Below are 72,089 nucleotides of genomic sequence, written 5' to 3'. Positions count from 1 at the left end.
GAAGGCTTTGTTTGTCTTCTGGAGTCGGCATGTCGACAATAGCTTTGATCTTTGAAACATCTGCTTTCTGCCCTGCTGCCGTGATGATATGGCCCATGTATTTCACTGTGTCAACTTTGAACTGAATTTTGTCCTTGTTAAACTTCACGTTAGCTGCTCTTGCTTTCTCTATGACCTTCTGCAGGATTTCATCGTGTTCGTGCTCTGATGTAGCTGCAATTATCATATCATCTGCAATGATAAATACACCAGGAATGTTGCCGAAAGTCTCACAATTCTTTTGTTGAAAGACCTCGCTGGCTGATTTGATCCCGAATGGGAGTCGGAGGAAGCGATATCGGCCCCAAGGTGTATTGAAGGTACAGAGCTTTGATGACGGCTCGTCCAGCTTGATCTGCCAGTATCCATCTTTTTCATCCAATATGGTGAAGATGGATTTTCCTGCTAGCTTGCTGCGAACGTCCTCGTGTGTGGGAATGGAGTAGTGCTGGCGTTTAACTGCTTGGTTCAGATCACAAGGGTCCAAGCACACCCTTAGTGTTCCGTTCTTCTTCTGTGTGGCGACAAGACTGTTGACCCAATCTGTAGGCTCATTGACAGGCATTATGACATCTCTGTTTTGTAAGTCCTGTAGCGTCTTCTTCAGCGCATCCATTATGGAGAGTGGCACGTTCCTGCATGCGTGAATCACAGGTGTTGCATTTGGGTCAATATGTATGTGGTGAAGTCCAGGGAACTCACCTAAGCCTGTGAACACATCAGCGTACATCTCCACAAGTTCTTCCGAGGTAGAAGGTGGTTTAGCTGATTTCGGTACAGAGGATGTCATGGCAAGGGGTCTCAACTCGTTGCACCAGATGGAGCTCTTCACAAGCTTGTCCACCTAGGATCGGTTTATCTGCGTGGCTTGATACAAGAAAGTCAAACACAGCCTTGTGCTTCCGTGCTTCACACTCAAGAGACACCACACCATCTGCACGTATGCGGGCTCCACCAAAAGCTATGAGTACAGTCTTTGTGGGCTGTAACCGAGGCATATCTGGTAACTCGTCATAAACTGATCTGGGGAGCACATTTGCGTCCGCACCTGTGTCTAGCTTGAAGGTGAGTGGTACGTCTCCGATTGTCACACTTTCATGCCATTTGCCAGTCTTGTGCTTGTCGCTGGATACCATGCCGATGTATAGTGAATCGCCATCAGTTTCAATGTTGTTAATAGTTTTTGTTTTCTTGAAGTGTCTACTCTTCTCTGCGCTAGCTCTGCACACTTTTGAGAAGTGGTTATTTTTCCCACACTTGTGACATGTTGCCCCATAGGCTGGACACTGTCGGAATGCGTGTTTGTTGCCGCATTTGTGACAAACTGTTTGTTTGTCATTGCTCAGTTTGTTTTTACTGTGTCCTGATTTAATGTATCCTGGCATTTTTCTTAATGCGTCCACTGACGTGTCTTGGGCTGCAGTTATTGACTGCATGGCCTGAATCTGTGACTTGGCCACTTCTGCTGATCTGCATATTTCTATCGTCTTGCGCAGTGTGAGGTCGTTGTCACGAAGCAATCTCTCTTTTAGTCTTGCGTCACTTATGCTGAACACCAATTTATCCCTGATCATGTCGTCCTCATTGATCCCAAATTCACAACTTTTACTTCTCTGACGGAGTTCCGTGACATATCGGTCCACTGTTATATCCGCCGACATTGGGTATGACCAGAACTTGTGGCGTTCAAAAACAACGTTCTTTCGTGGACTACAGTATTCCTTAAACGTTTTCAAAATGTCCGCCATTGTCAGTGCGTCTCCGGTCGGGGTCACTGTGAGCGTGTTGTACACTTCAAGCGCTTCTTCGCCGATAGTGTGGAGAAGAATGGCTATTTTAACCTTTTCATCCTTCTCCAATGCACCCGTAGCAGTCATATACAGTCCGAATCTTTGTTCCCATCTGCGCCAGGTCTCAGATAAATTGCCTGTGAGCAGTAGCGGTGATGGTGGCTTGAATTGCTCCATGCCGTTAGCAATGGCTACTGTTAGCTAATCTACGGCTAGCTTACTCACGTCGCGGTCCCTGTTCACACGGTCTTGCCGACTTCTGACACCATGTTGTAACTTTATGCAGCGTTGCTCCAACTGCCCGTGTAGCGTGGGTTGTGGTCAACAATAACTTTAGACCAAGCACAGAGGACTGAGACGAGGCTATGGTGGAGGTCCAGACTTTTACTCCATAAGCTCAGAACACATACAATAACACAGTACCACCTACTGGTGGGAGGTAGTAATAGCTGCTGCTTATTACAATATACCACATAAAACACAGCAGAAAATAAATAAAGTCAAAGACTCAGCGGTCCTTTTGCTCTATTTTCACCTGTAAAGCAGGAGCAGGGTAGGCGGAGGGTTACCCTGGTGTAGGTGTGCTGCGGTCAGTTGAAGAATCCGCGCGAGTGTCTCTGTGAGTTTCCCATCACGTCGTAGCTACTCGGTGCTTGCTCGGAAGTTTAGGGGTTTTTTTCGCTGTAAAAAGAAGTTTTCTTCCCACGCACGATGGACGCTAATGTTTTTGTCACTTTTTATGGAATCAAACTCAAAGTAAGGTCAGTACTTCCACACTTTAAACGCTGCACGCTCATACTCTCTCCCGCACTCGATATATTATCCATTGTTGATCTGCACACAGCTGCTGTCACCAACGTCGCACTTGCTTACGTCACTGTCATGAGACATTCTCGCAAAAAAATCACGGTTTTAGTAACGCAGTAACGCAGCGTTCCTACGGGAAAGTAACGGTAATCTAATTACCGATTTTGCAATAGTAATCCCTTACTTTACTCGTTACTTGAAAAAAGTAATCAGATTACAGTAACGCGTTACAAGTAACGCGTTACTGCCCATCTCTGTCTATAATAGACACTGACTTCATAATTTGACACTATGGCCATATTTAATTCGAACATTCACCGTATAACAGTGTATATCTATGAAAAATTAAGTTCTAAAGTTGTTTTCTCTTCTGTTACCTGATGACACAGGGCTCGCTCATGATGTATCACCTGCTGCCTCTCGCTGCTCTCCTCCATCTGTCCACCATTCCCACTGAAACTAAAGTGGTGACATCAGTGAAAGACTGCGAGGAGTTTTTTCTTGATCAAACTCCGCCAAAAATCATGGGAATTTTGGTGTGAGGGAATATCCCGGACCAGAACAGATACAAACTGATTTGCCAGACTTTTGACGACACCAGAACATTTGTGACGCTGTACGACACCCAGAACAAGATTCCAGTTTTTTCTGCTGCAAAGTTCAGAGGGAGCGCAGCTGGAAGACCCAGCCACCCATGGATGATTGAACCACAGGTGTCAGTTTTAATACATCTTTTTTAGCTGTAACAAAACATGTTGACACTGTAGTGCTACATGAGATAAAATATATTTATTACTGTGAATCTTAGTTAACCACTTAAATCATAGCTGAGGCTCCACAGTGCTGTAGTTACCACTACAGCAGTACACTGTAGCATCAGCTGCTTTTGCTAACAATAACTTTCACTTATTCAGTGATCCTGTTTATGATTTACTGAGATCTCTACATAAATTTCCCATGACAATGTAACTGAGCATGTCAGGGTTCCTGAGTGTTCACCCAGTATTTTCAGTTGGTGCTCACTGTTTGTTTTTCCTCATGTTCCGGTTTCATTATATCTCTCATTATCATCCTCATCAGTCCCTGTATTTAAACCCTCAGTTCACATCAGTTCTTGGTCGTGTCATTGTTGATGTCAGGTTAACACCTTATGCTTTGGTCATTCAATCAGTCTGTCAACCAGCCATTTCCAGTTTTTTTCATTTCATTTCATCTGCAATCAACACCAGCTTTCACCTACCTGTGAGTCCAGCGTTTGGGTCCTCCTTTCCTCACCCACACTGCAGCCGCTGACAGAGCATTGTTTAGTATATTTCCTATGTAACAGCAGTCTTGTAGACCATAAGTGTCAAACTCTGGCCCGCGGGCCAAATTTGGCCCGCAGCCTAATTACATTTGGCCCGCGAAGCCATACCAAATTACTATTAGAGCTGGCCTACTGGTATTATACAGCTAATATATATATTGTTTAGTATTAAGCTTTGCTTGTTCCATATTCAGTTTTTCAGCAAAACGTGTTTGAGTCCATAAGAAAAGATTCATTCTTATATCTGGAGGAATAAATATATTTCAATAAATATTAATGTTAGTCCGCGACTTTCTACCAGTTTTGAATTTTGGCCCACTGTGTATTTGAGTTTGACACCCCTGTTGTAGACTAAGGTTTGCTTTGAAAATAGGACTGTAAAATCAATTAAAATTTGTACAGCTTACACCCTAAGTTGACCTACAGTATATTGTGTTTAGATTATACAATTGTATACAACCTGTTATAAAATGTTTATTTAGTCCTTATCCAGCAGCCATGCATGGCTGACGAAACAACTCTTTTTTTGTCTGTTTTTAAAGCTTGAAGACCCAACTGATGTTGACAATATGAGACAAGCAGACAAGAACATCAACTATGAACACCAGGCTGGAGACACTGATTACAACCCCTACAACCAGCAAGGGTTTGACAGAGGACATTTATTTCCAAACTCTTATGCATGGGATTTAACTGAGAAAAAAATCTACCTTTACCTTGACTAACGTTGTTCCGCAAAACAAAAGGTTCAATCATGGAAAATGGAAAAAAATGGAGCTCTGTGTCAAAAAATTTCTGGATGAAAACTGCATTAACAACAATAACAAAAAAGAAGGCTTTGTAGTAATTGGAGCAAAACCTAGTGACAGTGTGAGTACTGACAGTAGCTTACTGAACAACAACAAGATAAATATTCCTTCAGTGCTCTGGTCAGCCTTCTGCCGTTACAGTCGTAGTCAGAACACGTGGCTGGCAGGTGCACACTGGGGTAACAACAGAGATGATGACCTTAACTATCTGGAGACCAAGACTTTGGGAGAACTTCATACAACCGAGGGAATTGATGCATTTCCTGGAACATGATGTCCTAAAAACTTAACTGTTCCTCAGCTCTACTCAAAATGTCCCTTTAAATCCAAAAAGAGTGATAAGGTTTCCCATAAGTGTGTTGGAAAAAAAAAATATCGTGGGGCTAAAAAGAGAAATTCCAATCATAAAACATTTCATTTCAAAAAAAAGAAAGAAACTACCAGGAAGCATCGTGTGAGAATAAAGGGTTAAATTGAAAGGGATTACTGTTTTTCGTGTGCTGCAGCTACTTTAGTTTAGTAAGTATATGAGCTTTGCTGCTTGGTTTTCTCAGATGACCAACATGCCTTTCATACATATATACTGTAGCACTGATTTATGTTTTGTAGATTTGATGTGGGAGTAGAGAATTATGCAAAATATGTGCAGTTTATACAGCAGAAGAAGGGAGCTTCTGTACAACTGTCATGCTACTATGGTTTCATTACTTTTAAATAAAAGTAACGCAAATTATTTTTTATGTCATGTTATTATGAATTGTAAAGGCATTATCTGTCAGGTAGGGCTGTGTGGCAGGCAGGATTAGGACCCAAATGCAGGACTCTAAGTCAGAAAGGGTAAACTGAGCCAGCTTTATTCATCAGTTCTTCTGGATACTTTAAATATTTCGGGCTGATGTTTTCTTATCAGTATCTCTCTGAAGATTATTCCCTAACACACAACTATCACAGACCACATCACAGTACAAAACGTGTTGGAAACTTAAAGACAAAACTCAGTGCTGAATAAACAACACCAACACTATTATTCCGCTAAAACATCTGTAGAAATTAAAATTTAAAAGGTTATATTTCTTTCTAGATAAAAATGTATCACTTTTCTAAATATATAAACACATATATACACACACAATATACATAGATCTCGCTCTCTCTCTCGCTCTCTTTCTCTACATATCCATACATATATATGTATGTATTTTTGTGTGTATAAATATATATATATATACATATAGTACATACACTGCCAGTCAAAAATTTTACAGCACCCCAATTCTTCTTTCTTATTTATTGCAATTCAAGTCCAATGAAATGGTACAAACTTAAGTGGTGAAGTGCCACAGATTAAAAAAAGGCAATGTTACACAAAACGAAATAATAATGTACATTTCAGATTTATACAAAAAGAGAAATTTCAAAGAAAGGTGTCAGTCAGTACAGTTTCCTTCACCATCAAAAGGCCATCAAAGGAACGAATCACATTACTGTTTTGGGTTCCACCTGCAAAAAGTCAACAATAAGTTTGTGAGTGTGAACAGGATTTTTCTCTGTGGGGCTACCCACAGGGGTGTAAAACTGTAGCATCGCTTGCAAAGAAGACACTTTTGTGTGTGCAATGGCTTATTTGTGCGCCCGCTGTTGAGTTGTATTGTTGAATTTACGTGCAAGGAATTTAATTTTGCCCGTGAAATGATATAATGAATATTTGCTCTGATCATTTGTAATGATATAGGTATAATTCTAAGATCTGACCACTGCTGATAGCTGAAGTTTGGCTTTTTAATTAGTACATGCTGCAGTGTAACTAATTGAACAACAGCTTTACCGACCTGATTACAATCTATTTCAATATCAGTTGTCAAACTCAATAAAATATATACATAATATGTTCCTAAAATGTCAGGACCTATGTTTTGACCCAGTCCAGTCCCAGCTCCACCTCTTTGATCTTCACTGTGTGCCTGTCGACAGACTCTATGTTAAACTATGACAGCATCATCTTCACTGCTGCCATTGTAACCCAAGTTTGCTTAGTGTTGTCATACTTTTTATTCACATCCCTGTTACTCAATGAACCGTTGCAGTCCTAAATCAAGCTAATTTCTAATTTTGTTTCTTGTCCGTTTGAGAACAACATACAAAGAGACACAAAAACAACACGAAAAACAAGGTGACAGGAACAGAAACTGAATGAAGGCCTTGCATTTCACAGTCATAAAATAAAATAACTTACTGTGAAAACAGACTGCTGTATCACCATCGTCAAACAAACCACATTAGTGTGACAGTACATCTCAAAGTGTTAACATGAAGAAGAAAAACAAATTAATGTAAAATCCTGAAGTCTTTTCTCCAATAAGAGTCTCACACACACAACAATGCCTTGCTTGCTGCAACTCGACCTATCAAACCTGCAACTTCAAGTTTTCCCTTCACAGTAGAAACAGACCTGCTGACTACAAACACTATTAAACTGTATTTAAAGCTGTGGTCACACACCTGTGTGTGTGTGTGTGTGTGTGTGTGTGTGTGTGTGTGTGTGTGTGTGTGTGTAGAGAGAGATAAAGAATGAAAGACGAAAGGAGAAAAGAGGAAGTGGGGAAGAGGGGGGAAGGGCGGTAGTTAGACTCAGTAGCACAGGAACAGAGCAGGAGAGAGAGAGAAAGATATGGGCTCAAAATGTGGTCATAAATATTTTGTACTTGTAAACAAGATTTGTATGTGTAAAAAAAGATTTGTATGTGTAAAAAAGATTTGTGTGTGCGTAAAAAAGATTTGTGTGTGTAAAAAGAATTTGTGTGTGCGTAAAAAAGATTTATATGTGTAAAAAAGATTTGTGTGTGCGTAAAAAAGATTTGTGTGTGGACTTAGAAAAAAAACCCCTGCAAGTTACAAGTACGGATTTTGACCCTATTTTTCTTCCCTTCATCTGATTGGTGAATGTCATGTCAATCACAAATGTAACAATCCAATCAGAGAACAGATGGGTTTGGCTGTCGAGAGGCGCTTTTTTTGAACTGCAGGTCTTTGAAGGGAATAAATGCCCTTTTACATGCCAACCCAGCGTTTTCCTTCATCACCACGAAGGAAAACAGTCTGTGGTCGTCCGAGTTTGGTGATTTTTGTGTCACAGGTCTATGTGTTTAATACAGGGACTTCCACAGCCTTTTCAACAGCGCTGCGGACCGCGGGGTGGGGGCGGGCAGTGTTTTGGAAATGACAGTCTTCATTACAAAGCTTTCTTCGTTATGAATTAGCATACATGTTTTTATTGAACATTTGAAGAACTAGCAAAAAAAACAAACTCTTGTAGAGGACATAAAGTCAGAGATAGAAAAGACAAGGAGCAGGTGCATCTAGTACAGGTAGAGCTGCTGCAAAAACCCACAGAGCTCAGCAGCCAGCGTAACAAATTCTGGATCCTTTGCTTTTAGTTAGCAATTAGCATTAGCAGCACATCCTGCGTCCGATGTGAAAGGACTTTTATGCTGCGCACTGTGACTCACAGCAATGGTCCCGGGTCAGCCCTGACTTTGTGTTAAACTAATCCTAAAGTAATAATGGTGTTTCTAACCACTGATATACCACAACTTTATCCTTTCAACAGCTACTGAAAGTTAGGGGACCTAGCTGCTACCGGATATTTATATAGCGATCCTCCAGCTTCAAACTGTATCACCCTTCAAGGACCTGCAGTTCAAAAAAGCGCCCCTCCGACAGCCAAACCCATCTGTTCTCTGATTGGATTGTTACATTTGTGATTGACATGACATTGACCAATCAGATGAAAGGAAGAAAAATAGGGTCAAAATCCGTACTTGTAACTTGCAGGGTTTTTTTTTCTAAGTCCACACACAAATCTTTTTTACGCACACACAAATCTTTTTTACACATATAAATCTTTTTTACGCACACACAAATTCTTTTTACACATACAAATCTTTTTTACGCACACACAAATCTTTTTTACAAGTACAAATCTTTTTTACAAGTACAAAATATTTATGACCACATTTTGAGCCCATAGAAAGAGAGCCAGGGACAACAACGTCACATTAGAAAGGTATAGTAATCGTCCACAACTATTTTCAGTTGCAGATGATAAAGGATTCAGAAAGTTTATTCATGCAGGCCCATATGACACAGAATATGCATCTTCTTTTTGTTTTTGTATTTTAATTTATATTTATCTGTGTTGTGGTTTGCAGTGTTTTGTGTTGTTTCACTTTAAATTTGTAAAAGGAAAAAGCTGAAAATTTAAATAGTTAAAAGTTGAAATGTGAATAGTTGATTTTTGTATTATATGATTTATTTATTACATTTTATGTGAAGTGATTAAATAAAAGTATATTTACCGTGGCCCCTAGAGACAAAGTACGTACAAACTTCAAAATATGTAAAAACTCCAAAACACGTACAAAAGACAACAGAAGTGCTCCAGGATGCTGGGCGCAGTGTTGAGCTTTTGTTACCGAGTGGCTACACAAGCCAGGAAGTACCAACGACCGGATTTGGTGTGTGGTAGTAACAGGTAAATGAACATTTTTTTAAAATTATTTGAATATATATGAGTGCTTGTGTATAAATACACAAAGAATACACACATGCTTTCAGTTGTGTGATTTAAGTGATCTAGGTAGCTCTGTTTTGGAAGTTCAGTTAAAGCTAGAAATGTGTTTTGGAGTTTGTACGTGCTTTGTGTCTTGGGGCCCACCACATATATTTATATATAAACATATATAAATAAGACCACTGTTTTTTACATTAGTAATTCCTTTTGTGCATAATTTTATATTGTTGTTAATAATAAATTAATTAAAGCAACAAAACAACCTGAAGTGAGCCGAGCCGAAAGAGCCGGTTCTCTATAAAGAGACGGAAATCCCATCACTATTCATGACCCCTGCCACAGAATCTCGAGTGGTGACATCAGTGGAAAACTGTAATGGGTTTTTTCTTCAAAACACTCCACCACACATCTCAGGAATTTTGGAGGGAGGGAATATCCTGAATCAAACCAGATACAAGCTGATTTGCCAGACTTTGAATAACACCAGAACAATTGTGACGCTGTACGGCACCCAGAACAAGATTCCAGTTTTTTCTGCTGCTCAGTGGGGGCATACCTGGAAGACCCAGGCCCACATGGATGATTGAACCACAAGTATCAGTATTTATGTATAATATATATCAGTTATGTGTAATAACTGTTATGTGTTACTTCATAATAACTGCTGTGACGCATACACAATGTTTGACATATTTACATCATGGACAATGGTTACTGAAAACAGAGTACTGTATAGTTATTTAATAAAATAAAATTAAATACAGATAAGAGGCAAACCCAGGTTGTAGTGTGAATCAGTTGATAGAATAGTACAAGTTACAGCGCTGATGTAAAGATCTATGACTGTTGGGAGCAGTTCTGATTGTACAATCTGACAGCTGCAGGGAGGAAGGACCTGCGGAAACGCTCCTTCATGCATCTAGGATGCAGCAGTCTGTCACTGAAGGAGCTCTGCAGTTCAGCAACATTTACATGCATGGGGTGAGAGACTCTGTCCATCAGAGATGTTATTTTGGCCAGAGTCGTTCTGTCTCCCACCACCTGCACTGGGTCCAGGGTGCATCCCAGAATAGAGCTGGCCTTCCTGATGAGTTTATCCAACCTCATTTTCTCAGCTGTCTGTACTCTAAGGCGTCCTCACCTGTGATGAGGCTGACTATGGCAGAGTCGTGAGAGAACTTCTGTAGGTGGCAGCGTGGGGAGTTGATGAAGTCTGCAGTGTAGAGGGTAAAAAGGGACGGTGCCAGCACTGTTCCCTATTGGGCCCCTGTACTGCAGACCAGCGTATCAGAGACACAGCCCTGTGACCTCACATACTGTGGACGTTCTGTGAGGTAGTCCAGTATCCACTGGGACATGTGGTGGTCCACTCCCGATAGCTCCAGCTTGTCCCTCAGAAGTCGTGGCTGGATGGTGTTAAAAGCACTGGAGAAATCAAAGAACATGATCCTCACAGTGCTTCCAGGCTTCTCCAGGTGAGTCAGAGCTCGGTGCAGGTGGTAGATGATGGCGTCCTCCACCCCAATGCAAGGCTGGTAAGTAAACTGCAGCGGATCCAATGAAGACCTCACCAGGGGGCGCAGATGGTTTAGAACAAACCTCTCGAGGGTCTTCATCAGATGTGATGTCAGGGCTACTGGCCTGTAGCTGCTGAGGTCCTTGGGATGGGAGGTCTACACAGAAGGTTGTTGTGGAAGTTTTCCATTCAATAAAGCCTGCAGACAAGCGGTGAGCGATAGCTAACATTCTTTAATCAAAACAAAGAACAGAAACCAAGCTTGGTGAGAGCAGCCATCATCGCGGGGCAGAGGATCGGCAGAGTCTCTACCTGAGCCCAGCATGGCCCTGGGTTTAAAAACCTCCGACAGGAACACAAAGGAGTACACAGCTTTACCTTTGGTCTTTCCCCCAAAGTTTACCACTCACTTGCTACTTCTTACAGTGGAGACAAAAGACAAAAAGGCTTCACTGCCTGTGTTGCCAGGCTTCCCGTGTGAATGTCCCCATTTCCTTACCAGACCCCCACCATCTGTCTAAGCGATTGAATAGGGTGTGAGGTAGGCATGAAAAAACAGTGACCTTAAAGCATTACTAATAAACAATGTGATCAATACATAAATGAAAGAAATTCCTTACAAGGTCTTCCAGAGCTGTGGAACTTTCCCCAGCGACAGGCTCAGATTGAACAGATATCCTAGGATGCCACACAGTTGATTAAAGTGATTAAAGTCCCCAGAGATCAGGAAAAGGGCCTGGGGGTGCTGTGTTTGAAATCTGCTGGTTACAGTGTGCAGGACCTCACAGTTTGCTCTGTAAATAATAAAAGATAAACCAGCTGAAATAAATTATCCTATGGTGATAACTTAACTCTTTTAATCTGTTAATCTATTTAGCAACAACCATGCATGCATCACTAATCTATCCTTTTGATTTTGTAGTTATTGGAGCACAGCCCAGCAACAACAGGCCCGACAACAAGATCAATATTCCTTCAGTGCTGTGGTCGGCTGTTACAGTGACAGTCAGAACAAATGGCTGGCAAGTGCACACTGGGGCAACACCACAGATGAATATCTGGATACAAAGACCTTGGGAGAACTCCACACAGAGCTGGGAGCTAAAGCATTTTCTGGAACAGAATGTCCTACAAATACAAATGTCACTCACCTTGACTCAGAAGCTGCCTGTAAACCTGAATGCAGAGAGTCTGAGAACAGTAAGAAGAATATATTTCATTCTCCTACAACCACCGCTATTCCTTCAGATTCAACACCTTTGTCTTCTTCAACATCTAATTCACTGATCCCTACCAATGCTACATCTTTCCCTTCATCTGCTCCACTTTTCACCACATTTGGGAAATCAACATCTGGTCCTCTGAGTACTACAACTAGCATTGCTACTGGTGCATCTGTCCAAACTTCTAGTACATTCACCCGTGTCAGAAAGGTTAGAGTAAATGAGAATGATGAGATTCCTCATCAGGCTCTTGGAAGAGAAAAATTTTCTCTGAGCTAAAGAGGAAAATGATGGTTCACAAATAAGTTTTTTTTCCAGTTAAACTAGATGGAAGTATCATGTGAGAAGTAAAAGTTAAATTGTAAGTGATTGGAAAAGCTGAAAATCATGAAAACGTTAAAAGAATAAAATCACCAGAAATTGTAGTAGACAAGTGAATACAGACATCATCCACAGTAAAGTTTATTCGTCTTTATTAGTGCAAATAGCTCTTAGAGGCTACTCTAACATTTTTAATTATAACCTTCCCTTAGGGCCTGCCGTTTAGGCCTCTAAAGTTGAGCCCAAAAGTAAGTGCCATGACCGACAGGGGATCTACGATTATCAGGTGAAATCCTATCAGTCAGACTTCTGTATAGAGGTCATAGGTCCTGCAGATCGACACTTGTGATTACAGCTACAAGTGCTGCTGCTGTGGATGATACTGTCTCCATAGTGACTCTAGAAAGTCGTGCATTAAATGAAGCATTGAAGTAAAAAAAAAAAAAAAAAAATGGGTCAAGGATTTTTAAAAATATTCGCATTACTCAGTCAGTTGTTGAAGTCCTAATTATTTCTAATTCCGTTTCTTGTCTGTTTGAGATCAACATACAAAGAGACAAAAACAAAATGAAACAACAAGATGACAGGAACAGAAACTGAATGAAGGCCTCACATTTCAGTCATGTTTCTGAGAACCACGAAAAGCAGAACATGCAGACTAAAATAAAGTAACTTACTGTGAAAACAGACTGCTGTGTCACCATCGTCAAACAAACCACATTAGTGTGACAGTACATCTCAAAGTGTTAACATGAAGAAGACGGGTGCCCTCCAAGTTAGCATTTTCTGAATTTTCTCAGAGCCTTTTTATAGTGAAGGAGACTCACTGACACGCTGACTTTCTTCTCAATTTCTCTGTGGAAGGACGCACACTCTTATCAGTTTTGATGTCTCTCTTCCATTGCTAATTTCTTTTTTGTTATTTTTAAAAACACTCCACTTTCTGCAGCACAGTTTAAATAATACTCACAAGGTTGCGGTACCAGTGTGTTCCAACACTACTTTTACAACCCCCTCGCTGCAGACACCGGGGGGTGTAGTACTTAAGAAGGTTTGGGACAACTATAGCAATTGTACCTGTAACAAACAGACATAAAAGCAGTCTAGGTAGCTCTGTTTTGGAAGATTTTTTAAAATACAAGGGGGAGCAAGCGAGTCAGATACCCAGGGCACAGAGAGGAAGCAGCTCTGGTCAGAAACAGTTTATTACTAGGCCAGGGAGCACAAATAAAAATACCCTTAAAATGTACGTAATAAAATGTTGTCAATCTACTAAAACTAAATAAAACAATTCTAAAACCCGTAAAACTACCATTGTCTACATTCACTAACCCCCCCCCCTGCTATAATTATGTCACATGTTCCAGTTATGGGTCCATCAGCAGGCCAGGAATTCCTTCTTTAGAGCAGAGTCCACGCCAGCCTCGTCTTCGGCAGACAAGAAAGAGCCTCCCATCTTCTTGTCCTTCCGCTGGCCCATCACTTCCCAGCCCGGCTTGCGTTCCGCACCCGAATCCATCATGCGACCACCGCCACAGCTCCCCTTGCGTTGGTGTCCTGTAAAATAACAAATAGGGGCCAGAACAATGGTCCCAGAAGCGGCCCTGCCTCATGGCCATGGCGACCCTCTCCCAATCCAGCTGCACCCAGTAAACAACAGTAGAGACCCTACTCACAAATGCAGGCAGAGGTAAACCTCTGCCCTGCTGCCAATCACACACATTGTCTCCTACTGTTGCCATTCCATGAAGTCAGGACTGGGCCACCACCTCACGCTGGCCATCTCGCATTAACCTTCCAGTCTGGGGCCTCTCTCCTTCCGTGCTCAGCTAGCCTGTTTTTAAAAGGTCTTTACACAGCTGATAGGCCACCTCTGGACACACCCCTGCCTCAGCAGGTGGTACCTATCAGCTAATTTGTCCCATGTGCAGCCAGTCCACAGTGGATAAAAACCATGTTACATAAAACACTAAAAACCATGCAATAGAAACAGAATATAACCATGCAAATAAAACGGCACTCATAAATAAACACTAAAAATCAGAATAAAAACAATATACAAGATAAATACAAATTTCCACTGTGTGACATGCCAACTTTTAAGTGTTGATCAACATCCATCTCTGAAGAACAACTTTAAATTGTTAACCCACTTCCTGTTTCCGGAAAAAGGCCTTTTTGTGTAATGTTGAAATTTAGGTTATATTTCAGTTTTGGGTAACCCTACCTTTTTTTCTTAACCTCTCGAATTTCAGCAGTTACCTTTGTACCATTTCAAGATATTCATTGGACAAGACCCGCTTGAATTTCAATTAAAAAAGTTGAAGCCTATACTGTGTCAAGCTGATAATCATAAGATACACCCTTTGACAAACTGGTGAGTAACACACTCACGTTAGCACTCTTGGAGGGGAAGCCAACATTTTCATAAATTGCTAATCATGCATGAAAAAATAAGCATGATGCTAAAATTCTTTGTTATTCTGTAATAATAAATGCACATTTTTAAAGCATAAATAATTATCTACGATGTATACCTGAGGTGATAATGAGGTATAAGTTACAGATATGATTTATTAAATGATAATTTATTTGTTTAGGGGTTCATATAAGTTTTTTTTTGCTAAGTTCTGTCTCCTGGTTGTTATTGTGTTTGCCAATGTTTATCTTTCTTGATCTTCTAATGATCATATTTCATAGTTTCTGTAGCTTTCCCTTTCTTTTTTCTTTATTTCTACATTACAAAGTTCTCTTTACTTCATGTTGGAGCTTGTTACAGCTACATTTAGTATTTAAGCTTGGTTTTTACAGATGAGGAACATGCTTTTCATGCATATATATATATACTGTAGCATTGATTTATGTTTTGTACATTTGATGTGGGATCGGAGCATTATACAAAATATGTGCAATTTACACACATTGTTTATACATCATTCGAGGGGATGTACACTGCAAGGTCCTTATGGTTTTAATGTATTTTAAATAAAAAATACAGCAAATTATTTTTCATGTAGCTTTTTTGGGTTTTTGTTTTTTTGGTTATTGCATCAGAAGCATTATCTGTCAGGTAGGGCTGTGTGGCAGGCAGGATTAGGACCCAAAGGGTAAACTGAGCCAGCTTTATTTATCAGTTCTTCTTCTGGATACTTTAAATATTTCAGGCAGATGTTTTCTTATCAGAGTCTCTCTGAACATTACACAAACCACATCACAGTACCAAACGTGTTGCCTTTTTGAAGAACTCTGACCTTAAAAACTGACTGTATAAAAGAAGAAAAAGAGATTTCTGCCATGGTCTGGGTGAGTGCTGGGCCTTCCTACAGGGCCGGCATTTCTACCCCTGGGCGGAGCCACCACATCATGCTGACAGGCTACACCTGAGCGTAATTGGAATTGCCGGCTTCTTAAGACCAGCGCTCAGACTCACACCTTGCCAGATCATCTGCAAACCTTTGTCAGTCAGGGTTTCCCCCTCCTCTTTGCTTTATTATTGTAGCTCTAGTAATAAATAATAATGTAAGGATTCTGGATCAGCACCATGATGCCCATAGTATATACAGTATTCTGAAGAAGGTCTAAAATGTCACTGTGTGTGTTTTATTTAGCTGGATTTTTAAAAAAAAATATTACTCATGATATAACATTGTGCAGACATGGCTGGTAAGGACATGAGGAGGAAACAGTAGAGCTGTGTGAGGCTACTAAAGGCAGGGCTATAACATTTTTCTGTCATCATTTAGATTAAGTGCAAGAGTTGTTAGGTGTGGATAATTAAATTATAGTTTATTGCAATAGCAAGTTGTGCCTTGTTCTCAGATGGAAAGCAAGTGGAGAGATATATATGAAATGATGGGATGGAAGGAAGAAGAGAAGCAAAGAGTGAATCACAGGCAGAGCCTAAATTATTTCTCACAGTTTTTTATTGCCTTATGGTTCCAAGCGCTGTCACCAATCTTTGCATTTTGTTATTATCTCATGATACTTGTTTAATCAGCTACCATCTCTCCTATGGACTTTTTAATGTCTACAGTCTCAGATCAACACAGCCCTGCCCTCCAGCACTATCCACAGCAACCCCTCAACAGCAACATTGTACTGTGGCTGTAGCTCAGGTGGCAGAGCAGGTCAGCCACTAATCAGAAGGTCGGTGGTTCGATCCCAGGCTGCCTCCTGGCTGCATGCCAAATATCCTTGGGCAAGATACTAACCCCGTGTTTGCCTACTGGTGGTGGTCAGAGGGCCCGGTGGCGCCAGTGTCCGGCAGCCTCGCCTCTGTCAGTGCGCCTCAGGGTGGCTGTGGCTACAATGTAGCTTGCTATCGCCTGTGGGTGAATGACTGAATGTAGTGTAAAGCGCTTTGGGGTCCTTAAGGACTAGAAAAGCGCTATACAAATGCAGGCCATTTACCATGTACCCATCAGGTAAAACATCGGCGATGTTTGCTTTGCCTTGTTGCCCATATTAGATTCTTGATGAATGTGTGTTGTTGTTATTCAGCCTGGTTCAATGTGCCCCTTTTTAACTTTGAGCACCCGCCCCTTTAAACCTCTCTGCACGGCCCTGGCCCCACAGACCCTTCTAGTGCACCTTCTAGTTTTGTTTCATAGAAATGCCAAGTCAGCCATGAGTTTCAAAGTAAATCAGAAATTGTGAATTTCTGAGTTAAAACTGTTTGTCTCCAAGCGGAGTATTGAAACATAGTGTGCCTCTAAGTTAACGTTATATTTAAATTCATGTCCCAGAGTGGAGTTTCTAGCGTGTGAAGCTTGTTTAGGTTGCCGCTAGTCCTCGGTTTCTTGTGAGTGTTTTTGAGTTATTCCTTGTTTATGTTGAGCAATTCTGAGTTATGGTAAGCACTTTGAGCACCTCTCACTGTCATTTGCTGTTTACATTAATTGCATCACTGTAAATAAAGCTTTGTCACCCTCAGTCCCTGCGCCTCAGTGTTGTCTGCCTTGGAGTCCGTTTTCCTACTGGCCTCGGGCCGTGACAATTTCTATGAAAGCTCCTTTTCAGAAATTCATGTTTTAGTTTCACTATCTCAAGGACTCCTTGAGATGTTACACTTTGTTTCATTATTACCTAAATACTTTTTATTACAGGAGGTTTCAAAATAAAAGCAGCAGTCAGCCTTTAATTTGGGGAACAAAGCATTTAAAACTGCAGAAAATGCATCGAGGAAATCTATTTCGACACACTGTTATCCACAAAAATAAAACTTCCTCCTTGGGGGTCAGCTTATATTTGAGGGGAACAACCTTACTTCTCAGAAACAAATGAGATAAAAGCAGAACAGTCTGGCACACAGTCTCTAAACCAGACTATATGACTATCATGTATAAAAGGAAACTTTATTTTTCCTTATTTATTATAGCCATTTTAATCATATCATAAATGTGAGGTTTGAATAATTCAAGTAAATACACCACTTTTTTTTTGTTTTTTTTTTGTTTTTTTTGTTTTGCTGTGAGCAGGTTTCAAACCTGGCCTTCCTGGTCTCAAGGTGGCTACTCATCTCACTGAGCCAAACTCATTCTCACTCATCTCTATCCACACCCATTCCTGTTACAATGCAACTGTAACTTTAAAACTCTCAGTGTGAAAGAGGAATAAGAGGTTTCTTTGAAATCTGCTTTTCAGAAATTCAGACATTAACCCTTGTGTAGTCCTCAGGTCTGCTGAACCTGTTTAAAATGTTAATTAGAAGAAAAATTGTACAATTCATCACTATTTAAACCTCAAATTTCTTTGAAAAATTAAATCAATACATTTTCAATGACTCCTGCTGCTACTTTTCTCACGCAATATTGTTTCACTTCAAATGCCTTCATCTCTTTGCTCCCACATTCCTGCACATTTCACCCTTCGTCTTACAGAAACTGCTCTACACTTTGTCACACTCCCAGCTGCAAACTGAGGGTGGGGTGCAACAATCAGTAGCTTTCTTTGTGTGGCTCCTTATCAGTCAAGATAGCAAAACAAAAAAAAAAAAATCTGCCAGAGAACCTCTGATTTCAGAAGAAAGATGATCTGAAAAATGATAGGATGTTTTTAAAACTATTTTGCCTTCATTGGATACTGTAGTACAGACAGGATGGTAAGGAGAGAGTGAAGAAGAATGACACACAGCAACTGTTCTGGGGCAGACTCAAGTAAAGACTCTAACCTTCAGCATGAGATGTTCCCTGATTTAAATTCTGTTCTAGAACCAGTAGCAACACAAAGAGCTGCAATGTATGTGTCCAATATGGACAGAAAAACACAGAGTGCATATATATACTATATAGTATAAATATACATAATTTTATGGAAAGAGATCTCGGATGTTGTTCCTACAATATATATTAACCATATACATTGTCTGTGGTGATTGGAAGTCAGATAAAGCAAATGAAGTATTTTTACATAAAAGCTTATGGTTGAATTGATTTAAAGACTCCAAAATGCAGTGGATCCAACAGACACATCAATTTTAGACAAGTGTTTAATACATAAGTTTCAAAAGATCACATCTAACAGAGAATTTGCTAACTTCATTAAAATATTTACTGTATTCACAGTTAGAACTACTGAGGTTTCATTTTTAAATTTCTATCCATAGTTTCTTCACGTTTTAAATGCTGCTCATAAACACTGAATGCTTAAGGATCATCTCGATCCTTCAGATCCCACAGTCAAAGTTTAAGTGGATCCTGAAGTCTGCAGCTTAAGCCCATAATTAATATACTACAACCTTGAGCTGCATTATATACATTTTCACTAGGCATGAAGGTCATCATATCAGGAGCCCATAAATTTTACTTTGCTAACTGTACTCCAGTCCCCTCCCTCTCTCTCTTTCTCTTTCTTTTGTATAGTTTGATGTTTATTAAAAAATAATTTTTTAAGTAACAACTTTTAGCTGAAGTTTCATTAAATGATACCTTATCAATATGTTATGGTTATCATGAAATTATACTTTCATTCATAAAATAACATTATTGCATTTTATTAAATAAATTTTGTATTGTAAAAAGAGGTCAAATGAAATGGAAAATGGAAATGATGCATGTGAAACCATGTATCATTTTGAGTTGGCTATTGAGAAATGTGTTGCGCAAGTCAAGATTGATGGTCTATTGGATGCAAAAATTAAACAACCTCACTGGGATCAGTTTATATTTGAAGACAACAGTCTTGTACCTTACTGACTGTCTTGTTTGTACTATTCTATGGACCTATGAGGACACCAATGTAGCTGGTTTTCAGGAGACGGAGGAAGTAAGTAAGAATTTCTTTTGTTTTTATTTTTTTATTTGGAATTTGAGTGGTGATAAATTTGTAGAAATTACAAAATAGAGCAATGTTCATGTTTGTTTTTGCAATTACAAAAGACTTCTAACACACATAGCATGCCTTAACTCTATCATTAAGCACTTTGTAAAGCTTAACGTAAGCTGACAAAGAAAAAAAATCAAGAGAGTTTTCAAGAGAGAAGAGATGGTAAGAACTTTGTAATAGTAATTTAAGTGATGCAAGTTTACAAAATTCATAAATTGCACACCTTTCATGTTTACTTCTACAATGGCTGTTTAACTTGTTTAAAAAGGGGGTTTACAACATTTTATAACCGATATTTATAAAATACTTTATAACAAATAAAATTTTTATAGTAAATTTTTAAAACAATATCAATGCAATAGAAGCAATACTTCTGCTTGTAATGGATTTTTAGCATAATTTTAGCACAATTTCATCATTTAGTACTTCATCTGGGCCTTTCATTACTGCATCTGTCCCTTCCACCTCATCTGGGCATTTCACATTTACATCTGCTCCTCTTACTACAACATCTCCCCACCTTCTACCACATCTGGCCCCTTAACTACCACTCCGGGCCTTTTCACAACCACAGATTACAGAATACATGCCCCAAAATGTATTTGTAATGTATTCCGTTACGTTACTCAATGAGAGTAATGTATTCTGAATACTTTGGATTATTTAATATGTTCTCATGCTTTTTACAACTACATAAATGTAATATTGCTGTGTGATTTATTACTATTACTGAAGGTTACTCGCCATACCAATACCACTAGATCTTTAAATCTTAATATAAATGTAACAGTAGGTTAACATTAGGTAAGGCTGCACTTTTTGCAGCGACCTCGTATAGAAAACTATTCCACATGTATATAACACAGGTCCGCGGCTCCGAACAGTAGTAAAGGGACCTCTGGCTAATACGTCGGGCTCCGTGTCGGGCTCCGTGTCGGGCTCGTAGCCAAAAACTAGCTTTACTTTGTTGTCTGGGTCAACTTTGCTAGCGAGAGACAGAGAGAGGCGTTGAAAGGCTGCTGCAACGGAACTTATTGTTTCAGAGGAAAACACGAACACGGCGTACAGTCTTAATAATTGCTTACAACTGGACTACACTGCCCATGAGGCTACATTCCTTAGGGCTATGCCTGTAACACTCTGCCTATTGCCTTCATATTAAATAATATTTTGAATAATAATTTTAAAGAATATTTCTTCTCATAATTATGTGGGCTGCAAGTAGAGGTGACATGGGCCACGAGATTGAGTGACAGGCATTAGAGCCTCTTAATGCGTGTTTTGTTTGGTTTTGCACCAGTATGGAATTACAAAAAATAGAGAGGGCATAGCCCACATATGAAACAGGAAAAGACTGCCATGGAATCCCTTTATTTCAACAAAGTAACTGTATTCTAAATACCATCTTTTTGAACAGTAACTGTAACGGAATATAGTTACTCGTATTTTGCATTTTAAATACGTTATGCCAGTACATGTATTCCATTACTCCCCAACACTGCATCTGGCCCACCTTCAACCACATCTGACCATTTCAAAGCTACATTATTTCCTTTTACTAGAACATCTGGTCCATCTTCTACCACTTTTGCCACTTCCAGCTCTGTCACTGGCCACCCTAGTACCACATCCAAACCTACAGCAAAAAACACATTAACAACTAATTTATTTTAAAACAATATCAAATAAAGGCTGCAGTTTAACTGGATGTGAGTAATGCTGCCTGTAAAACTGCAGTTGGGTTCTGAGAAATTGTAGTGCACAAATCCACTTTGACACACTGGCTACAAAACTTCCTGTTTAGGTTAAGTTTATATTCCTGGAAGACCATCTTGTTCCTCACTGACTATTACTCCTTCTGTATGGACACTAGTTCATCCAGTTTTCAAGAGAGAAGAGATGGTAAGAACTTTGTTATAGTAATTTAAGTGATGCAAGTTTACAAGTTTCACAGCTTTCCATTTCAGTTTTACATTTACAATGGCTGTTTAACTTGTTTAAAAAAGGGTTTTACAACATTTTATAACTGATATTTATAAAATATGTTATAATAAATGAAACTTTATAGTAAATTCTAAAATAAATATGAATACAATAGAAGCAACACTTCTGCTTGTAATAGATTTTTTTTAGCATAAGAAAGAGATTGCTTTTATTTGGTTAAATAAAAGAATAGAAGAGGTTTTCAATTGGTTTATTTGGAGAGAAATAATTTTTATGATCTAGACTTAAATGACTCATGCAGTTGTTGTGGTGTAAATTTCAGGGATAAAGCATGTTATGACAAGTCCCCCAGTCTCAGTGGAAAGGCAACAATCTTTGAGTCGATCTTTTTCACTGTCTGTGAATATGGATCAGTTTGAAACCCAGCACTGAATCTTTTGTGTTAAACCTAATTGTCCTAAAATTCATACCAGACTGCATGTATATGTGACATGTTTTCAAAGTGTAGGTTTTGCACACATGCAGAAATCTGTTCAAAGAAGTCCACTGGTTTTAGCGTTTTAATTTTCTTTTTTTCTTTTTCTACTCATGTGAATAGGTGCTACATGCACTCTGCATATACACAATTTTCAGGCAAAATCAAAACAGCCATCTCTTTACAGTCTGACTCTCATGTGTGAAATATGCAAATAAAGAGGACAGAAGGTCACTTAAATTACTAGAAATGTATTTATGTGTGATGACTCTGTAGTGATGACAGTCAAGGGTAGAATTTTTAAATAATTATATTCAAACAAAAAAGAATGGCCTTACTGAATGATTATGTTGTTTTTGACCGTTTTCTTTGGATAAATAAAGATAATTCTACCATAAATTGATGCAGAAAAGGGGCAACTGGTGCATAAATATGATTTTCTGGTGGACAACTTCCAGACTTCCTGCTTCATGTCCCCAGCTCAGTTTTCTGCTTCTTACACTCTACTATCAGCTCTGCACAATTTACAGTTCCCCAGAATTGTATCTTGTACTGGGCTTTGCTGCAGACTCTTTTTTACTTATGAGAGGCTGTCACTTTGTTCGTAAATCACAGGCTCATCACACTGTATTGATTTTTTGATTTTGATTTTTTATTGATTAGCATTCAAATATCTCAGTGAAAACAGAACAAAGATCTACCACAAAGCAAGAAAGCATGAGACAAGGCTAATCAAAAGGTATTGGCTGAAGCTGAAGCATTTGCTTATTACGCCAACCCTTTTCACAAAATATCTTTTTGCACGCAGCTCCTGTACTCAGGGCTTGAAGCAAATAATAAAACAAAGCAAAAACCAAACAAACAAACAAGAAAAAAAAAACTTTCCACCTTAGATAAGTAACTACATCAAAGCAAAAGAATCAAGAGGGGTTTTTTTTTGTTTTTTTTCTTTTGCTCTTTTCATTCTTGATTTATGTATTTTTCTAATACTCTATTTTTGAACATGTTTTTAAACAAGGAAAATGAACTACACCTTTTTAAATCACTGTCATAACTATTCCACAGGTTAACTCCTCTAACAGAAACACATCTCTGCTTTATATTTGTCCTTATCTTGTTTTTTTAAAGAAATCTGTTCCCCTTAAGTCATATTGACTCTCTCTGACTTTGAACAGCTTCTGAGTACTGGGGCAAAGCAAGTTATTTTGTGCTTTATACATTATCTGTGCCATTTTATATTCAACTAAATCATAAAATTTCAGGGTAGTCAGATTAATAAACAAAATGTTAGTTGGTTCTATATAGTTTGATTGGTTTATAATTCTTATAGCTCTTTTTTGTAACTTGAAAATAGGAAGAGTGTTTGTTTTATATGCATTACCCCATATCTCCAGACAGTAAGTCATATATGGAAGCAACAGAGTACAATAAAGTGTGTATAATGATTTTTTGTTCAGGACATGCATTGTTTTATAGAGAATAGCAATGGTTTTTGACATTTTTGTTTTCACATGGTTTATATGAGACTTCCAACTCAGCTTATCATCAATTATCACTCCAAGAAATTTATTTTCGTACACTCTTTCAATTTCAATTCCATTAACCCTTATTTTAGATACATTTTTCATTTGTCTAGTGCCAAAAATAATCAATTTTGTTTTCTTTATATTTAATGATAACTTATTTACATCAAACCAGTTTTTTAATATATTTAACTCCTTTTCCGCTGTAGTCAGAAGCTGTTCTAGGTTTTTACCTGAGCAGTACAGAGTGGTATCATCAGCAAACAATACACATTTTAACAGTTTGGAAATGCTACATATGTCATTTATATATAATATAAATAATTTAGGGCCCAGCACAGAGCCCTGAGGAACACCACAAGTTACCTTCAACTGCTTAGATTTTACATTATTGAATTCGACATATTGATATCTTTCATCCAGGTAACTTTTCATCCACTTGTATGCTAACCCTCTTATGCCATATCTCTCTAGTTTATTCATTAATATAGAATGATCAATTGTATCAAACGCCTTTTTTAAGTCTATAAAAACACCAAAAGTACATTCCTTATTATCTATTGCATTAGATATCCCTTCAACAAGTTCCATCACTGCCATCGAAGTGGACCTTTTCACTCTAAAGCCATATTGGTTATCACTTAGGAGATTATGCTTCTCAATATATTTATCAAGTCTATTAACAAATAACTTTTCTAAAATTTTTGAGAACTGTGGGAGTAGTGATATTGGCCTATAATTGGTAAACTGACATCTCTCTCCGTTTTTATGGATTGGAATAACTTTTGTTATTTTCATTTGTGAGGGAAACACACCAGTTTGAAAGGACAGATTACAAATGTATGCGAAAGGTTGCACTATATATTCTATAATACTTTTAACTAATATCATGTCAATACCAAAACAGTCAGTGGACTTTTTATTTTTAAATGTCTTCACAATGTTAATTATTTCTCTGAGTTACAGCACCAATGTGTTCAACAGGGATTACTTGTACAGACACTGATCTCATTATGTGTTAATATTAAATATGAACATCCACCATATCTATATGCATCTATCTATATCAGTCTATTAGTAAAACACTTTACAATTTGTTTTTTACTTTTTCTTTTTTCTCCTTTTACCTGGCATAGGGCCCATCAGTGAAGGTACAGCACCTCCTGCCCCTTGCTGCTGTCGTCCTCCTGTACATTGTTCCCACTGAACCTGAAGTGGTGGCATCAATAGCAGAATGCCTTGACTTTTTTCTTCACCAAACTCCACCAAACATCCCAGGAATTCTGGAGAAAGGGGAAATCCAGGACCAGAACAGACACAAACCAATTTGCCAGACTTTGAATGACAAAAGAACATTTATGACGCTCTACGACACCTTGAACAAGATTCCACTTTTTTCTGCTGCCAAGTACAGAGGAGATGGAGGAAAGAGACCTATGCCCGATTGGAAGATTGAACCACAGGTTGTTTTTTACAAAAAAGTCATCTAAATAATGCTATTTTTCTGCTATGTACTTGTAATAACATTTATTTATTACAGTGAATCTAAATATCCCGCCATGTGGACATCAAATCATCTGCTCACATTGCCACCTACAGCACTAAAGAATTTTTACATTCAGTTATCCGATTTATAATTACTATAATGTTTTCCATTACAAAGTCATGTTTTACTATGCAGGGCATTGTTCAGTATATTTCTATATAACTGCATAGAAATGACTCCAACTCACAACTTAAAGTGATCTGTTGTGTTTAACCCTATTATTCTCCTCAGATATTACTAACCCTAATATTACTTACCCTTGGCCTCCAGTATTATGCATTGAATACATAAATAGTACCTCGATAAAGAAAGTCTAGCACCACCATCAGTCCAAACTTTTCATTTAGAATAAATATATCTTGAAAGGTTTGCATTCAAATTTTTTCACATTTCAATTACTGAGTAGTACCAAAGCCTCAATGACAGTAAAGCATTTTCCAGAGGATATTTCTTTTTTAGATACGGATTGCTAAGTACATAGAGCACCAAGAGTAATGATTTAGATCGAAGACTGTCATGGAAGCTTTTATAAGTATTTTGCATGAACTGTCAATGTCCTTGTGGGAACTTTCTGCCCACCACCGCACAAGAAATATCAGTTCTAATTCGACACACACACACACACACACACACACACACACACACACACACACACACACACACACACACACACACACACACACACACCGTGTTTTCATAATATCTTTGTGGGGGCATCTAATTGACTTTCTCCAATGCTAACTATCAAAACTGAATACCTAATCCTAACCCTTGCCCTAAACCTAAACCTTTTTGAGATGGAAAAATGCCTTGAAACTTGTGGGGCTGTTGGTCCCCACAAGCATAGTAAATTTCCAATTTTTAGTCCCCACAAAGATATGTTAACTCAGTCACACACGCATACACACACAATACTTGGATTTGAGCAATTCACAAGCCACACTGCGAGAAGTATCAAAGTTCTCATGGGAATGTACTCCCCACCCATCTTTCATGTATCAACTTCAAAGGACAAACTCTGCAACTGCAGGTGTAACGGTGTGTTCACACCGAACGCGCTAGAGGCAGGCGGAGCGTCAGGTTTACATGTAAAGTCAATGGAAAGGTGCGCTGACCCGCGATTGCGGCTCCCGCGAAAATTCGGAAGCAGATTTGCGTCGCGAAAACGCCAAAACGCCAGAAACGCGCGTGAGTGTTGGGCGTTTCAGGCGTTTGACTCGCGAAAAAATCCACACGCGTGAGTTTATGTGTTGCATTTTGTGCATACACGCGTTTCGCGTCCCCCGCTCGAGTTGGAAAAATCTGAACTCCAGCGTAAAATCGCGCCGCGACAACCAATCAGGAGCCTGGTGACGTGGCTGTTACCTAGTTCAAAGGGGCAGATCCAGCCAAAGCCCTTTATTCTTCAATAGAGGGAAGGAAGGCTAATCAATGCCTTAGCAAACAACCCGGAGCCGTACGACACCAGCTGCTTTCTGGACCGAGACAGGAATATAAAGGACCGAGCTTGGAGGAAGATATGTAAAGAGATCGGGCAACCTGGTAAGTTCATTCATTTCTCTTAAGTTTTCTCTAAAGTTTTCACTGACCCGGGGAAGCCGCACAAAAGCTAGCAAGCCACCGCTATTTTCCCACTGACGTACAAATACCGTTCTGCTTTTAGGCATGTTGTCATTTAAGAATATATTTTATTGTTTATTAATAAACAGCACACAGTGGTCCCGCTGTTCATCCGTCACTGCCTCTTTTTTTTGATTTCCTTTTTTCTGCACCGCAGAATGCACAGCATTGCATTCTGCAGCCTGATTGACAAATCTCCTCCGTGTTGTGTCTCCTGCGCTTGTCAAATTTATCATGTTTGGGTTTGATAACCATCACGTCCAATAGAAAAAACAGCACAAAAACACCCATAACTATGAGCCTCATTCGGAAATAGACACCTGCACCGCGAGGGAAAATGGCGCACGAAAGTGGCGGGCAGATGAAGACAAACCGCGGCATAATAATACTTTTACGTTTTGCAATCTACAAAGGTTTGCACTTTGAGAATCAATTGTGAGAACTGTGACCAATGTTCGTGTGTGTGTGTGTGTGTGTGTGTGGAAAAAAGTGTATAAAGTGCGTGGCCAGGGGCTAGTTATTCTGAGAACCCCTGATTATATCCTGTTTTGTTTTTTTCAATGTTGAAATTAAAATCTAGTAGCAGCCTTCTCATTTCTTTGTGTTTTGTGCTGTTTTACAGGCCCACAGGGGAGGACGGCTCCGAGGCAGATGAGGGACAGGTCCCAGGACGGTCCATCGGCGCTGGAGCTGGCCATCCTGGTGTCCCTGAAGAGTCCACACCAGTCTCCAATTGTGCATTTCCTCCTCAGCCTTGTTCCTGCTCTGGAGAGCAGCTGGTCGTTTTTATTCCTGTCTCTCTGTAAATACTTATATTTTATATATTTATGTTTAATGTTTTTCTGTTTGAGAATTCTAATATTATTTCAAATAAATTTTTATAATGACTAATGTCTCAGTTCTACTACACAGCAAATGTTGGCACACGACTTGACACATATAGAATTTATTTCATATTATACTAATGACAAAATATACTAATACAGTGGGATGCAAAAGTTTGGGCAACCTTGTTAATAGACATCATTTTCCTGTATAAATCGTTGGTTGTTACAATAAAAAATGTCAGTTTAATATATCATACAGGAGACACACACAGTGATATTTGAGAAGTGAAAAGAAGTTTACTGGATTTACAAAAAGTGTTAAACAAAATCAGGCAGGTGCATAAATTTGGACACCACAAAAAAGAAATGAAATAAATATTTAGTGTATATCAATGTGTGTGTCTCCTATATGATATATGTGCTGCACAGCACAGAGGGAAGTTCCAGCGCTCCTGGAATCCCTCTGTGATGGACCGCCAGTCTCCAGGTGAAGGCACAGCCATGAAGTCGTCCACTAGACAGTAGGGCTGCCACAAACGATTATTTTGATAGTCACTAGTCACCGATTATTTTTGCGATTAGTCGACTAATCAGATCATCATCCATTGGACGTAAAACTACAGCTTATTGCACCAGCAGCATCTGCTCTTATATAACTATCATTAGCTTACAGCTTTAAGTGTTTCAGGTCTGTGCTAACTAAAAATAAAGACAAGATGATAGTTTATTAAATTTTAATGAAATTTGCAGATTGTTTCGGTGAAGTTTAATAAACTCCTTGCTATCTAAAATATAACAGGACACCGGAGTAAATTCTGGAGCATCTCACACTTCTGATAATCAGCTGTCTGCTTGACGTTTATTCAGCTGTGTAAAAACTATAACTTTAATCTCAGACAAACTGATTTACTCAGGAAATAAAATACTAAAAAAAAGCCAAACAACAACATTTTAAGTTATCTAAGTGACTCATATATCATGTTTAACCTGAGTAGCGAAAGACGGCGGTGAGTTTGAAAACGATTTGCCCGTGTCCGGTGTTCTCACTGCGCTAGTGACCTAGCCCCCGGCTAGCTATCGAGCTAGTGGGTAACAGACATCTCCGAAAACGTCGGAGCGCTTTTGAAAATATGTGGTGTCCTGATAAACTGAGCAGATATTTGAGGTTTACACAGCTACATTCTCGCCTGAAAATATGTTAAACGTTTATTTTGTGACCCAGAAAGAATAATAAGAGTAACATTAAAACTAACTAGCTGCCGCCATTGTTGGAAACTGCGCTGGGCCGCGCTATGAATTCTGGGACACAGCTGCTGCTTCTTCTTCTTCTTCTTCGGGGTTTAACGGCAGCTGACACATTTCCAGTTCACGCGCGTTAAAATATGATATTTTGGGGCGCGAGGGATTTTTCTTGGACACGCGTAGAGGTTGCGAATGTGCAGGCGTCAAGTTAGGAGCGTTTTGGCATTTTGTCACGCGCCCATCGCGTTCGGTGTGAACACACGGTAAGGATTATAGGTAACACACATAGACAGACGTGCTTTACATAACTAAAAAAAAACTTGGAGTCAAATTGACCCAAGAGAACCACCAATGTATGCAAAATGTGTACAACTAATTGAAAAAAATATCATAATGAAAAATTTATGCTTTATCATTTGTCCTCATCAAAATAGGAAAAGACATGTGAACTAAAAAAAACAGTTAAGTATTATTATTTGAATGATTAACATTAAATGGGGTCTAATTGACCCCAAGGATGATATAATTAAGTGACAGGGATTTGCAGAATATATTTATTCTACTTTGGAGCAACAATGCATACATCACTAATCTACCCTTTTGATTTTGACAGCTTGAACAATCAGGACACAATGGCAATATGAAAAGCCAAAAAAAGCCTAAAAGGGAAAACAAGGAGAAAAACAAGAACGAGAACATCAACTGCAACAACCAGGCTCGTGACCAAGACTACAGAAACAACCAAAGTTTTGACAGAGGACATTTATTTCCAAGCTCTTATGGATCTGATCAGATTGAAAAAATGTCGACTTTTACTCTGACTAACATTGTTCCACAACAACACAAATTCAACACAGGAAGATGGAACAGAATGGAAAACTGTGTCAAATGTGTTCTGAATAAATTCTGCATTAATAACAATGAGAAAATAGAAGGCTTTATAATAATAGGAGCACTGCCCAGCAACAGTAGTCTCAACAACAGGATCAATATTCCTTCAGTGCTCTGGTCAGCTTTCTGCTGCTTCAGTAAAAGTCAGAACAGCTGGCTGGCAAGTGCACACTGGGGGGAGAATGTGGCAGAAGGCCCTGAATACCTGCAGACACAGAAATTAACAGAACTCCACAGAACCCTGGGAACTGAAGCTTTTCCTGGAACACAATGTCCTCTTGACACAACTGTCACTCACTTGTATTCAGATCTTAACCCTACCTGCAACTGCCCACCAACCATGTTGAGTACATCTGCCCCTCCTACTTCCACAGGTACCCCTTCAGTTTCTTTTTCTACTACAACATCTAATTCACCACGCCCTAGCAGTACCACATCCTTTTATTCTACTGCAACATTTGTTCCTATCACCACTGATAAGTGTACATCTAGCTCTATTCCTATGGTATCTGTCTCTTCTTCTGGAACCACCTCTGACCCCCCAAGCACCATGCCTGTCACCAATTCTGGTGCTCCCAGCACTACTCACTATACCACTGGCACCAACACTGGCCCCCCAAGCACCAGGTCCTCCAACCCCTCTGGCCTTCCCAGCACTACTCATCCTACCACTGACACCACCTCTGGCCCTCCAAGCACCATGCTCTCTACCACTTCTGGTACACCCAGCACAACTCACTATACCACTGGCACCAACACTCGCCCTATCAACACTAGGCCCTCCACCACCTCAACCGCTAACAGCGCTACTAACTCTACCACTGACACCCCCTCTGGCGCTCCGAGCACTACTCACTCTGCCACTGGAACCACCTCTGGCGCTCCCAGCACCATACTCTCCACCACTTCTGTTTCTCCCAGCAAAACTCACTATAACACTGGCACCACCTCTGGCCCTCTGAGCACCACACATTCCAACATTGGCACTACCTCAGAGTCTGCTAGCACCACACGCTTTACCACCTTTGGCCCTCCCAGCACCACACCTTCCAACACTGGCACTACCTCAGAGGCTCCCAGCACCACACCCTCTATCACCTCTGGCCCTTCCAGCACTACATTTCCTCTTTCTACCACATCTAGTCTCTTCACTGCCACATCTCGTCCTCCTACAACAACATCTGGACCAACTTCTACCACATCTGGCCACTTCACTACCACATCGGACCTTATGACATCTACATCGCTTCCTGTTACTACAACATCTGTCCCATCTTCAACCACATCGCTTCCTCTTGCTACAACATCTGACTCACTATACACATCTGGCCGCTTCACTACCACATCGGACCCTCTCACTACTACATCCCTTCCTATTACTACAACACCTAGCCCAACTTCTACCACACCTGGCCCCTTCACGACCACATCGGGCCCTGTCACTACCACATCCCTTCCTATTACTACAACACCAACTTCTACCACACCTGGCCCCTTCACTACAACATTGGACCCTGTCACAACTACATCTCTTTCTCATACTGAAACATCTGGAAGCTTCACTACCACATCTCTTCCTCCTACTACAAGATCTAGACCAACTTCTACCACATCTGAACCCTTCACTACAACATCGGACCCTGTCACTACCACATCCCTTCCTATTACTACAACATTTGGCATAACTTCTACCACATCTGGACCCTTAACTACCACATCAGTTCCACTGACTACATCATCTGACTCACTATCCACATCTAGCCCTTTCAGAACGCGCTTTACCAACTCTAGCCCTCCAAGCACCACACCTCCCAACACTGGCACTACCTCAGAGGCTCCCAGCACCACGCACTCCAACACCACTATCCCTCCCAGCACTACTCACCCTACCAGTGGCACCACCTCTGACTCTGTCAAAACTACTCACTCTACCACTGGAACCACTTCTGGCGCTCCTAGCACCATGCTCTCCACCACTTCTGGTGCTCCCAGCACTACTCACTATAACACTGGCACCACCTCTGGCCCTCTCAGCACCACACATTACAACACTGGCACTACCTCAGAGGCTCCCAGCAAAAAATGCTCTACCACCTCTGGCCCTTCCAGCACCACACCTCCCAACACTGGCTCTACCTCAGAGGCTCCGGGCACCACGCCCTCCACCACCTCTGGCCCTCCTAGCACCTTGCCCTCTACCACTTCTGGTGCACCCAGCACTACGTACTATACCACCGGCACCAAGACTGTCCCTATCAGCACCACGACCTCCACCAGCTCTACCGCTCCCAGCGCTACTAACTCTACCACTGACACCTCGTCTGGCGCTCCCAGCACTACTCACTCGGCCACTGGACCCACCTCTGGCCCTCCCAGCACCATGCCCTCCACCAATTCTGGTGCTCCTAGCACAACTCAATATACCACTAGCACAATCTCTGGCCCTTCCAGCACCACACCTCCCAACACTGGCACTACCTCAGAGGCTCCCAGCACCACACCCTCTATCACCTCTGGCCCTTCGAGCACTACTACATTTCCTCTTTCTACCACATCTAGTCTCTTCACTGCCACATCTCGTCCTCCTACAACATCTGGACCAACTTCTACTACATCTGGCCACTTCACTACCACATCGGACCTTATGACATCAACATCGCTTCCTCTTACTACAACATCTGGACCACCTAGCACATCTGGCCATTTCACTACCACATTGGACCCTGTCAGAACTACATCACTTCCTCTTACTACAACATCCGGACCCTTCACAACAACATTTCTTCCTGTTACTACAACATCTTTCCCACCTACTACCACATCTGCCACTTCCCCCTCTTTCACGGTCCACCCTAGTACCACATCCATACCTACATCTGCAGACACACTAACTACTTTAAGACTAACAACCCCTTTCCTTACCACTACTCGTCCTACTACCAAAGCCCAGACTTCAAGAGTTTTAACAACACATCCCATTAGTGCTACAACAACAATTTCTACTACAACCACGGCTACCACAACAAAAAAGAAACAAGATGAGGACAAACACAAAAAGGAACGAACTAATATACCAAATGAAGTCAGTCCAGAGGGAAACTCAGTTCAGGACTTTAAAGCCGCTTTAAAAAAAATACTGAGTGGAACTCCATTTGCACTTGGTGGAGCTGGAAGTGTGCTGGCTGCAATCATGGCTGCAAGTGCTTCAGCAATAGGGGGAGGTCCAAGTGCATTAGGAGTAGGAGGTTCTCTAAGTGTATTTGGAGTTGGAGTAGGTGGTGCTGGAAGTGCACCAGCAGTAGACGGAGTTGTAGGCAGAACTGGAAGTGGATTACCAGTAGGAATAGCTGGATATCAGTTAGGCGTAAATGCAGATGGAAATGCATCTTATCCACAGAATGTTTCTTTCAGTGCCTCTGTTACTACTTATAATGCAACATTTCCTTTTAGCTTATCATCCAATGATAGTAACACACCAACTTCTACCACACCTGGCCCCTTCACTACAACATTGGACCCTGTCACAACTACATCTCTTTCTCATACTGAAACATCTGGAAGCTTCACTACCACATCTCTTCCTCCTATTACAAGATCTAGACCAACTTCTACCACATCTGAACCCTTCACTACAACATCGGACCCTGTCACTACCACATCCCTTCCTATTACTACAACATTTGGCATAACTTCTACCACATCTGGACCCTTAACTACCACATCAGTTCCACTGACTACATCATCTGACTCACTATCCACATCTAGCCCTTTCAGAACGCGCTTTACCAACTCTAGCCCTCCAAGCACCACACCTCCCAACACTGGCACTACCTCAGAGGCTCCCAGCACCACGCACTCCAACACCACTATCCCTCCCAGCACTACTCACCCTACCAGTGGCACCACCTCTGACTCTGTCAAAACTACTCACTCTACCACTGGAACCACTTCTGGCGCTCCTAGCACCATGCTCTCCACCACTTCTGGTGCTCCCAGCACTACTCACTATAACACTGGCACCACCTCTGGCCCTCTCAGCACCACACATTACAACACTGGCACTACCTCAGAGGCTCCCAGCAAAAAATGCTCTACCACCTCTGGCCCTTCCAGCACCACACCTCCCAACACTGGCTCTACCTCAGAGGCTAATTTTCAAGCTATAAATGCTTCTCATCCAACAACAAGTGTTTCTAACTTGAACACCACTTCAGCTTCCATCCTCATTTGGAGTTTGGATTCTCTTTCAGTTCCATCTCCAACCTCAAACCCCCAACCAAATTCTTTGTTTTCTTTTTCAAATTCCTCAAGCCCATGTCGCTCTCTTACACAGTTTATTGACCATTACCAGAATATCCTTGCCTATTACCAAATGTTTTACCAGTATCAGAATAGCAGCTAACTTTTTGCTGGAATGTTTATTAAACTGAAATCAAAAAACTATTACAATTAATCTTTTTAAATCAATTAATATGAAAGAAATATACAACAGAATCAAAGGCCAATAAACATTAGCCTTTAAAATAATTGAACATAATTATTATTTTTATATTCATTTACTTTCATTTCATTGTCATCTTCAAAAATCCAATAAAAGGATATTCAGAGAAATTGTGGCTTGTAACTTTTTGCTATATTGCTAAAATACATATTTTTCTTTTTTGCATATTTAGCCTTGATTTGCACCCGTTTTTATTTTTTTTACTTCTAAAAGAAAATGCACAAGTGTCTGCCAATAAACGGTTTTAATATTACTTAACATTTATTTAACCCAGAAACTCATACACACAAAAGGTGTACATGAGATACCATGAAAACCATGAAAATTATAACCTTCAAATCTAAGGAAAACTTAAACATGAGAATAAACAATTGTCTCTAGGGGGGAAAAAAATAGAATTGGGAAGTAATGTAAACACATCTCTAATCAGTTCTGAAAGCGTCACAGAAACCAGTGAGAGTGAATTCATATATGCTTATATATCATTGCTGCATTAGTTCATTAGTAGATATTACTTCAAGGGTATATGTAAAGGAAACTCACTTTCGACCAGAAGGATGAAAGCCAAAAAAAAGGAAGCCCAGTCATAAGGGATGTGTTCAATTGTTGTTGGATTTCTTGTGAATAATTATGCAGCAGATTAGGAAACATTTTTCTAGTTTCAGCATCTTTTACATTTTTACACCATATTCAAAAATGGCATACTTTTACATACTGAACATTTACAACCATCTTTCTAGTTTTGTTTTGACTTATAGTTAGGTGTGTTGAATCTTAGTGCAACAAAAGGATGCTTTTCTTTTAATAATACTTAAATGTGTTTACAATAAATGTACTAACTAGCAGTTCTCTTTTAGTTGATTCTTAATGTATTCATATAAAGTGGAATAGCACGAAGTTCATTTCTTTTATTATTATTGTTAACAAAATGTCTGCTACTAAAGGTATTGCTTAATGTTTATGGTCATTTGTTCATGTTAAAGCAAGCTGTTTCTCCGTACCTAATTTTTGCTGTCAATGTGGTTTCGCTTCATCAAAATAAAAATACACCATATCATGTTTCCTGTCGTCTTCCACTTTTCAGAGCTGTTTTCAGAAAGCTTCTTGTGAAATGGAAGGGCACTGTTGGATCTACGCTTCAGCAGACCTACTAGTTTAGAGACTCATCAGTCATGAAGAAAGCAAGACAACAACAGAACCGTTTTTTTACTTGCTAGCAAGGGACGCTGTTCAGAACCAGGCTCTTGGAGCTGAATGCTCCTCACCTGTGTCCTAGTCAACTTCAAATAAACAGCCTTCCTTGCAGCCTTTTATTCTGAGAATACATGCACTACCCATTTTTTACAATGGGTGGTGCTTGTCCTTTTGTGACCCATATGGTCACAAAAGGTTAAAACACTCTGTGTGTGTGTGTGTGTGTGTGTGTGTGTGTGTGTGTGTGTGTGTGTGTGTGTGTGTGTGTGTATCTCTCCAATACTGACTGAATCAGCAGCAAAAGAAGATCGAAACTACGCTTCACATTTCAGTTCACATAAACATCTTCATGAATTCCATCTTACTTTTCCTGTTTTGCTTCCACTACGATAAAATCACACTTCATGTAAATAATTAAAGCTGTTCAATATTTTTTAAAAAAACAAACTCATACATGGTGTACAATATGTGCCAAAATTGGATAACAGTGTGCTGCCAACATTAATGTGTTAACTCCATCATCACGATTAACGCGATTAAAATTTTTAATGCAATCAACCCATTTGGAGCACAGAATGGACAAACTTTGGACAAATTGCCTGAAATGCATTGACAGAGACATTTCAGGGATTTTGAGTCATTCTGCGCTCCAGATAGATTAAAATTTTTGCACTGAAATTTTTAATCGCATTAATCACAATGATGTCGTTGACTGCCCTAGCTTGTTAGCTTGTTTTAATTTTGTCTTATTTTGGCAAACAGGTTATTAGATGCCACTCCAGCCAGCCAGAGAATCCCCGCTCCTCTCCTCCCTGTGTGGCAAGCAGCAGGCCCACCTCGCAAATGGAGGGAGCCTTTAATCCCCGCAAATGGGCAATAGAAAACCAATCAGTGCCCATGCAATCCCCAAAAATGTGCTGGTCATGAACGAAATGGCTCTTAGAGCCGGTTCTTTGACGAGAACGACGCGAGCCGTGTTTTTTTTTTTCTTTCACCCTGTCTCTCTCTGGCACTTTTTTTCCGCTTCACTCTGCACGCGAGCCTTGTGCTTTGCGCTGGGAAGAGGGGGGAGGGGCAGCAGTTACATTCGCAGTAGCACAGGAACAGCAGGAGAGAAAGAGAGCCCGGGACAACAACATCACATTAGAAACGTATAGTAATCTTCCACAACTATTTTCAGTTGCAGATGATAAAGGATTCAGAAAGTTTATTCATGCGGGCCCATATGACAGAGAATATGCATCTTCTTTTTGTTTTCATATTTTAATTTATATTTAATTGTATTGTGGTTTGCAGTGTTTTGTGTTGTTTCACTTTAAATTTGCCAGGGTCCTGTTTGTGGACTTTAGTTTGGCTTTTAACACCATTGTGCCTGAACTTCTTTCCTCCAAACTCTCCCAGCTCAGCGTGTCACCAGCTACCTGTCAGTGGATCACCAGCTTCCTGACAGATAGAAAGCAACAAGTGAGGCTGGGGGAGATCACCTCTGAAACTCGGTCCCTCAGTATTGGTGCCCCTCAAGGATGTGTCCTCTCACCACTACTGTTCTCCCTCTACACTAACGACTGCACCTCCAATAACTCGGCTGTCAAACTCCTAAAGTTTGCAGATGACACCACTGTCATTGGCCTCATTCAAGATGGTGATGAGTCTGCATACCGGCAGGAAGTTGAGCGGCTGGCACTCTGGTGCAGTCAGCACAATCTGGAGCTGAACACTCATAAGACTGTAGAGATGACAGTGGACTTCAGGAGACATCCCTCAACTCTGCTCCCCCTCACCATGTCAGACAGCCCTGTGTCAACTGTGAAGACCTTCAAGTTCCTGGGTACAACCATCTCCCAGGACCTGAAGTGGGAGACCAACATCAACTCCATCCCCAAAAAGACCCAGCAGAGGATGTACTTCCTGAGACAACTGGGGAAGTACAGTCTTCCACAGGAGCTGCTGATCCAGTTCTACACTGCGGTCATTGAGTCTGTCCTGTGCTCCTCCATCACAGTCTGGTATGGAGCAGCCACTAAACAGGACAGGAGCAGACTGCAGCGGACTGTACGGGCAGCAGAAAGGATCATCAGTGCCCCCTTGCCCTCCATCCAGGATCTGTACCTCTCAAGAACCAGGAAACGGGCAGGGAAAATCATCGCAGACCCCTCACACCCTGGACACAGACTTTTTGATCTGCTGCCCTCTGGCAGACGGTACAGAAGCCTGCAGACCAGGACCACCTGACATAGGAACAGTTTCTTTCCCCTCGCCATCTCCCTTCTTAACAGTTGACCTGTCACACTGCTCCCACTGCCAGACTGCAACTGCACCTTATGTACATTTTGTAGTATTCATTCCACCTCATTCATTTCTGTATTTTATGTATATAAGTTTAGATTCGTTATTTATAGTTGGTTTACACAGCTTTGTGTATGTATGTGTAATGTGTATATATAGACACTTGTGTGTGTGTGTGTGTGTGTGTGTGTGTGAGATTTACATTGCTGTGCTTGAGAGCCACCATCTACCGGAACCAAATTCCCTGTATGTGTCTGCACATATACTTGGCCAATAAACACGATTCTGATTCTGATTTGTTTAAAAGGAAAAAGCTGAAAATTTAAATAGTTAAAAGTTGAAATATGAATAGTTGGTTTTTGTATTATATGATTTATTTACTAGTATGGAAGCCCGTTTCCGCCACTAAAAAACAAAAAAAAAAAAAAGATCCATAACTCGAAATTTTGAGTTAATAACTCGAAATTTCGAGTTATTTTCTCAAAATTCAGACTTATTAACTCGAAATTTCGAGTTATTAACTCAAAATTTTGAGAAAATAACTCGAAATTTTGAGTTAGCGCTGCCAATAAGAAATCTACGTGACTGATGTCATTTCCTTGTTACCCGGAAGGATATGGCGCAAAGGGGCGCGCACTCAAAACTGGATCGTGTCGTGAGCTACTGTATCAACAACAAATGGCGCCAGGTTCTTCAGTTTTGAATGCCTTCCTACAAATGATAACTGGATAAAAGGTATACAAAAACAGTGTGACAGCGATTGTTACATACAAAGTTGAATAGAATGCAATGTGAGGGTTAACCAAAGGTACCTATAAGGTTTCTGTTACACGCTAATGACACCTGTTACGTCTGATGAAACAGACGTTTTGCTGAAAGCATGCGTAATAAGTGTACAGCACTGTATAAAACAAAATCACAAATCACCCAAAACAGGGAATATGACTGACAACTATATAAATAAGGAACAAAACCAATAAAACTGTAACCAGACAACTGAGAAAATGTGGGATTGACTGTATTGTGATGCTGATTGTAGTTACAGTGCAAATGCAGTTCCCACTTCTCCACCATAGTCAGAGCTCAGAATGTAGGTAGGCACAGATACTTTGATGATAATATGGTGGCTTTATTTTAATTTTGTAATTTTAATTTACATCCTTCCTTACAGCATGGGAGACTTGACTGAATTCTTGAAACAAAGAGAAGTCTCTGAGGAATGTATACAGACCTTGGAGAATGAGAAGGTACTTAATTCCAACAAGATACTGGTTGAAATGCAACTTTTCCTCATTGTTCTTAAGTTAAAAATAGGATTGTATTTTCAAGGCTGGTTGTTTCAATAAATTAAATTATTTTTCCATCTTTAGATTGATGCCAGTGTCGTAAGTCTAATGACAGATGAGGAGCTGAAGACTTATTTGCCATCATACGGTGATCGTCTAGCAGTATTTGGATTTTGCAGACGGAGGGGCTTCAAGTTGAAACTTCAAGTTGTTTTTGACCAGAATATGTCCTCCAATCTCTTCTATTTGCTCAATATCGCTAACATTAGAAACATTCGATCTCGGAGTAATACTGAAAATCTACCATCATTAAATCTAGAGTGGACTTTTTGATTCATTATTATCAAGCTGCTCTTAAAGCTCATAGAAAAAAACTTCAGTTGATCCAAAATGCTGCAGCAAGATTACTTACATGGAGTAGAAAGAGAGAGCATATTTCTCCCATATTGACTTTTCTTCATTGGCTCCCTGTTACATCTAGAATCTAATTTAAAATCCTTCTCCTCACACACAAGGTCTTGCATAATCAGACCCCATTTGATCTTAATGACTTTCTAGCACCATACCACCCCATTAGAATATTTCACTCTCAGGCTGTGGCTTATTGTGGTTCCTAGAGTATTTAAACGTAGAATGGGAGGTAGAGCCTTTATTTTTCAGGCCCCTATTCTGTGGTACCAGCTTCCAGTTTGGACTCTGAAGGCCGACACCGTCTATAATTTTTAAGATTAGGCTTAAAGACTTTCTTTCCCACTGTCACCAAGTGCTTGTTCAAAGGATGTTTGGTTTGGGAAGATTTTCTCTGCAATATTGTATGGCCTCTTTCTTATAATACCTTATAAAAAGTACCTTGAAGTGACTGTTGCTGTGATTTAGCACTTCATAGATAAAATTGATTTGAATTAATTAAACAAAACCAAATGATGATTTCTTTCAATCTTATGTTTTATTTAATTAATATGAAATGAATATGCATCAAACGCTAATAATAGAATTTATTTACTCTTTTTTGGTTTCCAAAATCCATTAAAATCTTTTGACAACATTAAGCCCACACACACACTGATAACACAACAGCAGCAGCGGTCGTGACACTTTCACAGTTTAACGTAGAGTCAGCAACCTGTGGAAACCCAACTTTGTAGCTGCTCCTTCGACCGTCATTTATATACAGCAGGAAATCTGCACTTCCAGGAGTTGGATTAAAATAAGAAGAATAACTGTTAATTTGGTTTTATAATATATTTAAATTATACAGCTTGCTGTATATGTAAAATAACGGCTGATTGAATATTAAATCATATAAAATACTGTATTAATTAAACCCAGTTAGTATTTCAAAATATAAAAAGACTTTTTTAACAACCCAATTGAAATGTGGGCCAAAAAACTCAAGTTAAAGGTTACATTTTTTATGTCTTATTAAAGATTTTTTTAAATTTATTATTTTATGGAATTTGACCTTTGACTGACCTTTGACATTACGTGCAATGTGTTTGCATGTACTGTGTTTTGTTAGAGGTTTTTGGATTTTTATTGAGTAATACTGCAGAGAATCATAATGTTAATAAATTAAATCAGTGACTGTGGCATCACAGTTAGATTGAATACCAAAGGTCACACCTTTCAGCTGTTGTTTACACAGGAAAACCCTGTAGCACTCTCACTGAGCAATTACTAACACTCAGACTGGCCAAGAGTAACATCAGCCAGCCACTCGGCTCCACATACACAGACACGCTGGTCTTACTGAAAAGCCTCCTTTTTTTCCTGTCTCCTCAAGCTCTTCCTGCCCTCTTCTCTCTTGGCACACAACTTGGAAGGAATCAGCTTTTCATTACCTTTAGGAATACTGCAGTCTAAGCTCCTATTTATATAAATAGAATGATTTAGAAATGCAGAAGACTGACATCTATTGTATCAATGTGCAGAGCACTTTATATTGGGCAACCTCCCATCTTATCTGTAAATTATGATGTAATGTCAACTAAATGCTCCACTCCCACCACAAAGCCAGTCACAAGAACACTCTACTCACTGTTCACTGAGATCACTCAGCATCACAGTTCAGCATCAGTTAGACTTCACGAAAAATTCAGAAACGAAAAGATTTAGTTTTATTTCAGTTTTCAGTAAAAGTTATTGGAAATGTTTAGCATTGACTTTCAGTGTCCAGTCCAAACATTTTTGTGTGTCAACAGTTTGATGTGCAAACATGTTAAACGGCATACTCACAGTTATTTTGTGGCAAAAGAAGTTTGGTTGGCTTTGACTGTTTTCCAGTTTTAAGAGGTGGTTTAAGTACATGCTGGAAAACTTGATTGAGTGCTGTGTCCCAGATAAGACCAACATCTGTTGTTTATTGTCAATTATTGTAGAAAAAAACTGAACAGTTCACACACTGCAAAACTTCACATTCCCTATTCATCGCATCTACATGGTGTTTTAACCCTTTAAGACCTACCATAGAACCAAGTCCGCCAGAGCTTATAGTATATTTTTACATGCTGTGGAGCCATTTTTTGGAGCATTTCAAGTTGCTATACATCAATACAACCATTATAGCCCAAATTTTAATAATATGTCTGCATTAAGTGCATAGTAATTACATAAATTGCAAAAAAGTGCAATAAACTACAAAAAAGTGCAACATGAGTCTTCAGCATCCCAGAATCGACACAGAAAGTCCTAAAGTCAAACATAACTTTTAAAAACACAAGTATAGGCTCATGGTAAAAAACTACATTTCCGCAAAATGACGTCACTTCCGGTTTCGGGCAGGTCATGCCGGACATGTGATAGTTCACGCTGATGGACGTAGGAAGTGTTACAAACAGCTGATCGGATCGGCAAAGCGTGTTTCTGGAATATTATGTTTTTGTTGCTGCAAGTGCTTTTTATGCAGTTTTTGCAAAGCTTTATGTGGAAGGAAACTGTGACCGAGGACAAGCTGATGGCATAAGATGTAAGTACAACTCCTCCGGTTTCATATGCAAGAAAAATTATTGCGCTAGCTTACGTGGTTGCAGTGCTAACGAGATTTAAAAATACACTGAACAAAAATATAAACGCAACACTTTTGTTTTTGCTCCCATTCCCCATGGGATGGACGTAGAGACCTAAAATTCATTCCAGATAAGCAATATAAACATCCCTCCCAAACAGTGGTCACAAATCAGTCCAAATGTGTGGTAGTGGGCACATCTGCTATACTGAGATAATCCATCCCACCTCACAGGTGTGCCACATCAGGATGCTGATCTGACATCATGAGTAGTGCACAGGTGTACCTCAGACTTCAAAGAGTGCTTGAAATGCGGCCCTCAAATGCCTCCTTCATTTCCCTGAATTCTAAGGATGGGTCGGCGTATCCTTCATGGTCCAACATATCCCAGACTTCATAGCGCGGCGGTGGGTGTGGATAATTTTGCTGAAAAAAATGGTGGATGGCTGAAGTGGGGCAGCTGACGAGTAAACTTTCAAAAGTAAATACTGAATGTCACTTATTCATGTGCTAATGTTTAATAATGAAGAACATTAAAACATAATTGTTGGCCACATGTTAGCAAAGTTATATGACATTAGTGATGTTTGTACCCATCTTGGTTTTAAAGCCTTTACTTTAAAATATACGCTGTTCAATAGTCGACCTTAATTTTACAGAGAATGTGATGATTTTGTGGATAATTAAAGTCAGTCATACATCCACAAACACAACAGGCTGAAAGTCAGTGATGCTGCTCGGTTTGCAGTCTTGAATATCACGGCACAAGCAGGATTCACTGCACTGTTAATGTTAGCTATGTTATATTGCTGCCTCTGTTCGGTGGTGTCGAGCCAAACGGACTTTAACGTGTGTTTGAACGAGCTGACGGTTCACTCGTTAAGCTGAAAGAAAGATGCTTTAATCACAGGAGTCACACATGTGTCCACTGTACCATCTGGGAACTCTTCTTGTTTTGTAATAACACAAACACTAAATCCTCCTGTTTGTAGCAGTGTATACACCTGAGACTGTCACCTGTCTGTCTGTCCTGCACTCTCTCTCTGTTTCTTTCTTTCTGATTGTGGAATAAAAGTATGAACATGTGTTTATAAGTTACACTTGTGTTTGAATCCTGCAGCTTATCACACATTTGATTTCCATGTGTGACAACTGCAAGTGTCCAGAGTGAGGACAGACTGAGGGACCCACTGCTGCACATCATCTGTGAGGCTTTGCATCCCTGATGATCCACCAAGACAAACTCAGCAGTGTGTGAGGAAGATGAGGAGGAAGAGCCAGCAGCAGCTGACAGATGGAGAGAATAGACAGACTGTTCCCTGTTTGTGAAGGACTGCTGGGAAAGTTTAACATAGCTAATTGTCTGTCCTGAATCAGTCTTATTAGGTAATGTTCAAATAATTTTATCCTCCCAGTGTTTTCAGTGTGGGAGAAAGTACTCAGGGCCTTCAAGTTACACACTATGAAAGGCAACAACAAGTTTAATGTTCAGAAACCTGAACTATGTATCAGCAGCAGAATGGACCTAAAAATAAATGTTTGTTTCAGTTCTATGAAGCTTTGAGTATTTTGGATTAGTAGCACTGCTGTGTTTGTTGCATCATATTGCTGTAATTGTTTATATATTCTGAGGTAAGTTGATCTATAGTGTTACATCATATTCTATAAGCATGTTATGTGTTTGTATACTTTCTGCCCAGTTTGATCCATTTAGCAGAAGTCAGCCTGTTTAAGGCTCTGATATCTATTCTGTATGACTTAAAGCAGTTATTTTTTTTTCTTCTTCTAAATGACATCAGAAACAGCAGTATGCGACATTACGTGATGGCAGAGCTTCAGTTCATCCTTTGTCATTTTTTTTTTTTTTTTTTTTTTTAATAAATAGGACAGGGGGAATGAATGAGAGAGAGAGGGGGAGAGAAAGAAAGAAAACCAAAGGGGAGAAGAGACGGTGAGAAGGGGGGGGAAGAGAGAGAAAAAAAAAAAAAAAAACTCCTGGGTCACCTGTATGGAGAAAAAAAAAACAAAAACAAACAAACAAAAACAAACAGAGGAGACAGCAAACAACAAAGAGCAACATAATAATAGAGAAAACAAAGCACCATCACAATAAACTAGCTAGTCATAGATATCAGTATTTACTAAGTAATAAACGATATTGTGCAGCACGCAAGATAGACAGCGCACAGTGTGCTTTGAGGCAGCAGCCAAGAAAGCTTTAGTCCGCGTCTGTGAATACCCATGTGTGCATACCTGTGTGGATCAGCATGCTTGCATTCCAAAGGTTTCTCCATGTAATGATCTGCTAGGGAGTGTGGGGGGGCCACAGCCCCGTCCTCCAGGGTGTGAAGCGGGTATGGAGGAGATCAAAACTCCAGACATCCAGAGGCCCCCAGAACACAAGAGACCATGGAAGACCAACAGAGGGGCAGCCGCGCCACTGTCCCAGAAAGAGCTGAGGAGAGTCCCAGATGAGGGCTCGCCCAGCAGCCGCGGAGCAGAAGTCAGGGGGAGTTGCAGTGACGCGCCCGTGAGCTCCGCCGGCCCCCAGCTGCGCCTGAGTGACCGAGCCCTAGGCCGAGAGGCCGGGGGCACCCCACCTCCAAAGGGGCCCGAGCGAGCCCCAGGCCCCAGGCCCCGACAAGCGGCCGCCAAGGAGTGAGCCGGTGTGTACCCGGACGCCCACCCCCAGACACAAAGAACCACCAACACACCGACACCTGAGGGAGTCCGCCACCGGCAGGGGAAGTGGTGGTGGGTGGAGATAGGCCTCCAAACCTTGGAGGGCCTGAGGTGTCCCCAGAGAGGTGGCGTCTGATACCCAATCTGACATATAGACACAGACATACAGGCACACACAGACACAAACATCCATTCCCACCCTCATGCTCTCATATGCACTCACTCCACACTCAACCAACGTGGAGACAGACATAAAGAGACGCTGTACGCACAATCACACTCCCCAAGCGTACTCTACAAACCGGGTCTAGGTACCCTTGCCCCTGGAGGGGGGAATTGCACCCAGACCCAGGTGGTGTTACCCTTTTCCCTGCGGTGGGGAGAGGCAGACCACCCCGACTCCGCAGCAGCAGGGAGGCCCCACACCCCAGACCGCAGTCGGACGGCCAACTCCTCCTACTAGCCCTCCCGCTCCAGCAGGCCGCAGAGAATGGGGGTGGGAGAAGACTCCAAACCTCCCTCCACCCGCTCATTGTAGTGTTGATGCATATGTGTTCTAAGGTGCAATTAAAACCCAGGAGGGCATGGAGCTACCTGCCAAGGAGCAGCAGGTAAGCGCATAGTCCCTCCTGCTAACCCTCAATGACTAAGTGTATTTAAAATTGAGAGGTGGGCAACGACGTCAGGGGTGAGGTATACACCCTGATGGTAATTTGGACTCCGTGATTGTGCCCACCCCCAAGATCCTATATGTATGTGTAATGAGAGTGTGAATAATGTGAATGTCTAAGTTGTGGGATAAAATTGAGGCAGAGGCAGCCAGAAGGGGACGGGGGGGGGGGGGGGGGGGGGGGGTAGCCTCCTCTGCACCCTGGTGACATACCCCCACTCCAAGGCCCTGCATGTGTGGGTGGTTGTGGAGGAGCGGGAAGAGGGAGGCAGCTGGAGATGGGGAGGGAAGGAAGGGAGGGGCAGGTAACCCCTCCCTGGGGCCAGCTCCCCCGCTGACCCCAGTAGGCACTCCCACCCTCCGCGACCCGCCAGGGAAGGGGGGCCCAGTGCAGTAGCGCCTCCCGGCTCCACAGAGCCCTGGACAGTCCACCCAACCCCACCACAGAGAAAACTGCACCCACCCCACCAACCACACATCTTCCAGACTACATAAGACGGTAAACGCCCAGGCTGAGATCTTCCTCCACCTCTCCTGTATCTCCCCCTCCTGCAGAGAGTTCCTGAGAGAAGAAAGCTCCTGCAAGATGTGACCATCCCCCCCACCAGTTGAAGAGCCCCCCAGGCGGCTCGATGCACCGGCGGCACCCTGCTCCAGGGCCGGGCCCCCATGCACCCACCCGCCCACAACCCCGGCAACACACCAACCAGGACCCGAGCCCCCGAGGCCCGGCCCGGGCCCCAGCCCAGAGACGGAGCGCCCCCAGAACCTCACGCCCATCCCGGACCCACCCAGGGGCAGCCAGGTTGCCAGGTCAGTAACCCACGTCCGTCAGCACAGACCCTCCCCTAGCCCCGCTGCACGCAGCCGCGAGGAAACAGTCACCTGAGAGCCAACAGAGCCCTCAACCGGACGTGACCGCTACCCCGGGTTGAGCCCCCCAAGGAAGATGCCTCCGGGGAACCCCCCGACGCCCTAAGCCTGTCCCTACCCCCTCACCAATCACAACAGTGAAGGCGGGACCAAACTATGACCCCCCACCCCCACTAGGTGATGGAGCTGATAAAAGGGGCCCAGAGCAATTGATCTAATGTGGTGGCAGAGGCTGTGTCAAGACTAATGTAATCTAATAGATAATTTCTATATTGGTTAGAATTAAGATTATTTTTATTTTTCCAGTTCATGAGGACTGTTTTCTTGGCTATGCATAGGGCAGTGAAGATCATATGGGCTATATTCTTTTCTGAAGTGACATTATCTAAGCTGCCCAACAAACACACTAAGGGGGAGGTTGGAATGTTACATTTCAGACATTTTGATAAGTCTTCACATATCTCGCGCCAAAACTTTTGCACTGGTGGACAGAACCAAAGAGCGTGGATGTAATTGTCTGGTGTATTGCCTTGACAGTGTGAGCAGTTGTTGGAAGATGTAAAGCCCATCTTGAACATCCGATGACCTGTATAGTGCACTCTATGAAGTATTTTGTATTGTATTAATTGCAGACTGGGATTTTTAATTAATTTAAAAGTTTTTAAGCAAATCTGAGACCAGAAGTTTTGGTCTAGGTTGACTGATAAATCTGCTTCCCACTTTGCAGTAGGAAGGGATATTGATTCATCTAATTTAGAAAGTGTTCTGTATATTTTAGATAATAATTTGGGGGATTTAAGAGTAAGAAAATGTGCCGCACTTAGTGGTGTTTGTAATTCAACTTGACTGAGGTTAAATTTCTTTTTTACTATGGATTTAATTTGTTGATATTCTAAAAACCTTGTCTTGTTGATCCCATATTGTTCAACTAGTCTGTCAAATGGAATAAATTCTGTTCCCTCTAATATATGTTCTAAGTATTTAATTCCTTTACAACTCCATTCTGGGAAATTAATCATATTATTGTTTTGTAATATGTCAGGGTTATTCCAGATAGGTGTACGTTTGCATGGGATTAATGAAGACTCCGTTATTTTTAGAAACTCCCACCATGCTGTTAGAGAAAAGCTGATGTTGATACTTTTAAAGCATTCATGTCTTTTGATGTTTGAGCTAATAAATGGTAGGTCTGAAATCTCTAGATCCTTGCATAGTGCCTGTTCAACATCTAGCCAGGGCTCAACTAAGAAGGTATGTTTTAACCATTCTGAGATGAACTGAAGCCTGTTGGCTAAGAAGTATTGGTGAAAATTAGGCAGATCTAATCCTCCTCTATCCTTGGTTCTTTGTAGCGTTTTTAAGCTAATACGCGGGGGTTTATCTTTCCAAAGGAATTTGGAAATATATGAATCCAGAGATCTGAACCAATCTTGTGATGGTTTGTTAGGGATCATCAAAAATAAGTAATTTATTTTTGGCAAGATCATCATTTTTATAGTGGCGACCCTTCCCATGAGTGATATGGGTAAAGATTTCCATCTAGTCAGATCGCCTTCTACTTTCTTTAGAAGTGGGATGTGGTTTAGTTTAGTTAAGTCTGAAAGCTTAGGAGAGATATTAATACCTAAATATTTAATATTTCCGGATTGCAGTGGGGCAGAGGAAGAATTATGGAAGGAGCAGTTAATGGGGAGAACTGTAGATTTTGGCCAGTTAATTGAATAATCTGAAACTCTTGAAAACCAGTTTATTAAAGTAATTACCTCAGAGAGGTTGGTTTGTGTGTTTTGCAGAAAAAGCAACACATCATCCGCATAGAGACTGATTTTATGTTCTATGTTCTTACATTTTATGCCCTTAATTGTTGTAGCTTGTCTAAATGCTGCTGCTAGAGGTTCGATAAAAATTGCAAAAAGTGAGGGGGAGAGTGGGCATCCCTGTCTGGTGCCCCTCAGGAGACAGAAGCTGGAGGATGTCTGGTCATTTGTTCTGATACGAGCCGTTGGGGAATTGTATAATATTCTTATCCAGTTTATGAAAGAGTTTCCAAAACCAAATTTGTGTAAAGTTGCGAATAAAAATTTCCAATTAACTCTGTCAAATGCTTTTTCTGCATCTAGAGATAATATTATGGCTTCGATGTTTTTATCGTATGAGTAGTCTATTAAATTAAGTAATCTACGAGTGTTTGTTGAGGAGTGCCGACCTTTTATGAAACCAGTTTGGTCAGGATGAATTAAGAGGGGGGTCATTTTCTCTAATCTCTTTGAGAAAGCTTTGCAGATTATTTTAAGGTCTACATTTAAAAGAGAAATTGGACGATAGCTTGAGGGAAATAAAGGGTCTTTGCCTGGTTTTAGCAGGAGACTAATGTTGGCAGAATTCATATTTGGTGGTAGTCTGCCCTTTTCCTCGATTTCCTGCAACATGCTGTGGAATACTGGTGCCAAAATTGTCCAGAATTCTTTGTAGAATTCTGCAGGGAAGCCGTCTGGACCTGGAGCCTTATTATTGGGCATACTTATCAGGGCTTCCTGGAGTTCACTTGGCGTCAGTGGCGAATCCAGTTCCATTGCTTGACTGTCTAGTAATTTTGGAAGAGTTACGTTGTCAAGAAACAGATCAATTTCATTTTTAGATGGGTTTATTTGTGGTGAGTATAAAGTTTCATAGAAATCCCTAAAAATGTTGTTTATTCTTCCAGGATCATATATTGTGCTCCCCGATAAATCTTTAGCAGCACATATAGTTGTTTTTTCTTTATTTATTTTTAGCTGGTTAGCTAGAAATCGACCTGATTTGTTACTGTGTTCAAAATTCTGCAAGCGAAGTCTTTGTATAAGGAATTGTGTTTTTTTATTAATAGTTTCATTTAATTCTAGTTTTGTTTTGCATATTTTGTTCAATGTTTCCTGATCTTGGTGGGACGCGTAGGCTTCTTCTAGTGATTTGATGTTTTTTTCTAATTCCTGAATATTTTTGTTTTCTTCTTTCTTTTTGTGTGATGAGAAAGAAATTATTTTACCTCTCATCACAGCTTTCCCTGCTTCCCATAGAACAGAAGCAGATATTCCGGGAGTGTCATTAAAGTCTAAATATGAAGTCCATTCCTTTTTAAAGTATTTAATAAAGTCTTCATCTTTAAGTAGTGATATATTAAATCTCCAGTTTTTACTTGGCGTAGTATTATTCTTGTGCATTAGTGTTAAAGATACAGGAGCATGATCGCTGACAGCTATAGGATGAATCTCAGTGTCTGAAATGTCACACAGCAGTGAGCTGCTGACCAGAAAATAATCCAGACGAGAGTAAGAGTGATGAACATGCGAGAAAAAAGTATATTCCTTACTGGTGGGGTGAAGAGAGCGCCATGCATCGCAAAGACCAAAGTCGTTCATATACTGTTTGATTATATTTGTGGACTGCCAATTACGCTGAGTTCCTGTTGTGTTGAGCCTATCCATTTCTTCATTTAGTCCAAGGTTGAGGTCACCGCCAAGAATGAGTGTGCAATCAAGGTGTTCAGAGAGTGCACTAAAAAAACCGTGGAAGAATGAGGGTTCATCAACATTTGGACCATATATACTAACAATACATAGTTTTTTGTTCAATATTGATAGTTTAATAATTAGAAATCTACCCTCTGGATCTATAACTGTATCGAGTACTGTAAAATTAACATTTTTATGTATTAAAATTGCTACTCCCCGTTGTCTAGAATTATAACCGGCTGCAAACACGTTAGGAAACTCAGGTGTTTTAAGTTCATTTAAACCTGTGACAGGTTTGTGAGTTTCTTGTAATAAAACAACATCTGCCTGTAGTTTTTTAAGCTGGTTAAATATTTTTAACCTCTTTCCTCTGGTGCCAGCTCCATTTACATTCCATGTGACAAACCTCAGCATGCCCTTAATTGTGCGTGTATGTTTAATGATGTATGCTGGGTGTTTCGTTTAGACAGGTGGAGAGAATATGGAAACATCCCTTGTTTGTAAATAGAAAGAGAAAAAGAAGTGTGGTGAGAGACTCCATAAGTCTGACTATGTGTGTGAATATTCACTAATATGAACAAGCGTGGCTTGCTTATGTGTCCTGCAAGACTGTGCGTGCTGTGAGGCTGTTGTGAATGTGCTGCCGTTGAGCTGATGTGTTTGCGTGATCGTGTTGTGAAAATATGGAGAAATAGAGGGTGTTGTTTGTAGGTGAGTGGGGGAGTAAGTGACCACAGCAGTGAAAGACAAGAGAAAGAAAGAAACCACATGAACTGTGAGCGACAACAAAAAAAAAGAAACGAAACGGAAACATTCCAATTAAAGCAATGACGGAGGGTGACGGTGTTATATCTGCTATGACATCCTACTGATATTACTAGGTTAAACACATTTTAAAGGAGAAAGTGTGAATGAATAAGAAAAGAGTGTAGCGGGTTCTTATCTGGAGTGCAGTCAGTATAACCACGGTGTGGTGCCGGGGTCGCGGTACAGCTGTCCGTCCACGTAGAGCCGGTCCACAGCGATGACAGCACGGGAGCCTTTCTGGATAAAGCTACGTCGAACTGGGAACAGGACCTTGCATCGTTCCAGGATCTCTTTGGGGAACTGGTCGTTCACGCTGAAGTCCGTTCCTTTCAGCTCTCTGCCGCGACTCTTCACCTGTTCCTTCTGTTTGAATTGACTGAATTTGGCCACAATAGGCCGTGGTCTCCCGGTCCGCGACCGCGCGCCCCCCAAGCGATGTACTCTATCGAAGTCGATGTTCTTTACGGTGTCCTCCGGCAGCTTCAGGTGGATTTTAATGAAGTTTTTCACCGTTGCCTCTGCGTCCTCTCCGGCAGTTTCTGGAATACCAGAAAACACAAGATTATCTCTCATGCTACGGGCTTGTAGATCGATAACGGACTCTTTTATTTTTTTATTTTCAATGTTTAGCTGGGTCACGTTATCGGTGAGAGGACTTAAAGCAGTTATGACATGGTATGATTTTCTTACCCAATAAAGGAATATTCAATATATCAGTCTACCCTTCCTTCTATCAGAAACAGTTATCACAGCTTGTACATTTTCTTTTTATATATATATGTAACCACTGAGCCAAATGTAATGTAATGCCAACCTACTGAAAGAACAATATTTGTCTCTTACATATAATATTACATCTATATATACACTGTCACAGATACTTGTCTTTGAGTGAATATTTAAGGTGATAGGAAATATAAATAACTGCAAATTGAATGTTTACTGAAGCTCAGTATTTGACACACAGTTCAAGCTGCGCTAATAACTAATAATAATAAATATAATAATAACTTTATTATTGGCCCATATTATATCTACATTACCAAAGTAGGATGCCTCAGATACTTATCAAATCACACAAAGCTCATATAAAAACAAACAAACAAATGAACAAAACATGTTCTCCCTCATTTCTGTCAAACAAAGCTGTATGAAACGTTTCCAGCTGTTAGTATCATGGTTGCTAGGCAACCTGGGCAGCATGATGGAGGCTAGGCCGTCCCATTTCACAAGTCTCCAACTTCCAGCCTTAGTGGTCTTTGAGTACGCGACCTTTGTGGACCGTTAAGGCTGTGCACTTTAATAGAACTCCCAGAGAGCAGCCATTTGGCTTTTAGCTAGGCTTTAGCTTCAGCCAAGTGGAAGCTAAATTGGCTAGTCATTCATATGTATATTAGGTTGTTAAAAAGGTATTCATGGGGGAGGGGAGTGGGGGTGTGTGGATGAGGGGGTGCTGGAGCTGCTAAAAGCTGTGAACTTCCTTTTGTGTTTCATCTTGATGCATTCTCAATCATCCAGGGAAATAAATCTCCAAAAGTCACCAACTTGGAGTGTTTCAGTTTGCCGTCTTAGGGAGAAATCAACACACATGGGTGTTTGTCCTTTGTTGCTGAGATTTATTGATAAAAACAGTACAAAAAACCAACCATTTGTATACATTTTTACAAATAATAATAAAAAGTGAGTGAGTACATTTCAACATTTTCAGCAATCACTCACAATCCTGGCACTGCCATGGTATCTGTAGTCTGCATTTACCACATGTGTATCTGTTGCAGTGAACACATCGCACAGTGGCATGATTGTTCTTGCAATTGTGTTTGACCTGACACATGGCTCTTTTTCCAGGGCTCGTTGTGGGGGGTTGTGTGCAAAGCAACTGTTCTTTTCTTGCCTTCTTCGCAGCTACATGAGAGTGAGCCAGCTCCCTTGCAAGCTCCACCAGGAAGTCCACCCGTCTTTCCTTCGTCCCGGTGCATGCTTGATACAGCACATGTGCATTCAGTGCTGCCATGTCAATCATGTTATAAAACACGGCAACTGGCCAGCGCCGTGTTCCTCTGCGGACAGTGTACTCCCGAACCATCTGGTCCATCACATCCACGCCACACTTTGTTTTGTTGTAAAGGGTGACAGTGTTTGGGGGTGACACCATTTGGCTGGTGGCGGGTTTTCTAGGTAGAAACGTAGAAGCCTGGGAGTCCTAGTGTTGCAGATGCTGAATTGGTATACAGCCAATGAAATGCAGGGTGGTGCCACCTTAAATCACATGTGATAGGTCACATGACAACATGACAGCATTTTCCAGTCAGAACCACATTTTACATGATACTACCATTTGATGAATAAATAATATAGAAGTAATACAGATTACCTTGGCATGAGTAAAAAGAATCAGTGCCAAGAAAAACTTTCAAGAAAAATTATTGCCGAATTATAGCTCCACAAATCCAACAACAAACAGAAGGACAGAAACACATAAGTTGTGTCCCAATGCCGCATTTGAAGGCCGATTAGGTCACAGCCAGGCGACGAAGGCTGTCCCAATTCGTCGACTCCTTCAAATGTGGCCGACAAATTGCCCCTTTCTTTGTTCATATTTTTGCCTTTGATTTCAAATCCTTCAATGACTGTTCTTTCTTTCTTTTGTTAACTCTTTTTGGCTTTGTGTTTATTGTTTTGTTTTTGCTTTTTTTCTTTTCTCGTTGTAACGCTCAACGGAGGATATAACATATTCAGATTAATGATGATGCTTTGTATGTTATACTGTTGTTTATAAATAAAGTTCACCAAAAAAATAATAAAATGCGGCCGACAAATGTGTCCTTCATTTCCCCGAATTTGAAGGATGGGTCAGGTGTGTCCTTCGTGGCCCACCATATCCCAGAATTCATAGCGGGGTCGAGCCAATTCCAGTTTCCAAAAATGGCGGCCACTACTAAGTTTTAAAATTGGTCTTATTAATCTTTCTGGGTCACAAAATTAATTTTTAACATATTTTCAGGCGAGAAAGTAGCTGTGTAATTTATAAATATCTGCTTGGTTTATCAAGACATCGCATATTTGCAAAAGTGTGCCGACGTTTTCGGAGACGTCTGTTACCCACCCGCTTGATAGCAAACCGGGGAGTTCAATGGTCACTCGAGCCGGCGTGAGCAGCGGACTCCCGGCTTCATCGTTTACAGACCCCCGCTCTTTCGCTACTCAGGTTAAACATGATAAACATGATATATAAGTCACTACTAAACTAAAAAAAACTAAAAAATGTAATTGTTTGCCTTTTTTCTGTGTTTTATTTGTTCCGGAGTAAATCGGTTTGGCTGAGATCAAAGTTATTAGATTATTAGATTAAATAAAGCTTTATTAATCCCCCGGGTGGGTTCCTCCTTGGTTTTCACACAGCTGAATAAACGTCAAACAGAAAACCGATTAAACAGAAGTGTGAGACGGTCGAGAATTTACGCCAGCGTCCTGTTATATTTTAGATAGCAAGGAGCAGATGGCCGAGTTTATTAAACCCCACCGAGACAGCGGTGATGCAAATCTGAAAGCTAGACCGTCCCATTTCACAGCCTCACACTTCCGGCCTTCTGAGACGTTTTGGGACACAGCTATAATGTCTCAGACAATATGTAACTGCAAAATATTTCATACAAGATATCAAAGCTACTCACCCACAAGTAGCAAACATTGTCTGTAAAACTACAAGAAAAAGAGGTACTGTTGATAATTTCATGCAGTTACTGTAGTGATTACTTATGAGTTAGAAAGAAAATTTGGAAGAAAACATGTCACATTAAGTGAAGTGGCTTTTTGTCTATGAAGGTTTTCAGTCATACAGGTCACCGTAGTTTAAGGAGCTTGGAAAGAAAAGCATCTGGACTTCTTTAAGTTGCTTGAAGACGTTTCACCTCTCATCCGAGAAGCTTCTTCAGTTCTACGGTCAAATGGTGGAGAGTCCCACCATGTGATTAGGTAGAGGATCATTAGGGGGCCATTGTCCCTCTCAGTGCTTTACTCCCACAGAGCTTCAATCTGGAACTCTCCACCATTTTGATTGAACAGTGTTGGGCAAGTTACTTTGAAAAAGTAATTAATTATAGATAATAGCTACTTCTTCAAAAAAGTAACTGAGTTACAAAATTTTAAAAGTAATTCATTACTTGAAAAATCAGTATTGCCTTACTTAAAAAAATGTTTAACCCTCTGGGGTCCAGGGGATAATTGGCCATTTTTAACTACTTTTGATGTTTCCTCTAGATTTCACCCTTAAAAACTGTTTACTTTACCTTGTTTGGTATCATTCTTTTCAGCACAACCTCACGTGTCTGAATTTACAGTTATGTTTTCATTTTGACATACTGTATTAACATAATTGATCTAAAATCAGACAAAAAACATAAAATCTGAGTAGATAAAGTTATATTTCTTACTGTAACTGATAGGTTTGTAGCTTGAACCCATCCGCTGGAACGTTGGAGACAATATAATTACACTGCAAAGCAAGACACAAGTAGGCAAAGTCCTTCATGTTACTCGTGCACGGGAGAAAACCGGACAAAGCGCCGTCCCTTCGCTTGACCCCAGTTGCTCTCGTCCGTTCTCCCGTACCACTGCCCTTTTATTGAGGTTACATGAATATGCATAGGTTCATTAACATATGACGTCTACATACAAACAAAGAGTACCTTGCCTGTGTGTGTGTGGTGGATGTGTGTGTGTGTGTGTGTGTGTGTGTGTGTGTGTGTGTGTGTGTGTGTGGTGGGTGTGTGTGTGTGTGTGTGTGTGTGTGTGTGGGTGTGTGTTGGATGTGTGTGTGTGTGTGTGTGTGTGTGGTACTGCCGATCAAAGGGTCATAAAACCACACAAGCAACATCCTTGGTCAGGAAGAGGGTAGACCCCCCCTCATCCTAGATAACACCGTGAGGAAGTCCAGCAGTTCATTTATAAACAAAAGCACTTAGACTAGAACAGACGTAACTATGTTAATCCTACCATAAAACAATTAAACAAGGTACGAACTTTCCCATGCTCCCAGGACGTGGGGGTGCATTCCTGGGGTGCACACATCCTGTCACTGCACAATTGACCATACACCTCTAAGCATCTATGGTTAAATATTTCTAAGCATAAATGACAATCAACAATACAAACTCTAACAGTAACAACCACAAACATGTTTCATGAATCATATTTCATAACTTTAAATCCAAATATAAATGGTCAATTTTAAAATCCTATGCACCAGTTTTGCAAACAACAAAGTTATTTGCAGCCATTTACCTTTTACCCTTTTTATCACCATTTCAAACTATTTACAGAACAATCAGCTGTTCTGCATTCAATAAGATGCCACAGAAATTATTTGTGCCTCTCCAAATATTTCTGTCCACTATAAAGGAGAACATCACAGCCTGACACCCGGAGGCCTGACAGCATCACTCCTGCTGCTTTCATTCAGCAATTGCCTCATTGTTCTAACACACACCACTACACACTAACTACACACTCCAAACACGATAAACGTCACAATCTCTCACATCTCAAAACTCGCTCTCTCTTTTTCTGCTCTCTCTCTCTCTCTCATCTACACTCCTAAAACTTCCCTCTCTCCCAAAACAACCAAATGTCATGTTGCTATATCATTTTTTTGTAGCCTGGGAAATGGTTAGCCACACAGGACACAATTACTGGGGTTCTTAATGTGCAGTTTTATTGTCAATGACAACTGAATAAACAAAAAAAGGTTCTTTGACCTTTACTTTTGTCAAAGAGCGGCCATATGGACTTGTACTGAACATCGACAGCACGAGAGGTAACGTGGCGAAGTAACAGAATAACCAACTAAACACAGATACGCCAATACAATACGAGGAATAAAGGAAATGAAATGAAATACAAAACACAAAAATATGGCAGTGGCCTCTGTCTGTGCAGAACAAAATACAAAGAGCTAAATCACACAAGGCTCCTTTAAAAAAATGTGGAAGTGTTACATTCATTTTTATAAACACTTACATTCCACAAATGGCCTGTATTTGTATAGCGCTTTACTAGTCCCTAAGGACCCCAAAGCACTTTACACATTCAGTCATCCACCCATTCACACACACATTTACACACTCTCACATCTTTAAGTGGTCATGTGATTGGCTAACCACGACTACTTTATTCTTCCTCAGTCAAACAGCAGCACTCATGCGATTGTTTTGACCCCTTAGCTCCAGGTGTTGTGCAAAAATGTGATAATCTGCCAGACAGTAATTGCCGTCCACCGGAGCGCGTGCAACTGTTTAAAGCTGTAGCGCCCGGATTACATAAACAACTACTTTTATGCAACTAATATAACACTCTCTAAGCTGAACACAGCTTCAACCGTCTGTTCGTTGAAAAATAGTAATGCGACCGTGCCGCATTTTCTTAGTGGCTTTTATTGTCATTTTAACCATGTACAGTGGTACAGTACAGAGTAGTAGAGACACTGCTAGGCCTTCTTGGTTATGGACTTGGTGTTAAGGGACCAGAAGATGTTCTCCCCTGGTGGACACCAAGGAATTTGGTGATCTTGACAATCTCCACAGAGGATCCATTTATATTAAGTGGGCAGTAATCGGTCTGTGCTCTCCTGAAGTTAACAATCATGTCTTCTGTTTGGTCCACTTTCAGAGACAGGTTGTTGACTCTGCAACAGTCCGTTCGCTGTTTCACCTCCTCTCTCTATGCTGATTAATTGTTCTTGCTGGTAAGACCCACCCGGTCATGTCATTGGTGAATTTGATGATGTGGTTCGAACTGAACCGCAGTGGGCTGAACACACATCCCTGACAGGCTCCAGTGTGGAGGGGTAAACTGCAGTGGGTCCAGTGTGGGTGGCATCATCCACAATTAAAATTTGGAAAGCAATCAACCCATCTGGAGTGCAGAATTGACAAACTTTGAACAAACTGCCCGAAATGTGTTGACAGAGACATTTCAGGGACTTTGAGTCATTCTGTGGTCCAGATGGATTAATTGCCTGTTTAATATTTAATCGCGTTAATCTTGATGACAAGCAACATTTTTTCTGTTGATCAACACTTTTTAAATTTTACATTTTTATTTACTTTTAATTTTTTATATTGTGTTTATTGTCTATTCCATGACTTAACTCTATGATTATTTTAATATTTGTGTACAGTGCTTTGTGATGGCCTGTCTATGAAAAGTGCTTAATAAATAAACTTTACTTACTTATGCAGATGCCCGTGATGCTGCCCTGAGCAACCACCCCTGTCGCCCATATCAAAAACCGCTACTCACTCTGCTACATGCATCGCATGTCACTGCTGTCCTGGAAGTTGATGTGGATTCTTCTGCTATGTCTGTGCTTCACTGCTTTAATGGCACAAGACAGTTTAGCCCTCGCTGTTCCCAGGGACGCCTTGTCACCTGCTCTGAAAGCTGAGTCTCAAACCCTTTAACAAAAAACTTATCAAAACATCAGACCTGATGATTTTTAATTGTTCAACGAACCATCACACAGTTGATGGCTACAAACAATGACAAACTGATCAAACTAAAACAAACCTTCGAACACATCTTTCATAACATACCAAATGACACTGCGGCCACATGTGAACATTAAAAAGCAGAAGTAAAAAATAAAACACGGTAGTAGAACAGATCTCTGATCGGGACCCAAGATATTACAGAAAGGTAATGGTAAAGTGAAACCATTAAATTATTTAGAAGCTGATTTGATCCTTAAGGGTTGTACAGCATTTATAACTTCCAACACAGAAGGTCAATTTAGACCCCAAATTAGACTAACACATAGTATTAAAAACACCATCTACTACTGTGTCTGAATGTGCTGTATTGGCACTGTCAGTTCAGGCCTAAAGAGATGTGGTTAAGAAAAGACACTCCACCATTTAGTATGTGCCAGGGAGGCGGAAAGTAATGCCATGGCATTTCCAAACCAAATAGTTTTATCCTTCCATACAGAGAAGCAAAATTTCCAGCTTATGTAGTTTTTCTAATTTAAGACAACTCAAATAAACTGAGTTGATCAGCTTTTTGAATAGAAGTACTGCTAACTTACTGACAAAAATTGTCAGTATTTTTAATTGAACACAATATAATATTTTACACTGTAATATACTTGCAATGAATACATTGTCCTAACAGTCCTCTTAAGTAAGCTTTACTCAATTTTTTTGAGTCAAACTATGGAGTTTGCATAGTTTTAATAAGTTCTGACAGGTAGAGAAACACCTGAACTTTGAGGTTGAGATTAAGTTTAAGCTATAACTGCCAGATTATGGTAGCAGGATAATGCTTGTTACTGTGCTGTAGATTCATTTTATCTTAATGCGCTTTTATTAAAGGTTTTCAGTGTTTATTCCATCAACCAATTGTGCTAAACGAATAAAATCTTGTATGAATGACTTCTTTAGAGGAGAGTGTCACGTTATCAACTCACCTTTGCCGACACAATAGCTTCTGTGAGCTTATTACAAAGGGCAACGTAAACAGTGCAAAGAGCTCTAACCTAGGATGTAAATATCTACTGACAAACAAGCAGAACTAGTACTAAGAAATATATTTATTGTTCTGAAATGTAACAACCTACCTTAATGCTTCAATGTTTTCTGTACATGTGAGTCCAAATTATGAAAAATGCCTTTACTGAGAACTACATTAAGACTGTGATAAATGACGATCATGATGTGGGAACTGTACAAGATGCGAGAATTGCACCAAAGTATTTGAGAAAAACTGTATATATGGCATGTTTTTATGTAAGCAGAAACATCTTTCTTTACATGAGATTTAAATACTACTTCACAACATAGGTCCAAGTCTTACACACTCTCAAAATGCTCGAAATGATCATTGTATGTTCTCACCGACTCAACTTGAGAACATTCTCAAGGTTTAATGAATTTAATGCTCTGATACATAATTCTGTAACTGAAGAATGCAATCGCTATTCATAAACTAAATCTTGTATTTATATTTGTTTGTGCTGATTAGCTTTATCTTTGTCCCATGTTTGAAAGGACTAAATGTATTGCTTGATATTTTTTCTGATACAGTGATATCACTCCCCAAAACAACACAGACTGTGGCTTTTAAAACTACGGTTTTCCAGAAAACCTGTGTCTAAAAGTATCTGTGCTGTGGTGTGCCTCAGGGATCTGTATTAGGCCTTGTTCTCTTCTCACTGTATTTGCTCGCTCTTGGAGCAATTTTTGAGAAGTATAATATTGCCTTTCATTGCTCTGCTGATGACATACAGATCTTTTCATTATCTTCGTGAATGCATGCATGAGGTTAAAGATTGGTTTAAGAGTAATTCTCTTTTCCTTAACGAAAAGAAAACTGTGTTCGATAGTAAAATCCCCCGTGACCAATTGTGTGCTGCTCTGACGCCTTTTGCTAGCTCCCCTTCTGATTATGCCAGTAATTTGGGTATATTACTGGATAGTGTAGAATTAGGAGGGGATGTTTTTCTCATTATCATTTAATATTTTAATATGCCATGATTAGTTCATTAGAAGTATATAACCAGCTTTGCATTAAGCATAAATTGAGGTTTTTGATCTTATATTATTCTTTGCATTACAGTGATGGTGATAACTTTAATTTGATCTTTCTTACAGGTATCAGAATAATAACATGATTTTCCATTGCAGATGTAACCATGATCATTCCATACACATTGCAGTTTGTTGCTCATTCTAGAGTTGTGCTCAAGGTAATTAAAGGTTAAAAGCTACAGCCAGCGCGAGTCTGGCTGATCTATGGAGGGCAAAGGCTTTGAGCTTGGAAGGCCGCACGCGCTTACACAGCACTTATAAGATGTCATTCTTGGTGATTTTGTGCTTAGTCATGTTTTAATATGTTTTAAGTAGAAGTAGCTGATCCAGCAATATTCATTTAATATTATATACTTGATTTAGAGCAATACACACTAATGGTCTTAATAAATGAAAGAGTCCTTGTAGCTGCCATGTTGTGTCTCAGCAGGGTACAGACGGTTCCAGGAGAAGGGGGGCAGTTAGCGTCTGCCCTCGGGAAGGAGACAATGTTATTCTTTGTGTTAAATAAAATTGTCAACATTGATTGTATTACACCTGTCACTACGCATGAGGGGGCGTTCTAATACCCTGATTTCATAAAACTATGGAAATGTGTTTTTTGAGATGAGATCTGAGACTGTCTGCATACAGTGTCCATCTCCCACGTGTGTGATCATTAAATCATCGTTTGACTCAACCCGACCGGACCAGTGTTGTTATTGTGGGTTTTTCCTCTGGTGTCCATCTCCAATATTTTTGAACCATAACATTTTGGGGGCTCGTCCTGTGGTATTGGGGTGGACGTGTGAGGTGTGGACGGTCTGAGGTTGTCGAGCGGACAGGCACGGACCAGGGATCTGATGTGAGTGAGCTCCGCGGGTGCTTCTAAAGGTAAGGCACTGCCTGTTGAGTTGATTCCCAAATTGTGCCAAATTGGGCTGCATTAAATTAAAAGTTTGCTCACTGACGTTGCTGGTGGGTGTCTGTTTTGATTTTGATGAGAATCACCGGGTGTTATGCAGTTAAAGTTGTTTAAGAGTATTTAATGAAGTTGAAGAAATATGAAAGAAATAATGTTGGGTTTGAGTCCCTGGATATTGAGCTGAAGGCTCAGGTAGTTTGGTAGGGAAATTAGGACAGAAACTGTTCCAGAAGTAACAGATACTGTTTAATAGTTTTACAAATTAGGACAGAAACTGTTCCAGAAGTAACAGAGACTGTTTAATTGGTCGTAAAAAAGTTATCTTTCTTCGGTAGGACCCGTTATGGTAAAATTTTACAAAATCGGTTAGGTTAAAATTATTATAGGACGGCAGCCCAGAAGTCTGCTAAGAAGCACATAGCCCGGGGGTTACGCCCCCTCCTGGCCGTGGACGCGCGGTCTTGACCTGTCGGCGAACAGGGGTAGTTCAGTTTTGGTTTAACTGTGGGGTACAGGGCATCCCGAAATAAGCTAGGAGTTACCGAGACTCCTCATCGTTTGAAACGGTGTCATGTGCTTGTTTGGACAAAGTTAAATTGAGTTAGGGATTTAGAAGTTAGGTCAGAAACTGTTTCCAGAAGTAACAGATACTGTTTGATTGAGTACAAAAAAGTGAAGCTTTCTTCGGTTGGACCCGTTAATTTAAATTTGTCGAAATTTGTTAGGTGCTGAATTTGTCATGTCTGTCAGTGGTTGTAAATATAAGACGTCTTTGTGATATAAAATAGAGTTTTGTCTGAGCTTTGTGTGACCCTGCGTGTGATGAGAGCGCAGCTGCAGCGCTGAGAGCTATTTTTAGACGGTGTGAACATGCAAATGAGTGTGTGGCTGGGAGGAGAACAGAGCTTTTCACTTCCTGCCCAGAGTGTGTGTGAGCCTTAGAAGCAGAAGGCCTTTTATTGCTGAAAGCCTGTAAAGAAGCTGCTGGTTTTGATGTTATAACAATGTAAATAGTTTTTGATTTAAAGAGAGTGGTTTAAATAATTTTCAGACACACCTTGCAAATGTGCTTATAATGAGTTGGCACTCGGCCTTTGAAGGTCAGAAGCTTCATTCGGCGTGACTGTCCGGATTGATAAAGTGTAGTAAATGCTTTGAGTGCAGAGGGTTAAATGCAAATAAGCTTACAAACACATAGGCTATGATCAGAATAGGTCCCTAGAAGGCTTTTGAATGTTTTAAACCAAGTGGGAACCACTAGAACGTTATTTGTTAATCACAGTTGATTTATGTAATGTAAAAATCATTTAAGACTGAGTAACTTCAGTTTTTGAGGAGCATAAGAGAGTGTTCCTAGATCAGAGTAAGCTGCTGTAAGTCAATTGAAAACAATTTAATTAAATCTTAAATATTTTATACTGATAACACAACTGATTTTAAGTCATATCTTTAAATAAGTAAAGTTCATGAAGTTTTCTGAGCTGCCATGACACAGAGAAAGTGAAGTGTTTCACCCTGAAAGGATGAAATGATGCTCTGCCTTTGTTGTCAAGTTCAAACATAGGCCTTAAATAAATATGAGCCACTGATAAGCGTGACATAATTAATAATCTCAAACAATAAAGCACATTGGGTGAGTGACCCAGATAACAATAATTTATGAGCACGCAATAAAGTGGACCTGTTAGAACCCCTTTGACATTTGTCCCTTCAACAATAAATGATTATATTGTGTCCCATGCATTAAACAGTCCCATTTAATACTGTTAAATTGTTGTTTAAATAGAATAAGCAAACATGTCTGTGCTTTATTTTGCAACCTGTAAATGTCACATAGTGACTGAGGAAGGTGTTTCACCTTATGAGATGACAGTGTGGTCCGTGATTGAGCTGCATGAGCTAAATGCCTATATACAACGTTGCCTATTTTTATTTCAAGGCTTAAAGGAGATGACTGAGCATGAAAATGATCCAAATTGGGAGCCCACAGAGGCCGCCCACTTTGCTCAGGCTATGATAGAGTCGGTACTAGACGGTTTTGATTTTGATATGCTTGCTTGGGAAATAATATAATTATCTGTGGAGATGTCTCCAAGCGATTAGTAGATTTAAAGGAGACAAATGTGTGCTTGAGAGTGCGTGGTTGAAATTGTGTGTGTGGGTGTGTGTTTGAAAGGCTTTGAAACATAGATTTGATTTGAATAAAGCTAATCACAGTACTATGGTTTGGCATTGAAGTAGAGCGAGCTGTACAGCTAATTATTGAGGAGTTTGGAATTAATTGGTCCATTGCTCCCTCGCTCGGTAAACAACACAGTGAATTTGTTAGTTTGTGAGCAAACATGATATTGCTTTGGAGCAATTTTCTGTGAAAAATTTAAGGCTGTGTGAATGCATTTGAGCTGTGTTATTGTTTTGTGCCCCAAAGTTAATATGCAGTGTGTATGAGTTTATAACATTTATGTTCCAGAGTGAAAAGTAGTTATTAAAAGTGAATAATGAAAGAGGCTTGGTTAAGTCTTGACACACTGCGTTGGCTGTGTGTCTTACCAAGCAGATTACAAGGAGACAGTGACCCTGGGAGGAGCGAAAGTATTTCTGAAAGCTAACAGGCAGACATTGCGGAGTGATCCAGAAGGAGGAGCCGTAAAACGTCACAAAAAAGGGAGGTAAGCTTGTGTTTTAGGATAATGGCTGACGGCCCGAACACGACACCTACTGGGCACAGAGGCTATAAGCCTCTAAAGGAGCAGCAGCAACAGTTAAAAAAAGCTATTCGCTTAGCTTCCCCTGGATCAACAAAGTTAGCTGAGAAGGAAGGCAAAGCAATGGAAGCTGAGCTAAACAAGCTTATTGCTTCCCAACAGAGAGGGCTGGATGACAAAATAGCCCTAAGTCTTGTGCTCAAAATAGAAGGAGAGAGATGTGAGCAGCAATTGGAACAACTACAAGCCGAGGCAGAGAAACGTTCAATTAACTGGAAGATTAAACAACAAATCAAGAAACTACAGCAAACTCATGCAAAGTGTTGCAAGTGGATGTTCTTGTGGAATGGAGCATCTTCCTGGATGGAGGAGGATGACACACCTGAAACAGAAGATATGGAAAGCATAATGGAGGCTTTGAAACAACTGAAAGACCAGAATAAGAAGCTGGAAAACCAAATGAAGAACTGGATTCCAAAACCAGGAGATGCTAACAAGTATCACACAGCAGAGATTCTTCCTTGGGCCACGTTAACATCTAATGCCGTAGGACGACAATATGTCATGCCTGTAATGACCCTCAGAGGAGGACAAGTTCAAGGCCCCGATGGACAGACGGCAGTGGTTGTGGGAGGAGTAGCTGATGTTGAATACACCAGAGCACCACGGGTGTTTCATAATGAAGGGCCTATGACAGTTAAATGTCAGTCCCTGAATGGGGAAGGGAAAGAGATAACATCAGCCGCAGAGGAAGGCTTGCCTTTGCCTTCTTGTTCACATGAGGGAGGAGATAGGCCAAAAGCCGAAGCATCAAGAGAAAGCCTGCCAGACCAGACTGGAGAAGCGGATTGGACCCCAACAAACGAGGAAATGATTTCACCGGTGGAAAGGATGGCACAACCGGCTTTCATCGGACTGCCAACACCAGCAAGAGAAGAGCAGGCCCAAACCAGGTCAAAACACTCCAAAGCAATGGCCAAGTCAGACACATGGGCAGGAGAAGTATTCGGACGAATGCTTGAAGCCCCGCAAGGGCTATTGGAAGTATTAAATACACTGAAGACCGTAAAGGACAAAATGACCAAAAGCATGGCAGAAGAGGAGAGCGACAAAGATTCATCTACCACAGAGGAGGAAGAAGATGACGAAGATAACGACAGAGGAGGAGTCGCGTCAGAACCAAGTATAGCCAGGAATCTTAGGTCAAGACAGGTGAAAAAAGAGCAGGGACAGAGAAGGCCTATTTTTAAGAGTTCAAAAGGCAAGGGAAAATTGGGACAGTGTAAAACTGTGACCAAAGCAGAAAAAGCTGCGGGTACTCATTATAATTTGCCTTTAGTGGCTGGTGCAAAAAATGAACCAGTGTACCGCGCATACAAAGTAAGAGATTTGGAGGCATTGGTTAAACAGCTTCCACCTATAACTGGGGGAGGAGCAAGGTGGTTGCGTGAATTAGGCAGACTAACAGAAGGAGAGGAGCTTGCGATTGGCGATTTTCGCGCCATTTCTGCGCGGTGTATGCTCGGTGGTGGGCTAGCAGATGTAGAGGCTATAGCTCGCACAACTCGCCATGCAAATGATTTGCCTTACCATGAAGTGCAATGTGCTTTGTCTGGATTCTCCAGAGGTCAACAGAGGGAATTGTAGAATTAGGAGGGGATGTTTTTCTCATTATCATTTAATATTTTAATATGCCATGATTAGTTCATTAGAAGTATATAACCAGCTTTGCATTAAGCATAAATTGAGGTTTTTGATCTTATATTATTCTTTGCATTACAGTGATGGTGATAACTTTAATTTGATCTTTCTTACAGGTATCAGAATAATAACATGATTTTCCATTGCAGATGTAACCATGATCATTCCATACACATTGCAGTTTGTTGCTCATTCTAGAGTTGTGCTCAAGGTAATTAAAGGTTAAAAGCTACAGCCAGCGCGAGTCTGGCTGATCTATGGAGGGCAAAGGCTTTGAGCTTGGAAGGCCGCACGCGCTTACACAGCACTTATAAGATGTCATTCTTGGTGATTTTGTGCTTAGTCATGTTTTAATATGTTTTAAGTAGAAGTAGCTGATCCAGCAATATTCATTTAATATTATATACTTGATTTAGAGCAATACACACTAATGGTCTTAATAAATGAAAGAGTCCTTGTAGCTGCCATGTTGTGTCTCAGCAGGGTACAGACGGTTCCAGGAGAAGGGGGGCAGTTAGCGTCTGCCCTCGGGAAGGAGACAATGTTATTCTTTGTGTTAAATAAAATTGTCAACATTGATTGTATTACACCTGTCACTACGCATGAGGGGGCGTTCTAATACCCTGATTTCATAAAACTATGGAAATGTGTTTTTTGAGATGAGATCTGAGACTGTCTGCATACAGTGTCCATCTCCCACGTGTGTGATCATTAAATCATCGTTTGACTCAACCCGACCGGACCAGTGTTGTTATTGTGGGTTTTTCCTCTGGTGTCCATCTCCAATATTTTTGAACCATAACAATAGCTCGTTTAAATTTGACAAGCAAGTGTCTACCATAGTGAGGTCTAGCTTTCATCAGCTGTGCCTCATTTCTAAGGCTAAGCGCTGTATTCTGCATGAAGACGTGGAGAAACTTATTCATGCATTTGTGACTTCCAGGTTGGACTACTGCAGGGGTGGCCAACTTCAGGCCTCGAGAGCCAGTGTCCTGCAGGTTTTAGATATCACCCAGGGTCAACACACCTGAATCAAATGATTAGTTCATTACCATTACTGGAGAACTTAATTTATCCATTTAAATCAGCTGTGATGGATCAAGGACAAATCTAAAACCTGCAGGACACCGGCTCTCGAGACCTGAAGTTGGCCACCCCTGGACTACTGCAACTCTCTTTACATTGGCCTTTCCTCCTCCGTTCTCCTTAGATTGCAGTCTGTCCAAAATGCGGCGGCACGCCTTTTGACAGGTAGCAGGAAATTTTCCTCCATCACTCCTGTGATGAAGTCTCGGGGCGACCCTGCATTTGCCGTAGCTGACCCAGTCTCATGGAACAGTCTTCCTGTTGTTATCCGGGCGTCTGACTCTATGCCATTGTTTAAATCATGGTTAGAGACTTATTTTTTAAATATTGCTTTTCCATCTAGCTAATATGTGGTGTGTCTTGACACATTTCTATTTATTATGCCTTTATTAACTATTAACTACTTTTATGTATTATGATTGTCATGGTTTTATATTCAATACGTGCCAGGTCCTTTCATTTCTCTTTCCCTCTCCCATCTCCTTTTTCCCATCTTATTTTGTCAAGCACCTTGGTTTTTAGTGTGCTTTATAAATAATGTTTATTATTATTATTAAGTAAATACTGCACTCCCACCGTAAAGCCAGCCACAAAAAACTCTCCATTCACTATTCACTCAGATCACTCAGCGTCATAGCTCAGCATCAGTTATACAGTACAAGAAATTCAAAAGGGAAAAGATTCAGCGATTTCAGTTTTCAGTAAAAGTTATGAGAATTTTTAAGCATTTATTTTCAGTCCAATAATATTTTCAGGAATGTGTGTACATGTTACCCCCTAGCCACCGTCACCTCAGTCAGATCCAAGTCTACCAGGACACAATTGATTGATAAATAAATCATCTATAAAAAGAAAAATAAGTGCCCAGATAGAAAAAAATGAAACTGACAGTCAGGTAAGAACATCTCCACCAATCCAGCAACAAACAGAATGGAAAATATAGATAATGTCCTGTGAAATGTATTACAATAAAATGTTTGATACAGCTGCTTAGACTGATGTCAAATATTAGCGCCCATGTAGAAGTGACATTTTGTCTATTTCCTGTACAAAATCATGCATAAGTGGGAGCTCCACTTGCCCACAGTGTTGGGCCCACATCTGTTCTACAGTCTGCTGTGTGGGTTCACCTAAAGCGTCCCTACACAGGTCCTATGAAGACCTGTTCCAGCTGGCTGTTGGAGAAAGGCAGGATTCTGCAACAGGGAGAGGAGGATGATCACCAGCAGCAGCAGCTCCTGCCATGTCATCCTGAGGTTGGACAGGACACCCTGGGTGCTCTGCAGGTTCTAATTTAGGAAAGAGTGGCTCTAAGTCACTGAGACACAGAGAAAGTGTTAGAGGGCTTAATATTAAGGCTTTCACAAATCGGTAACCTACTTTGGCATTTTGGGTGAACCAAAAAACAACTTGTGTGTTAATCTCTTAAAAAGATTTTTATGTTCAATAAATAAATAAAAAAACATTTACATTAATCAATAATACTGTTAAACTGAAGCCAAAGTCACCACCACCACCAGCCCTAGCTGTGTCTGTGCATTTTTTTCCAGTGACTACATATTTTCTATTCCAAAAAAAAAGCTCCCAGCCCTCACACCAAGATGGATGAGGTAACTTTATGCAGCAAATATGTTATTATAAGTCTACAAAGAATTTCCGCTCTAACTCACTGAACAAAACTTAGACCTCCTCCTTCAGCTCAGTTTATATTTAAGGAAGTCAGTCCAGGTCCCCACTACCTGTCTTGGGTCTTCTGCTGTATAAATCTGTAACAACACCAGTTCAGCTGGTTTTCAGAAAACAAGGGGTGGTAAGAATTTTTTCATCTTTCATCTTTATCAATCTTTCAATATTTATTTTAGGTGATTGTAGTCAGTTTTTGTGTACAATTTATATTAGTATATAAAAATACTCTGTTTGAAAGTCCTGTCTGCATGTGTGGACACATTCTGTTATGGTGGTAGGGTATTTATGTACCTGAGTTTAGGAGTTTCAGTGAATCTCAGTTTTTAATCTTACTTATGCACTATGTATTTAGTAGTTTTGACTATTTTTTAAATATTTTCTGGAACTACATTATAACAAAAACAAAATAATACTCATAATATTGTGACAGTATGTGTGGACACATTCTGTCATGGCCTCAGCGTATTTGTGTATCTGAGTTTTTATCAAAATTTTGTTGCAGTTCAAACCTCTGTGGTATGTAATTGTAACTTTTAGTACCAAGAAAGTTTGTGTGACTCTATGTTAATAGAGTTCATTATTAGGGTTTAAGGAAGTCAGTTCAGGGTTAATTAATAGGCTGGTGTCTACATGATGGTCCCTACAGCTGAATAAACAAAAGCTGTACCCATAAAATGGGTATCAAAGAGTTTTTTTAAATTTATTTTTGTATCAGTGATGGTGGCAAGACTGTTCATGCTGTATGATCCCTGTTCAAAAGGTTTTTTCAGTGAATCACAGAAAATCAGTCCAGCTTAAAAGCTCTGCTTATTTTACCACAACAATTATGGTGATGAGAAATGGGATTTCTCACATGAGCTTCTTCTCTGCTTTTGTTTTAATCCAGGAAAACCTGTGCCGGTGCAGGGAGTCTGAAAGAGTGCTTAGAATCACTACTATAATCTTAATTGATAAAGAATCCAGTGTGGAGAGCAGGTGAGACCAACTTGACTTTTTTTTATTGCACTATCAGTTTTTTAAAGACAAATAATTTATTTTAAGATATTTTAAATTGCTCTGTGTTTGGTAAGAGGGTCTGCCATTCAAAGAAACAGTTCTTAAAAATAGTTGTTTTTGGCTCATCACCTGAGGGCAGATGCAGGATGACAGCTTTGTGGGTTACGTAAGTGGCAACCTATTGGAGATGAATTCACAAATAAATATTGGTTATCACTGATAATCTAGAGATAAAGGTGGATACTACCTGGAACTAAAATCCAAGGCAGAAAATCTGGTTCAAATTAAGTAAAATCAAACTAGTCCAAATGAAAGAAAAAAAAGCAAGAAAGAAGTTTATTCCATTTGATGGAAGTTTTCCCTTCTAGCAAACAAGATGCAGTTGTAGTGGGCAAAACCTTATTGCAAGAAATCATCTGAAGACAGGGAATTTCAGGCAAGCTCAGTAGTGATACTGAAGCAGCTTTTGCCACCACATCTTTTAAAAAAGTGATTAGATAGACATCAGACATCACTGTGCTAGAACTGGGAAGTAGAAAGAGAGAATGCTTCTGTAGAGACTAAACCAAGCAAATGTTGTTCAGAAAGAGGACTCAGCGAGCTAAGAGCCTTTCCTCTAGTGTTAATGCACATGAGAACTAGTGTAAAAGTTACCATGGTCTCAGCCCTTTTAAGTTTGGGTAGCCAGCAAATATGGGTATAAGGCCCCCAGGAAACCCTCTTTGAACCACAGAACAATGTGAAGAAGATTAGTTGTGCTATTGTGTAACTGTCATCTCCTCTGTCCTCTCTCCAGAGCAGGTTAAAACAGTCCTTCCACAACCAGCCCAAACAAACCTACACTCTCAGCCCAGCATACTGTGTCCTGATCGGAACTATCCAGGAACTACTGATAACACAGACAGCAGTTAAGGTCAAAGGTAATCCCACTTGGCAGTTGGATTTCTCAATGACAGTAATAACCCATAGGGTTGAAAAATTTCCACATTGATGTTGAGAAAGACAACAAATGTGTACAATTTACTCTGCCGTTTCAACCTACAGCTTTGTTGGAATGATGAAAACGTGCCCTCCGTCAACTAGAGTGAGCCTTCCTCCTAAGTCACATACAGATCACAAACAAGGGATGGAATGCAGGCAATTGCGATTAGGATGCTGTTGCTTGAGTGGTTCAGCATGTTTTCTGATTGCAGTGGCTATTTGTTTGACCTGTCTGGTCATTTTTACACGTGATAAACACTCACATGACTTTCCAAACATTGCAGATACAGGAAAGGCTTGTAAAACTTGTTCAAGGCATTCCCTTTCAAAGAGTTCCAACCCCTTCTCTAGTCCTGAGGTTATCAAAAATAACTTGTGGCTACAGTACGCAAATTTCACAGTCACTTCACTAACAAATTACTCATGCACATTCTGTATGGCAGCTAGACCGCTTATTATGGTGACACCGGTTCCTGACACCTCAGAAACCTGTGCATCAGATCCTCATTTCTCTAGTAACAATAGCAATTATATCTGTAAGTTCCTCTGTGATATATACTATACAAATTCTAAAACATCATCCAAAATGTCCAAATTTTGTGGTCATTTCATTCCATCAACGGATTTCATTAAGCCTCCAATACTCTTTGAACCACCACAGAATGTATTTATACCGTCCGAGCTAAATGTAACTGATTGTTTTATCTCTTCCTACGGCACCACTGATGTGGGCACAGTAAATGCCAGTTGTAAATACCTCTGGGATGTTCGCAACCACTATAGCAGCAGTGATGGTGCACTGTTATATAAGACTAATTACGAAACTACAGTAAAAATTACAAAAGACTGCATGACCTGCAGACGCTCTGAGTTGGTAGCAAAGCGCCCATTTGTCACTTCGTTGCAAAATCCAGATCAAATAGCAGTTGGTGTATGGTGGCTGTGTGGAAACGGACGGCTGCGATCGGTCTTACCTCAAAATTGGAAAGGCACTTGCATCAGAGTTAAATTAATACAAGAAACCATGATTTATCCACACGTTCAATCGCAGGCAATACCCCTTCACAGCAGGTTTAAACGTTCCACTCACATCTTTGAGGATGACTCTAAAGTGTATATTGACGCCATAGGTGTCCCTCGAGGGGTCCCTGATCAGTATAAAGCACGTAATGAAATTGCTGCTGGATTTACATCATGGATTCCATATGGATCTGTGATAGAAACCAACAAAAACACAGCATGGATAAATTATATCTATTACAACCAGCAGAGATTTGTTAATTTCACTACACATGCACTCAAAGCTCTAGGAGAACAAATGCATGCAACTAGTCTCATGACATGGCAGAACAGAATTGCGCTTGACATGTTGTTAGCTGAAAAGGGCGGCGTGTGTGTGATTTTTGGTGACGCGTGTTGTACCTTCATCCCTAATAATACTGCTGCTGATGGCTCTTTTACAGTAGCACTCAACAAATTGGAAAAATTGGCTGATGAACTTAAAGAGAATGCCGGCACAGAAATATCAATTTTTAAATGGTTTGAGAGCATTTTCGGGAAAGGGAAAGCCTTGCTATTGTCACTCATGACGGGTGTCATTGTAGCTTTAGCTCTCTTAACACTGTGTGGATGCTGTGTCATCCCCTGTGTTAGAGACCTGACTGTAAGAACCCTTTGCAAATCTGTATAAACAACAGGTTGATACAGAATGAACGAATGATTTAATTTCATTGTTTTATGATACGTTTATGTAAACCCTAGCTGTGTAAGCAGTTTTTATGGATTTGTTTTTATTGCTATTAATTTTCTATTATTATTTTACTATTATATTACTATTATTGTTCATCATTATTCCTATTATCTCTACTACATACACATTT

General features: G+C 40.4%; 1 protein-coding gene and 1 non-coding gene across 2 annotated transcripts in view; both read left to right on the top strand.

Moving 5' to 3' along the window:
• The first annotated feature begins 21,562 nt into the window (after positions 1–21,562).
• LOC101479060 (uncharacterized) lies at positions 21,563–34,205 on the top strand. Its single transcript, XM_076882167.1, has 3 exons — positions 21,563–21,606; positions 24,783–25,109; positions 29,495–34,205. The coding sequence occupies exons 1-3, from the start codon at positions 21,604–21,606 to the stop codon at positions 34,172–34,174; spliced, it is 5,010 nt and encodes a 1,669-aa protein (XP_076738282.1). The 5' UTR covers positions 21,563–21,603; the 3' UTR covers positions 34,175–34,205.
• Positions 34,206–68,206: 34,001 nt separating this feature from the next.
• The window catches only part of LOC105940501 (uncharacterized), a 4,101-nt gene continuing 218 nt past the window's right edge, over positions 68,207–72,089 (top strand). The window contains exons 1-4 of the transcript XR_003023118.2: positions 68,207–68,356; positions 69,119–69,207; positions 70,025–70,148; positions 70,273–72,089. The exon at positions 70,273–72,089 is cut by the window's right edge and continues 218 nt beyond it. This is a non-coding gene — a transcript (uncharacterized LOC105940501). The remainder of the gene's footprint in view (positions 68,357–69,118; positions 69,208–70,024; positions 70,149–70,272) is intronic.

The sequence above is a fragment of the Maylandia zebra genome, linkage group LG3 (assembly GCF_041146795.1).
Source record: "Maylandia zebra isolate NMK-2024a linkage group LG3, Mzebra_GT3a, whole genome shotgun sequence".
NCBI lineage: Eukaryota > Metazoa > Chordata > Actinopteri > Cichliformes > Cichlidae > Maylandia > Maylandia zebra.
Note: the sequence above shows the minus strand (reverse complement) of the source record. Positions and strands in the feature narration are given on the sequence as shown.

What these genes read in the sequence shown, in the direction of transcription:
- LOC101479060 (XM_076882167.1), top strand. An exon ending in ATTGGAAGATTGAACCACAG is followed by an intron (nt 25,110 to 29,494) that starts GTTGTTTTTTAC and finishes TGATTTTGACAG; the next exon opens with CTTGAACAATCAGGACACAA.